The sequence below is a fragment of the Cucumis melo genome, chromosome 9 (assembly GCF_025177605.1).
Source record: "Cucumis melo cultivar AY chromosome 9, USDA_Cmelo_AY_1.0, whole genome shotgun sequence".
Lineage (NCBI taxonomy): Eukaryota > Viridiplantae > Streptophyta > Magnoliopsida > Cucurbitales > Cucurbitaceae > Cucumis > Cucumis melo.
Window position 1 is genome coordinate 23,829,238 of NC_066865.1, and position 66,798 is coordinate 23,896,035.

At 30.0% G+C, this 66,798-nt stretch overlaps 5 protein-coding genes, 1 long non-coding RNA gene and 1 other non-coding gene across 13 annotated transcripts; 4 read left to right on the top strand and 3 right to left on the bottom strand.

Annotated features, from left to right (window-relative positions):
- Window positions 1–1,593: 1,593 nt before the first annotated feature.
- On the bottom strand, window positions 1,594–8,857 carry LOC103482799 (protein PAM71, chloroplastic). Of its 3 annotated transcripts, none has more exons than XM_008439135.3 (12): window positions 8,510–8,857; window positions 7,860–7,944; window positions 7,091–7,399; window positions 6,771–6,824; window positions 6,546–6,607; window positions 6,080–6,148; window positions 5,761–5,812; window positions 5,592–5,666; window positions 4,664–4,793; window positions 4,114–4,184; window positions 3,288–3,335; window positions 1,594–1,986 (listed from the first exon to the last, which is right to left on the bottom strand). In XM_008439135.3, exons 1-12 carry the CDS (start codon window positions 8,650–8,652, stop codon window positions 1,915–1,917), a joined length of 1,170 nt encoding a protein of 389 aa, XP_008437357.2. In that variant the 5' UTR covers window positions 8,653–8,857; the 3' UTR covers window positions 1,594–1,914. The 3 variants fall into 3 exon arrangements, with proteins under 3 accessions (XP_008437357.2, XP_008437361.2, XP_008437359.2); XM_008439139.3 differs by having other exon boundaries at window positions 7,102–7,444; window positions 8,510–8,560; XM_008439137.3 differs by having other exon boundaries at window positions 7,091–7,444; window positions 8,510–8,558.
- A 1,820-nt stretch (window positions 8,858–10,677) lies between these two features.
- Window positions 10,678–15,052, top strand: LOC103482800 (uncharacterized protein At5g41620). Its single transcript, XM_008439140.3, has 3 exons — window positions 10,678–11,469; window positions 12,690–12,812; window positions 13,309–15,052. The coding sequence occupies exons 1-3, from the start codon at window positions 11,035–11,037 to the stop codon at window positions 14,791–14,793; spliced, it is 2,043 nt and encodes a 680-aa protein (XP_008437362.2). The 5' UTR covers window positions 10,678–11,034; the 3' UTR covers window positions 14,794–15,052.
- Window positions 15,053–16,780: 1,728 nt separating this feature from the next.
- Window positions 16,781–21,367, bottom strand: LOC127150941 (uncharacterized). The gene is made up of 2 exons (XR_007823567.1): window positions 20,531–21,367; window positions 16,781–16,912 (listed from the first exon to the last, which is right to left on the bottom strand). It is a non-coding gene; the product is annotated as an uncharacterized LOC127150941 (long non-coding RNA).
- On the bottom strand, window positions 21,101–21,289 carry MIR319A (microRNA MIR319a). Its single transcript, NR_120746.1, is given in 1 exon segment — window positions 21,101–21,289. It is a non-coding gene; the product is annotated as a microRNA MIR319a (primary transcript).
- Window positions 21,368–41,203: 19,836 nt separating the features above from the next.
- LOC103482801 (probable inactive receptor kinase At4g23740) lies at window positions 41,204–44,893 on the top strand. Of its 5 annotated transcripts, XM_051089900.1 has the most exons (4): window positions 41,204–41,222; window positions 41,346–41,416; window positions 42,121–43,439; window positions 44,052–44,893. In XM_051089900.1, exons 3-4 carry the CDS (start codon window positions 42,206–42,208, stop codon window positions 44,702–44,704), a joined length of 1,887 nt encoding a protein of 628 aa, XP_050945857.1. In that variant the 5' UTR covers window positions 41,204–41,222; window positions 41,346–41,416; window positions 42,121–42,205; the 3' UTR covers window positions 44,705–44,893. The 5 variants fall into 5 exon arrangements, with proteins under 5 accessions (XP_050945857.1, XP_050945858.1, XP_016903481.1 ...); XM_017047992.2 differs by lacking the exon at window positions 41,204–41,222 and having other exon boundaries at window positions 41,247–41,461; XM_008439142.3 differs by lacking the exon at window positions 41,204–41,222 and having other exon boundaries at window positions 41,247–41,416.
- Window positions 44,894–48,152: 3,259 nt separating this feature from the next.
- On the top strand, window positions 48,153–53,369 carry LOC103482803 (ubiquitin-conjugating enzyme E2-17 kDa). The gene is made up of 5 exons (XM_017043381.2): window positions 48,153–48,319; window positions 48,448–48,543; window positions 49,918–50,045; window positions 52,387–52,491; window positions 52,970–53,369. Exons 2-5 carry the CDS (start codon window positions 48,474–48,476, stop codon window positions 53,111–53,113), a joined length of 447 nt encoding a protein of 148 aa, XP_016898870.1. The 5' UTR covers window positions 48,153–48,319; window positions 48,448–48,473; the 3' UTR covers window positions 53,114–53,369.
- Window positions 53,370–64,646: 11,277 nt separating this feature from the next.
- Window positions 64,647–66,337, top strand: LOC103482804 (ethylene-responsive transcription factor CRF2-like). Its single transcript, XM_008439147.3, has one exon. It carries the CDS (start codon window positions 65,203–65,205, stop codon window positions 66,157–66,159), a length of 957 nt encoding a protein of 318 aa, XP_008437369.2. The 5' UTR covers window positions 64,647–65,202; the 3' UTR covers window positions 66,160–66,337.
- Window positions 66,338–66,798: the final 461 nt, after the last annotated feature.

Here is a 66,798-nt window from a genome sequence, read left to right on the forward strand (position 1 = left end):
GAGTCAAGGAGGGTAACCTATTACATTTGGTTTTAACCAAGGTGGAGTATAGGGTATAAGTAATTTTTCTCCTAGTTCTCGCATACCGTAACTATACACAAAAACAAAATAAAGTTTAATTAATACTTAGAGCTCTGTTGAGCATAACAAAACAAATTAGAAAACTATCATCTTTCCCTTGCTTAACTATACAATTAGTCGGTTCAACATGAAGTTAATATGAGATTGTGGTTGAGATTCTCGCATTGGCTTATTTGATTGATATAAGTTAATTTAATTAATATTTGTTCACAAATATATATCTATATTTTCTTCATTGATTAAATACTTTTGGCTTTGTTGTATCCTAGAAGAATATTCCCATAGTAATAGATTTTGTTTAAATAGATAGTTTACAGTATGTGTTCCTCAATTGATTTTGTCACATAATATAGATTCAACCAAATTTAATTATATGGTTTGTTTAGTTTAACAACCTATGACAAACACTAGATAACTTTAATTAAATTTATTTTATTTTCTTAGAGGCTCTCAATAATCCTAGCTTAAATTCCATCTAGCATCCATAGTTCCAAATTTAGGTCTCGAATCGGTTAATATATTCATTTTAGTTTTCAACGTGATCGATTTTATTCTCACAATTATTAAAATAATGATTTGTATTCCTTCAAAAACACCTCAACTTTTTCGTAAATATATTAGACACAAAATTGAAAGTTTAGAGAATTGTTTATGGGTGGAGTTTCGAGTAAAATGAAAAAAGAAAAGTAAAAGAATATGAAAATGAGATCCAATCTAAAAGAAATATCACAGCTCACAATCACAGGTAAAGTAGAGAGAGAGAGAGTGGTGGTTTAGGGACAGAACATATAGTGTACGGAATCAAAGTGGGGAAAGTGATGGGGAACTTGAGAATTGAGAACGAAAAAGAGAGACCCAATTCCACTATACTCTGTAATCTACAATCTATCATTCTTTTGTTTATTATTATTATTCACAATCACATCCACCAATTTTGTCTTCTCCAGCTTCCCCTTTCTAGAAAACTAGACTAAAATGAACAAAATTTGAAAATAGAAGACTTGATTAAGCTTATATATACATATCCAATAAAAAAAAAGAGTAGGTTGTTTAGTGTTGGGTCTTCTGACTAAAAAGAACATTTGGATTGTCATAGAAATGAGCTTATTATTTCATATCAGTTAACTTTTAGGGGAAAGTTTGTAGAAGCATGGTGGATTTAAGAATTCTTGATTGAGAACATATGCCTAATCAGTCAAAACACAATAAATGGTTTTACCTTTACAAGGTACACAAAAGAGGATTTAACATGAGACACATGTATGTAGAAACCTAAAACCCTCAACCAAAAGAGGTTATGTCAGACTCCAAGGAAGAAAAAAGCTTGTAGAACCACCTTAGGTTTAAGAACTCTTAATTAACCAAGTTGGTTGATGTTTTTTCCTTTAAGACTAATTAAAAGAGGATTTAATATAAGATATTGGCACATGTATGCAGAACCTTAAAACCATCAACCAACTTGGGGCAACCAATTAGAGGATGCCTCTTGGCAACAACCAAAAAAGTACAAAATTTATCAAACAAAAAATCAACTGAATAACTTTTTGAAGCTCATTTACCAAATATAGTTCTTAAAGTATGGAGAAAATATGGCCAACCTCTCATTGTCTCATCCAACAAGGATAAGAAGTCCAAAGCCACACAACCATTAGATTCTGAGACTTTTTAACTTTATATTGATCTGATTGAACTTTCTTCTCCTCCGCTCAAACTTGATGTGCATAACACCATAAATCTTTTGTGAGATATATATCTTCATTCCACCAAAAAAAGAAGAAAAGAAAGTTAATTCACAAATCATGTCAATAGGAGAGTTTTGAAATACTACAGTTCCTAGTTTACTATCTCTACTAAAGTTACGGCAGCGAAGACGAGAAATAGAACTCCTCCAACGTATGCAATAATCTGCAAACAAAATGGTATATGTTAGAATAAGGACTTCCTTTGTTTACGTAATTTCCAGGAATAAGAATATGCTCTCCACTTTTGAGATAAAAACAGGCAACTTGAGTTAGGAGCACAAGAATAAGAAGCAGCCTAGTAGGTGGGCCTAGACTTATTAATAGTTGCAAATCAGGAAGACCCAAAAGCATAAAACTTTCTTGTTCCAGAAAATTGTTGCGTTCAAATACTAATTGATGGAACCTTTCTAAAGCACATATTATGTAATGATGCAGCTAAATACAGCTATTAGCTAACTGACACTCGGTTTCATATTGTAACTTTGCGAGGGTGAACAAGATGAGATTTATTGGGTGCTTTATGTGAATGTAGAGCGGTTCAAGATAATCCCTTCTGGTTTACCATAATTCTTGACTGGGGTAAAGAACACACATTGACGACTGACAGCATATGGAAAATTTTGAAAAGATTATGCCCTGAATATAAGCAGAGAAATTAATATGGCTACTAGGATGGGAATTTTCATTTGCATGATGCTTTGGAATTCTGGAGGGGGGAAGAAAGAATACAGTCACAATAAAAATAGGACATATCCAGATTCCAGAAGCAAAAAAATAACAAAGGATAAGTACTACATTAATATTCTATTCTTTTATATATTTGATTGGGAGGGGGAGAATTAAAGAAAGCAAATGGGATTTCAAACAATAATTACTTTGGATTTTTTCCTCTCTTTTCTGGAGACACGAGACTGCTTTAGGACATTCAAAAGAGAAGTTTGACGAATAATTTTTCACTGATTATCCCTTCCTTCTAAACTTGTGTCAATAATTGAAAAGCTAAAGAAATATTTTACTCCTACAAAAACCCTGAATTTACTTTATTGAAAAAGTAATCATATAAAGGATCAATTCTTCTTTCTTTCTTTCTCTCTTTCTTTTTTTTCTTCTATTTTTTTTCCCTTCTTGTGCAGGGAATAACTGATCTCAATACAGACCCCTTCCCCCAAATGAAAAAAAAAAAAAAAAAATAGACAAAAAAAAAAAATGTTGTCATATCAGAACCCTGGCCTGGTTGGCCTTTCAACCCACATTGAACAATGAACAGTTAAAAATAGTGAGTTGTGTTTTTCTTTTTAAAAAGATGAAAAGAGAAAGATAAATAACCTAGAAAGAAGGAAATTCATGTTAAAGTTCAAATAGAAAAGCATCGAGTTCATCCACCTGGAGTATATAATGTGCGGTTGATGGTAGTGAACATTCATAAAAGGGATAAAGTGGATGAAGAATGAATGATCATCTTACCTTTTCTGATAAAAATGTCCCTAGCAAAGAACCTCCTAGAACTGCAAGCTGCAGATATATAATCGAAATCAGACCAAAAAAACTGGTAACTTGACAAATGAGTATGATAAATAGATAGGGAAGATTTGGTTTATTAGATAGACATGGAGTTTCATCTCAAAACTAATTGATAATATGAGTATCCCAGTATACGTGAGGTCTCTTCATTTTATTGATGTAGAATACTCAAGATGGTGCCCCTTTGAGCTCACAATTCTTGTATCAAATCCTAAAGTTGGACTCAACATCTGATTAGGCTGTAATATCATATCAAATAAACAGAAGATTCTATCTCAATACCAATTGACAATAAGAGGAGTAATCTTGAATCTTCCAAAGATGTGGATTTATTCATATTTTTAATGTGAAATCCTCAAATGGTACACTTCATGTATGTGTTGTTTCAACATGGTACACTTCATACATATATCTCCATTCATATATGTGTTGTTTCAAATAAGAAAAGCATAATTTGAAATTTTCTTCTATTGCACTCATCCACATAAACATTGTTCTAAATCTTCTAAATTGAAGTATCTAATGTGTTGTTTCTAATGAATTCATGGATTAAACGCTCCCCTAATAAATAGACCCCATTGTAGACAGGTAGACAAGATTCAACTTAATGTGACAACCACTTATAGAAGATTCGTGATTCTGTACACACTCAAAACTATAAAAATTTATCTTATAGATCGACTTTCACACTAAGTTGTTTACACAATAGATTAATATAATGTTTACACAAATGTAGGAACTGGAAGCTGTTAAAAGAAAAAAAGTTTACCAATGTTGCAACACCATGACCAGCTAGTGCACCTCCAATGACTCCAAGGGGTGAAGAAGCAGCAGCAAGGGCTGCATATGCAAAAATAAAATATAGTTTTGAGTTGAGATATAGAACGAAGCACTAAAGACTTAATTAAAAAGCTACAGTTTTGGTCCGCATAAAGATATTGAAAAATAAATTATTGAATGCAGAAAAAGAAAGCCAGTGCTTGTTTGGATCTTCCCAGAGGCTTATTCCAAGGACAGTTTTTATAAATGTTTATGGTTAATTGTTTATTCGTTATAAAGGACAGGTGGAAAATTGAACGCAGTTTACACTATTAACTAGTAAGTCTACTTCATTAGTTCTAATATTTTTTAGCCGAATCCCGATGTATTCCAAATTTGATGATCAACTCTTAATCTTTTCAAGATTTGGCCATCCTATCATATAAACAATCAAATTTCGAGATTTAGTATTAGACGGTTTCAGTAACGGATTTCGATACAATACTTGGATGACAAGAAAACAGCGAAGAATAGGTAGATTTCAAAAGAATTTCGATTACCAATGGTAGAGAAAAATGACTTGTCACCCCACTCAGCTACAAACACTAATGCAAAGGTGCTGACAACAGTACTGGCAGCAGCTAATATCCCGGCACCATTTCCAGAGAACTTGGAGACAGCTAATTCTGCCTGATTCAGATTTTAAAACAAAACTGTTATTTTCTAACATACTTTCAGTTTCAGCTACTGGAGTCCAATCACAAAAGTACATATGAAGAAGTGCTCTCCACCTTGCACTATAGTTTTCATAATTTGCCTAAAGTTTTTTTCATGTTTCACAAAACATCTTTAAATGTACTTTCATCAATAGTTTGAAAAGGTATTATGTACATGAAAAGTTAAAAACACTGGTAAGTGGTAGTCCAATGTAATGATACTAAAACCCAATATTATTTTTCAAAATAGTTTGAAAATGAATAGGATGCTTTCCTTTTCAGATGTAGAAAACATTTACTTTTAAAAGGAAAATTTCAAAGTCCATCAGCTTCAATCCTTTGCTTCATGCATTAGGAATTAAACGAATCTGCTTGGCAGCACATTGAACCTCTCATTACTAGGGCATTAAATATTGTTTTCTGTACTAGCCAGTACATATTACATTTATCTTAGGCCTCTTTCTGTATTTCATAACCTCATGGGGCTTAGCCATTCCACCAAGGATAGTCTATTAATTTCATGCCAAATTTTCTATTTAATTAGCTAGTATTCTCCTACAGATACTTTTAAGACATAAAATTCTAGTATATTTTCACATAAAAATCTTAACATTTAGCTAGTTTATACTTGCATAAAAACCTAACACTTACCTAATATAATTTTACCTCCATAGATATAGTATGTACATACAGTTGAGAATTGGTCAAGATGTAAAAGAAGGGTTATTTAAAGACACTGCAGCCGATGTCAGACATCAGTATAAGAGATTACCTCCTTCTGCTCATCTTCTGCCTTTAGTCCATCACTTGAGCTGGCATCAAGCAATGTTGTAACCCCAAAATACACCTGAAGTCAGTCAAAAGCATTTTATTACATCCATAAAATCATTTGGTTATTTTGTCTAGGTTTGTCTTGCCAATCACAAAATCACAGTACTCACCAAGAGACAGACAGCTGCAATATCATCGACTGGGAAATCACTATCACCAAGCCTGTGATCACATATGTAACAGTGCTAAAGAATCAAATATGTTGATGGTACATGGAATTTCTTTTAAGAGAAATCAAATTTTAAATTTTTCTTAAACAATTAAATTGATAAAAAGAATGAAAGTGTCCTAACCCGTAATTCCATTTAGGACCATATAATGTAAATCTCAACCATTTTGGATTAATTGTGCGTAACTTGAACATACAGTTTAAGAACTGAAACTCTTAACTTCTTTGTCCTAAAGATACTCTCATCACAAGGATTGTACCTGAATGGAAGAATCTCATCAACATAGTGAAAAGTTCGTCCAAGAAAAACAGATATGATGGTCATTGCCCTGCCATGGAAAAACACCTCTTCAAGGATTTGAAGATAACTTTCCGTGTCTTCATAAGATATCAACAGTAAACCCTTTTGTATATAATAACTATGATTCATCTGTTTTTTAATTAATATAATAGCCAGGCACAACAGGAGATGCTAGACTATCTTGTGTAAAGCCAAAGTCAATCCATGAATTATTTTTAACATAAAGATGATTTAAGAAAACCTTAAAGCATATATAGTTACAAGGCACCAAAATAAGGAAAATGCAAGCTCGGTAGTGTTCTTGCCCAGATGTCTGGTAAATAATTCTATTTCACATCGGATGAGATAACCAATAAGAATTTATTCAATGGGGTGTCGCAATGAAAGAAAAAAATACATGCTCGGCATATGGTGAAATTACATACGCAAGTGCACCAAAAGTTCCAGTAAAAACAATAGCAGCAGAGTTCCTAGCTGCTAGAAGAGCCTACAGAAGATAGTAAACATAGAATTAGGAAAAGCACCATATTCTATCATAATTAAGACAAACAACATGTCAGAAAGCAATAATTCAATCCCATTCATATTAACTCCATGTTCAGGAGACTACAAAGCTTCCTTTTCCCACCAGAAATTAATTTGGCACTTACTGCAATGAAAAAGGTCTTGTCCCCTAGTTCTGAGAAAAAGATTAGCAAAAACGCCTGCACGAAGAAAAAGTGATAACATAAGTATGATTCTTCACTTTCACATCATACTCCAAGCTTACATTCATTAGCCTATAGTATAGCTAAAATCGACCAAGAGTATTAAAATGTTATTTGCAATCATAGACGTATGCGTTTCAAAATTGTAAATGAGATGTCAATTCCACCAGGAAATCTCCACAGAGAAATCAAACTACAACTAGGCTTCCTTCAACATGAAAAAAATGCCGGTTCAAAAAAGTTACAAGGACTGATTTACTAACTGAAGCAAAACCTGTGCTAATATCACCAAGGTCTCCCAGAAGTGGAACTGACTGCAACCCAGTAGCAACATCGTCTGAACCAGCTAATGCATGCTGAGAGTCTTGAAGTATGAAGAACCCAGACAGGAGCATAAGTTTCAAAAATGAACTGCTGAATAAACTGCTAGATTTTTGGTTATCTGTATTTTCATTAATGCCCTCCGCTGAGCTGTACTTTGCTAATGGCTTTTCAGGTGCACGACAATTATCCAGAATAGTTATTGATTTTGTAGATAACTCACGGCTACTGTAGTCATGATGACAAAGTTCCTGGAAGACAATTTATCTCAATGGACGAGTATGCATGAAATGAACCTGAAAATGATACGTTTTACATGTGCATATTTTGTCCAACCAAAAAAAAAAAAAGAGAGAGAGAGAGAAGAAAAAGCAGAAAAAAGGCATATAACATCTAAAAAGGAACGTGTAGGTTGCTAAAAGGGATATAATAAACTGCATTCTGTTCCCGATTTTTTATCCCCAGAAACAATAAAAAGAGATGATTCCAAAGGGGTTGGTCGCGCACGATTACGTTATCCAAAATTACATGTAAACAACCTAAGAACACTACCATCCCACTTATATTTTTATTAGGAAGCAGAAAAGTATCTGGATGTACCTCGAATCCAGCCTAACAAATGCCAGTCGAGTGAATTGTTAAGTCCTCTGAACGTAAATTGGATTGAAAGAAAATGAGATTGCAAAAAAAAGGGAAATGGGAGAAAGTTACTTGGTGATCGTAATATTTTGAAACCACTTCTGTTTTGCGCCAAAACCACTGTTTGGTAGTTGCTGTCCGGCAGCAACTTGAAAACCTATATCAAAAAAGCAAAAAACAGATATCACAATCTATACCTTCGCTGAAGTCTGAACTGCATTAAATAAAGATTTCCTTTTTCAGCGAACATTCGTCAACCATTTTCATTTCCTGTTCAATTTTACAAAATCATATTGCCTATGGTAATGATTTCAATACCTTTCTCAACTCCCCCAAATTAAAAACAAAATTCCTTTGCTTTTTCTTGACTGCCCCAATTTTCCAAAAACACTAAAGAAGTATTATTAATATATAGCTCCATTTGCTTTATCTCTTAATGTGTTCAGTCTTCCAGATAAGTCTCGAAATAAACCAATCCCTCCCCACCCTCAAAAAAAAAAAAAAAAAAAAAAAAAAAAAAGGCACCCACGACAAAAAATGAAAACTTTTGCAGAATAAATGCAATCTACCCTAAAAAGGGAAGAACCCAATTCCGAAATTCCATGTTGTTTTCAGCTCAGATAGCAAAACAGGGACCGAATTCATCTATGTTCATATTTTCCTGTTTAGCATCAACGACAGTGAAAGCAAACAAATAGAGGAGTCCAGAGAATTGGGATTACCTGAAAAGAAGGGGAGCAGAATCATGAAGCGAGAAGCTCCGGCAAGGAGAGTTAGGAGAAACCAAACAAGTGGGAATGAATTTGGGAGATGAAGAAAGTAAAGGTGAATGAAATGCGAAGTGTGAAAAAGTTGTGGCTGGCATTATTCTTCAATCCCCTCCCTGTTGTTGCTCTGAAACAATCTTTCAGTGTTCAAAAGGACTGGAGAAATGCGAGTCCAGGATGAAGAAGAAGAAGAAGAAGAAGAAGAAGAAGAAGAAGAAGAAGAAGAAGAAGAAGAAGAAGGAGCAACCACCACTCAGTGTGGAGCGCCAAACACTCTCAACTGCACTTTATCTTTCTATCCGTTCCCATTGGGCCAAGCGGCTCCACACACCATTTTATATGTTGGTGTGTCCGTGTCCGCAACTCGGCCCGTTGGGGCAACGAGTTGAATTGTTATCTAAAAACAGTTAAATCGTGTACACATCGTTAATAACATATGACTTCTTTAGTTAATACGACGATGAATTTGATGTCTTGTGGTTGGAATTTGTTGAATCTTATATACCTTTGAATGTCGGATTTTAATCCATGTGCTTTTCAGCTCATTTTTTTAAAAACATATTCATAGTAATATTTTCAAAATATGTTTTAAATAAAACAATTATAAAAAATAAAAAATAAAAAATAAAAAATCTTATCTTTTAATAATTTTGTTTTAGAATCTAAATAGTTTGTCTATTTTTTTTAAAAAGCTCATTTCCAATATTGTAGTAGAAATGTTAATAAAATAAAATATTTATTTTAAGAATTGATATAAAAAATAGATAAATCATTTTAAATTATAAAAATATTAAAAATATCTACAAATATCATATAATTTTATAATTTATCGATGTTCGAATATTCATAGATTCATATCGTGTCTATCAATGTTCTTAATAGATATTATAAAAGCCTACAAATTTTTCATTTTATGTATAATCGGTCATTGATACATTAAACATGTATAAAACAATGATTTCATTAAACCCAACATTGAATGACGTGTTTAATATGATAATTTTTTAAAAAAAAACTTCGATTTAATCCAAACAAAATTAAAACTTTAAGAACTTACTACATGCAAAATTAAAGCTTAAATACCGACATTTTTTAGAGTTTAGAAATAAAATAAATACAAATATCAATATTCAATAACCTATCAAACACTCTAACGTTCATATGTTAAATAAACACCAACAAACTTTTAATTTAACCTTAAATAAAAGAGTAAATGTCACAAAAAAGTTAAAAACGGTAAGATTTTAATTTAAAGAACATAATAACGTTAAAGTAAGAAGTAAAAAACTCAAATTATGGACTCATATTTCTTATAAAACTATAATAACATGTTTTTAAAGAAAAACGACGTAGAATTTATATTTTTCAATCCGACGTAATAGTTTTTTTCTTTTTTTTTTTTCGAATCCTACTCAACTTTAGATTAAATTAGTATAGATTAATTCAATAATTAGTGGGTTGTAAACTCATATTTTGTAAGTTCTAAGTCACCCCTACTAACTCCAATTAACAGGGCGGTCACGCAAGTTGAGAAAGCAAACATTTTGTATATGTCAAAAGTTACTTTGTTTGATTTAAGGTTAGAAGAAAATGTATATTACAAAATTTAAAACATTAAACTTTGTTTGTTGGGACAGTTCTAGAAGGGGATGGCAGTTAATTTGTAAGAATGTTTGAAGACATTTATGACACATGATCGATCAAATCACAAATCTCAATGCATAATTAAATTCAACGGTCCTGATGAAAGATGTAGTTCATCAAAAGCAAACCCAACACGCCAGAACACAAAACAAATATATATCACATCACAGTTCCACAAGAAGGAATCAAGTAAAAACCCCAACTTTTCCCCTTTTTCTTTTTAAGTTCGTATATTTAAATACTATTAATTAGCTTAATTAAACCCAACCTTTTTTCTTAAGCTTAGGATTGATTAATCAAATCCAAAAAAGAAAAAAAAAAACTCTGTTTTATGCCATCTTTTGTTCCTTGTCAGAGTGAGAACACAGAGAACAAGTCCACGTGACAGTCTGCAGCAGTTTCCGAAATTTTATTTTTTATTCCTTTTGTTGTTATTTATGAAGATTTTGTTTCAAAAATCTAATCTTGTTAGGAAGGAAGGAATTTGTTGTTTTAATTAAGAAGATAATTGTTGAAAGGAGTAATTTTTTTGTAGATAAAATGTTGAAATAAATCATTGTGGGGGTGACCCCAGCTAGATGCTCAACAGGTAATCCAAAAACTTTTTCCACCAAACTTTTTTAGGCTACCATGGAAATGTCTCAGATCAGGCTCAGTAGAAGGCTGGCAAGGCAAGTAAAGAAGAGAAAGGAAAATTAAACAAAAAATGGAAACCCCACCTGAAAAAATAAAAACTTTGTTGTGAATTCTTAAACCCCAGAAAAAAATTAGGGCCAAAAAAAGGAATGGATGAGAGAGAAAAGAGAAGAAGAGAAGGGTTTTTTTAAGGAGGGGAAATGGAAAAAGGGGAAGTGAAGAGTGGGGAAGGGGGAGCAGAAAAGGAGGAAAATTTGGGAAAAAGGTTAAGGAGAGAGGTTTTGATAGGGAAAAGATGTGGACCTTGCACTCCAGTGCCTTCATGGAGGATTTGGGCTCCTCCTCAAGAGACCATCATTAGCCAAACACACCCTTTTTATCATAATTCTTGTTTCTCTTCTTCTACTTCTTCTATCTCTGCCAGAAAGCTAGCGGCGGCTCTTTGGGAGTTTCATCAATACCTTCCACTTTCTAAAATGCACAGAGCTTCCAATAATGGCGTTTCTAATGGTGATCCAGCTGATTCAAGGCTCATCCGCCGCCGCTACTTTCATCATCATCATCACTCTCATAAGGACAAAACCCTTGACCTTTCCAATTTTCTTGGTGATCCTTGCCCCAGCTCTCCTGAACAGGTTTGATTTTTGGTTTTTACTTCAAAACTTTGATTGTTGTTGATGTTTTTTATTTGGGGTTTTGGATTTGTGTTGTTTTTTCTACATTATGCATTTGCTTACCCCCCCCACTCCCTCTCTCTCTAGGGTACAATTGGGGAATGGATGTTCTGTTTTCTTTGAATTTGTTTAGTGATGATTGATTATTACAAATAGAAGGCACTGTAAAACTAATTTGTTTCCGTAGATTTGTGGATAATGTTTCTAAACTGTGTAATGATTGGTTTCCTTTTAGCTTCTAATTGCTCTCTTTTATGATGTTCGTTCTCTGTTTCCTCTTGAGATTTGGATACAGTAGCATTTTCCCCAGTGCATCTGTCTTTTTTATTAAAAGATCAGTGTTCGTCGAATGTGTTTGTGGCAACATGTTTATTTCTGTGGTAATTTGGTTGTTTATTTCAATGGGGTTTAAGCAGGTTATGGTAATGGGAGTCTGGTTTAGTGCATTTTACCCTATCTGTTTTGACTCATTGCGAGGAATATGTATGATCTAAACTTGGTTTTTTCTCCTTTATAATCACCGTTGAAGGTTATTTCTTGTAATTTTGCTCGTTCGTCTGTAATTTGTAATCATCTGCATCTTAGTTCTCATTGGTTTACCATCTGTTGCTATCTTGCTTGTTAAAGAGGTGCTATTATTATCTTCCAGTTTCATTTTTTTCAGTTGTTATTTTCACTTTTTCATATTTGAACCTTTGGAATCTACAATTTTAAGTGCTTATTGATTCAGTTATGCTTAGCATAAAACTAGTTTTTTGCGTAGTGAAAACTGATGTTTCCGTCTCACTTTTCACTGTGTGACTTAACAACTTATCTGAATCGTTATCTTCCTTTCCTACTTCCTCTTTGGGGTCTGTTTGCAATGACTTTCCAAGTACTTGAAAACTTAAGTCATTACAACCAGCGCCCAATCACCTTCCTCTCGATATTGTACATATTAGAGTTGAACTATTTGGTTAAGATTTTCTTTTAGATGAATTTCTATCCCCTGTTATTTGAATGCTCAAATGGAAAAATTTAATCTAATCAGTTGCATTTGTTTATTATAATTGTGTTTTTCTTTTCATGATTGAATATTGACCTTTGTGTCAACCAGGTTAGTACTTTTGGTTCTTTTTTCTGTCTTCTTTTCTTTTCACCGTTTCTTTCGTGTTCTTATTATTCATAACTTCCAATGGCAGCCAACAAGTGCAAGCAGTTTAAGGAGGCATGTTGCTGCATCATTATTGCAACATCATCAATCAATTGAACGGAGCAATCAAGCTCTTCAACCTGTATCTCCAAGCTATGGAAGCTCCATGGAGGTACAATTTGTTCTCTCTTTTTCATGTTTATTGACTTTCTTCCATTCTATCTTGTTGGCTATATGCTTTCTTGTCTGAGGAATTTGGTTCGTTGGACAAATAAGATAATCATTTGAAATCATTCAAGTCAAGGAAGTGTTATAGTGAATGCTTACCGTTCTTTTCAAAACTGGTAGCATAGCGTGAGAACTAACCAAAGTGAGCTGATATTGGCTTTCTTTAAAAAGTTCTAACATGATCATAATTGATACGATCGATTCTCCTTTGAATTGCACTTCCTTTCTGCATATTGTATACGGAACCATGATTGAGCAAGTACAACATTTCCTTTTGTGTTCTGTTTCCGTTTGGTTAAATAAAAAACTATCATCAAAGTTGGTTGGTCGTTATTGTACCAATATGTCTAGGCTTGTGTTCCACCACACAAATCGGGCTTGCCATAGAACTTTGGTATTCAGTCCGAGCTCAATACCTTTGGTAACTTCTTTTCTTGCAGGTGGCTCCTTATAACCCTGCAATGACTCCTACTAGTTCTTTGGACTTCAAGGGAAGAATGGGTGAATCACATTATAGTCTCAAGACATCCACAGAACTGTTAAAAGTACTTAACCGAATTTGGAGTTTGGAAGAGCAACATGCGTCGAATATAGCTTTGATAAAGGCGTTGAAAACAGAACTCGACCATGCTCATGTGAAGATGAAAGAGATGCTTCGACAACGACAAGCTGATCGCCATGAGATGGATGATTTAATAAAGGAAATTGCAGAAGACAAACTAGTTAGAAAAAACAAGGAAGAAGATCGTATCAAGGCTGCAATTCAGTCCGTGAGAGATGAACTTGAAAATGAGAGGAAGTTGAGGAAACGATCCGAGAGCCTACATAGGAAGTTTGCAAGAGATCTCTCTGAGACGAAATCTTCTCTTGTAAATGCTCTGAATGAGATAGAAAGAGAAAGAAAGTCTAGAATGTTATTAGAGGATCTCTGTGATGAATTTGCCAGGGGTATAAAACACTACGAGAACCTGGTGCATTGCTTAAAACCAAAATCCGACAGGATCACCGCTGGAAGAGCCGACCTTGATGGTTTAATTCTCCATATTTCAGAAGCTTGGCTTGATGAAAGGATGCAGATGCAGCAAGAACACAAAGAGACGAACGTCGGGAAGTCTGTTGTGGAGAAACTACAACTTGAAATAGAGAGCTTTCTTGAAGCGAAACGAAACGATACCAAGAATGACCAGTTAAAAGACCGTCGGAGTTCACTTGAGTCAGTTCCATTGCACGAGGCTGCTAGTGCGCCTCGAGCTGGGGATGATGAAGATTCTCAAGATAGTGATTCACATTGTTTTGAGTTAAACAAGCCAAATAACAGCAATACCATAACTCACGAAAACGATAATGCAGAAGATCATGTTGACGAAACTGGAAAATCAAACGATGTGCAAAGGAAACTTGGGTTTCATGAGAGGTCAAAAAGCCGTACTCCGTCCAGCTTGCAAGTAAGGTTTGAAGAACAGATGGCATGGGCAAGGTCTTGTATTGGAAACAAGAAGGCCCAGTTAGTGAACGTAGAACAAGACAAAGCCGAAGCACTGCTTGCTGAACCAAACAAACCTTCCAAGACCGAGAACTGTCAAGATACTGACATTGGAAGCAATGAGAGAAGAAACAATCACCACCCGATCCACGGCTCGAACTCAAGCCACATACTGGACAATCTTATCAGAAATCAACTCTCTTTGAAGGATGGAGACAACGCCCATCCTGAAGATACTTATGGTGAGGCCTCCTGCAGCAACTCAGGGTGGAGGAATCAAGCAAGTCCAGTGAGACAGTGGACAGTAGCGGCCCCAGAGATCAACACGACACAGTCATCGTCTTTGAAATTGCCTCCCGGACTAAAGGAGAACACTCTTCATGCTAAGCTTCTCGAAGCAAGGTCGAAAGGGACTCGATCACGGTTAAAACTTTTCAAGTAATTTGTTTATACAACTGAGGAGACTTTGGTTGACTGGTGGTTTCTTAGCCTTGCTGGTGTAGGAATGCTTTTTTTTTTTTTTTTTTTTTTTTGTAGTGCTTTGGTGATATCACTCTCCTTTTGAATCCTTTTTTATGGTATCTCAATAGTACAGTTTTACCTTCCACTTCAGCAAAATGCAAGGATTGGTATATTAGTTGGAGGAGCAAGTGTAATGTTATTACCTTTTCTTTTATATATAGTTGCACGATTTAAATGGAGATCAAGACCCTTAAAGCAAATTTGTATAAAAGCCTTAGAGGTGAAGGGGAGAGATTTTTTTCTTTGACAAAGTGCAAAACCCACCTGCAGCCTTTGTAACATTAAGGGTGATATTTAATACCCAAATATAGTTGGATGTGTTTATTAGAGCTTGTTCCTGGAAGGTCAACATTAAATAGAGGTTGAAACATACCTTTTCTTAGCAACAATAAATGGTATTTGGAAACCAAACTTTTTATTGTAATAATAAATGTTAGATTAGATTGGTTTAAGTGAGATTTAATGTATATTACTTTCTAAAGTTTATTCATTTGGGGGATTATAGGGGGTGGGGTGGGGGTAGTGGAGATCATCTTCCCTTCATTTCAATTGATTGAACATTATTTCACAAAATAAACTAATGTCTATTTTTTCCTAAAAAAAAAGAGTAAAATTGAATGTTTATTTTACATAATTTGGCTTCAACTTTTAACCTTTAATCTTGTTTATCGCACTTCGTCAATTTTGTTTACTTATCTATACGTGGACTGAATCAATATTTTCGTTGTGTTCTAAAAAAATCTATAAAACATAAAAAAATAAACAACAAAATGTCACGGACATAGTAGAAACAATGAAAAATAAATAAAATACAAATTTCCAAAAAAAAAAAGCAAATTATAAAATATTTATTTACTATTTTAAATTTATTTTTAAAATTTCCTATTTTATTAGAAAAATAGAGAAATTGTCAAAATATTTACCCTTAAAATAATAAACCGAAAAGAAAATTCAATTAAGATAAAAAGAAAAAATATAAAACTTTGGGCTGATCACTTTATATAAATAAGAATGAATAAGTAAATGGCGGCAAGCTAAGAACTATATATAATAACACAAAGGATTGGATTTTGTGACATTGGGAATCCTCCCATCCAAATTTAGTACTCTCCATACTTACCCAATACTGCCACAACTTGACAAAAACTAAAACAAAAACTTAAATAATCTAACCAACTTAATTTATTCAATAACCTTATAAACTAAATAATAAAATCAATTTAATTCAAAAGAAAAAAGAAAGGGAAAGAATATACTATAAACATCAATAGAACTAGTCAAAATAAGCAAGTTGGTTGTGTAGAAGTTTGAAACATTACCAAATTTTACAATATGTTACTTTACTAGAATAACATATTAGTTTGAATCTTCTATATTGATTTTGAAGCACTTTCCTTACAGAAAAAAAATTAGCCAATGATTTAGGGCTTTTGAGTTTCATTATGGGATTATTTAATTCTTATAGTTTAATTCATAATGATTTTAAAAACCCTAATGTTAAGAATTTTGCATATTTGTTTTATTTAAGGAAAAATTTGACCTATAAAAGATATATAATTTAGAAAATAAAATTTGTCTTTTTTGTTTTAATTAATTCATTATATTTGAGATTTCATACCTTTTCTTCATAATCATATATTTTGATTCTTCAGTAACTTATCAAAATTTAATTTGTATAAACTAAGTCGCTGCAAATTCAACAAACTATAGAAAAATTTCTTGTACAACCCCTTGAACATGTTCCTGTTTTTTAAAGATCATATTAGACATATGAAGTAGAAGTAGGTTTCTTTAGATTTTTGTTAAATGACTAACGAGAAAAAAAGGAATTAATTAAAATGAATAAGGAATATTTCTCACATAGAATCTAATCACTAAATGGGAATTATCCGATCAAAATTTTCAAATAATCGAATTAAATGAGGATTTAATTGCCATTTTTGTGTTAAGTTATGTCATCAAGTACAAGTAGAGATTTTCTACGAGCAAGAGATCAAAGATGTTATACTTCATCTCCATCCTTTGTTCCCCATTTCATTCTGTGCAATTTTCCACAAACTAAAATGTTAATGAACACAAGCAGAAAAAAAAATGTTAATGAACACTTCTGGTCCATTTATACTTTTATGGAAGTAAAATTTGAACCCAAAGTTTGTAACAGTTTAGCTTCCATCCCTACAACAATTACTTTCTAATTTACAACTATTTAATCCCTAACACATTAAAAAATTCATCACTATGTAATTTGTAAAAATATTGAATCTCTAATTAATTTGTTGATTTATTTTTACAAAAAAAGAAAATCAAATTAAATTTTAGCACTAAATTCTACAACAAAAGACTAAATCTTGAAGCTCTTTAAAATATAAGAATTAAGATTGTTACATAAGACTAAAATTGGACATTACAAATCAAAGTTAGAGGACAATGACCTAAACGATTATGGCTAAAAGTGAATATTAAAACAAAATAAAATGCTTAATCACACAAAATTTACATTCCAATATTTTGAACTTAAACAATTAGGGAAATCAGCCCTAAATTTTGCTGCATACTATATTCCAAAATATCAAAACACTTTAACTAACCATGAATATAAATATAATTCGTACCCAATTAAATTATTACCATCTTATTCAAATTTGTCACAAACAAATTCTTTGTTTCTAAGTTAATAATTTCAACATCCAAATTAATTAGAGTATCCCCACGAATAATTAGAATCCTACACATTTTCACTAACATCATTTTCCAAAAAAAAAAAATGATTAGCAAATTTAACAAAACCCTCAATAGGGAAACAAGTAACCATGGTCAAATAGATAGGGTTAGAGTACAAACATGACATCCAACCAATATGCAAGTGAGGTTCCAATATTCTAGGGCATATCCACTATTAATGGCCTCTATTGCAAAAGAATGAATAAGTATATATCATTATTAATTCAACAAAGAAAGATTCCTATTATCCATACTAACCTGAATTCAAAATACAAACATATGATAATTGCATCAGCAAACTACAATTTAGTTAACAATTTTAAGAACCTAACAAATATTTGATTTTCATGAGATGAATAAAAAAAAAACCATTCAATTGACCATTTGGATTATACTATTATTTCAAATGTCATGCTCGACTCTCAAATTAGATTATTCTATCAATTTCTATTTTCAAAATTTACGAAATCTTAAATTTCTAAAACTATTTCGAATTTTATAATCCAAACATTATTGAAAATTTGAATTTTAAAATTAGAAAAGCATAATTATACTAAATAAAGATAAAAACATTTAGAAACATAAAACTCAATCCACTGTATTTAAATTTAAAATATGTATCATGTAATGATTACAAGTTACATTAAATTCCAAATTTCGTACCCTATAGTTTGAATGAAGTTCATAATCGTTACAATTACAGTTTGTCAAATCCTCATAAATTAAACTACATTATGAACCCTAAGCCTAAACAATAATTCTTCTAATCGTTTCAATTATACATATTACAATATAACAGATAATAATTCTACAATATTTTTAACCAAAAACCATGTTCACAAATAAATTATTGTTAGTTTACTGTCAAATAATAATCAGTGAATAACTACAACTAATTTACAGCTATTTAAATTTAAAAAATCAATTTCTAAATTCTACTGCCAAACACAAACACATATGAAAAACATAAAATACAAAGTTGTTATTATTTAATCTCTAATTCTCAGATTCTCTACTAAACAAACTACTAGAAACTATAACTAAATAATTACTTGATTAAATGTAAAAAAAAAAAATTTATGATTAATTAATTTATTGCTTTTCCTTTTTAGATATAATTTAAATTAGTTAAAATAATGATAATATTAAATAACCAAGATAAAAAAAAAATATTTATGGAAGATGTTATTTAAAATTTAAAAATTAACCAAATTTAAACAATTATTTGTTAATTAACTAACTTATATATTTTTGTTTGCATGTTAAAGCTATACTTCAAATAATATTTTGATTTAAAAATTCTTAAAACAATCTTAAATATTTATCTATATACACCTTAAGAACAAGTTCAAATCTACGCTCCAAATTATATTAGGAAAATATATACGTTCAAACTTGTATGAAAAAACATGCAAGACAAACAAATTTAAAAGTTTATTATTAATTTTCATTCCGATACTGTGACAAACAATTAGATTTAAAATTCTAATTATTATATACTCAAAAGTTAATTAACATGTTATGACTAGCTATTGTTATCATAAATTTACCACATGTTAAACAATTCTTTTGACTTCCTACCCAAATTCAACAAACAAAGACAAACAACTTATGAAAATTACCTTTCAAAGACATTTACAACCTATTAGATTAGAATTTAAAAAAAGGGGGGTTATAAAAGGAAGAAATCATGAGATGAGACAATTTTTCTTCTCTTTTTTATTTCTTTTTCCTCTTTTTTTTTCTTTTAAGAAACAAAATGATTATCAAATTGACTTTGAGAATACCAAAACTTTGTCCTGTAATAAAATTCCACTCCAACATAACAATCCAGAAAAGAGAAGAAAACCATCATAAAATTGAAAAAATGGCATTTTTTGAAAAATAAAAATAAAAAGGGTATTTTTTTTTTTTTTCTTTCTAAAAGAAATATTCTAGGGTTTGATGGTGCTGTATTGAAAACATGAAAACATAACAAATCATAAGGTTTCAACTTTTGATTTTGGTATTGAAAATATGTCAATTTGTTCATATTCCAAACTATAGAATAAATCAGAGACAAACAAGAGATTTCCAGCTAAACCTCAATTGAAAACCTCAACTTTCCAACTCAGTTCTTAAATAATCCCTTTTATTTTTCTGCCATCTTTTATCACTTCACAAAAATGAGCAAAACAGCAAATTTTTGGTACGATTTCTTTTTTCTTTTTGAAAGAAATATGCTATAACAAAAGGCAAAAAAATTGTTCAATCCCTTCCATTATTGTTTTTCTTGTTACCTATTAGGAAAGCAGAAACATAAAAATGAAAAAACCAATTACCCATTTATTAAACTAAAGCAACTTTTACATAATATAATCCATTTAACTTTCATACACCAAAAAGAAAAAATAAAAAGAAAAAGAAAATAAAAAGGGGCAATCTTTAATCCACCTTAAACAAAACGAAAAACAAAAGACAGAACCCTAGATGAGGTCATAATAAACATGCAGAGGAACAAAAAACAAAACAAAAATCTGAGAAACTAATCAGACAAACATAAGAGAAACAAAAACAGTCGTTTTCTAAGATTTGGTTTGAAAAATAAAAAGATTAATGTAATTAAAATGAATGTTATTAGTAAATAAAAGGGTAAAACAGTAAGTTCACAAGAATTTGGAAAAGAAAAGAAACACTCTATGGGAAAGGTGTAATACAACATGTCTGGGAACTTGTTGCAGCATTTAGACCATCACCCAAGAAGCTATGGTGTTGAACCTTGTGTCCATTTAAACTCATCTCCTTTTTCTCTCGCTCTCAAATATTCCATCTTTTTCCAAAAAAAAAAAAAAAAGAAAAGAAAAACCCTAATCCACATTCTTCTTCCTTCCCACATTAATATCATCTAACATTAATACATTTAAAAAAAAAAAAAAAAAAGACATTTCTTTTTTTACCTGAAATTTACTTCAAATGGGTCATCTCTGCACAAATCTGAGTCCAGGCTCTCCATCACTACTAATTGAAAGAAGAAAAAAAGGATTTTAATAATTTTTTCTGACATAATTATGTAATCATTCAAATGGGTCTTCAAATTTTCCTCCAATAACTGAGTTTATAATGGCTTAACCATTAAACTATGATGGCAGTGGAAGAGATCTTGATCTTCTTCTATAACAGGAGAAAATAGTAATATTATTCTATTTTAACATACTCAATGCAATCGAGAAAGCAGTATTTGAGCTTAGGATCATGTAGAGATCTTAATCTTCTCCCTTTTATCCTAATGAGAACAAAACAAAATTATTAAAAGAAAATTACAATATATTGAGTTCAATAACGATGAATATATATTTTGAACCCTGACCTTCTGACCTGAGCTATGTCGACGGCAAGTCTTTGAACGTCTGATTAAGAAGAAGAATCGAGAAAGTGGGTATTGTAAGCTTTTAACAAATACATATGTTTAATCAATTAAGCTATACGATAGAGATCTCGATCTCGAGGATGAAGAAAAGGAAAAGATAGAAAGAAAAGGGAGCTCCCTTCAGTCCAAGTACAGGAAGCTTAAGGTTCAATTTGTCTCCCGCATCATTCAATCGTTTAGTGAATCCATTTGAGATTTGAAATTTTTGGACTCAATATTTGAATGAATGAGTCGGCAGCTAATTAAACCCTACCGCCACCCATGAGTGGACTGAAGAAAGCTCTCTTAACCCTAGAACCCGACCAATACTGCTTTTCTTTTTCTTTCGAAACTAAAAAAGTTTGCAAATCTCCTCATCTCTTCATCTATTTCTATTTCTCTGTCACAACACCAATACCCCCTTTATAAAGATAAGGAAGAGAGAGAGAATGATAAAATATTTGTTATTATTAATATTATTTTATAAATATTAATGGAAGACATTATTCATATTCATATTCATATTCTCTCTATATTCTTTCTTCCCTTTGCATATGCCCTAATCTCTCCTCTCTTCAATATTCATTTCATTACTTTCACTCTATTTCTTTTATTATATATGTATGCTATAATTTGAGGGGAGTTTTCTTTTAATTTGTTGTAATTTTTTTGGGTTAATTTACAATTTTAATTATCATGGTTTGCCTATAAGACCCTTTATTTTTTTAATAAATAAACTCTTGGAGCTCATCTTAAGATGCAAGATGTAGCTGTTGTTTTGTTCTAATACGTTGTTTTTATTAGATTATATGAGATTTTACCTTAAAGTCAATTAGCAAGGAATGAATAGTGTCAATTTTATGAAGAGTGAGATTTTCTTTTTCTACTTTTTCAACATGAAATCTCGACCGTTTTTATTTGTTAGAGAGGTGTATTAGAATTCTATTTACTTTCATTATGTTATGAGTGGTCGGATCTCAACGAAAGTCTTGTTTGTAGTTACTTTTTAAGTGAAATTAAAAAAAAAAAAATTGTTGTGTTGGAGTACTTTGTTTTTCTTTTCTTTCAAAAACATATTTCAAAAGGCAGTATCTTTGGTTAAAAGAAATTGAAAATTATCTTTTTAGGATTGATTTTTCAAAAAGGAGTTATAAAAGTTATTTTGTAGTCAATTTTACTATTCACACCTTGTTTGGAGGTGCAACTTCAACTATTCTAAAAAGTTATTTTGTAGTCAAATCTACTATTCACCTTAAATTTCTTTTTCTCAAACAAGAAACAAACATTTCTTCAAAATGGTTCACTTTTTAAGAATAGAAGTGGACAAAGAAAAACAATTTTTGGTAATTTTAACCGTAAGGTGATTTTTTATGATTATTACTCTCTCTGTAACCCATTCTCATGAGTAGGATTTCTAAGTGGAATATATTAATTAGATACCAAAATTTGTGAAACAACTTATTCACTCGATGATTTCAACATTAAAACCAAACCATTTAAATTAAAAGAAATAATTGAGCAAAATCATCCCGTTTAAATTGCCAATGTTCTTAGCTTAAAGTTGTTTTTTAATAAATTTAGGACATGTTCGATAGATTATCTAAATTCTATTTTAAGTTCATAAATGCAATAGGTTAAAAAAATATATATTTATTTGGCATACAGTAAATTTGAATTCTTTTAACTGTCTTCAAATTATCAATCTAAATTGGACAAATTCTAACAAGATGTCTGTTTAGCAATGGGATTATCTTGATTATGTTTTCAAATTTTGTTTTAAGATTTTATAATTCAAACAATGAAAATTTCGAAAACTATATCGTCTTTAATTGATTAATGTTGATTTTACTTTATATGTTTTCATATTTACTATGTTTAAAAAAGAGTTGTATCATCGACCATTTAGATTCTATTTTATAAATCTATTTTCCAAATTCTATAATCTAAACGGTGAAATTTTTTAAATGAACATGTTCCGTATATATAGTTAGATTTTAATATTTAAAAAATGTAGAATTATATTTAAGAAAAAATAAAACATTAACCAATCAATAGTTTCATGTTATACAACAATTGTCCTTTAACAAATGAAACATGTATTTCATAACATATCACAAATTATACAATCTTTAGAAAATTAATATACAAAACATGTTTATAATTATTCATAATTATCCTAATATTTAATGGATGACTATAACTAATTTAATAATTTATAAATATAGTACGAAGTATATTAAAAACAGATGTTTAAATAAGAATAATCCACGCTTAAACTTACCACTAGACTATGAAATATACATATGTTTTCATTCAATAATATCATTTGTTTTAAATTAAATTTCTATTTAAAATTGTTACTAAACCAAGCCTTCAATAATTCAGGTGATGTGCGTATATATATATATAATAATATGTATAATTAATTTGAAACAATAAAAGAAATTCCAACAAAACATATAGTATTAGGTCAACATTTTTGTCTGATGACAAGAGTAAGAAAGGTAGGGATTGGATTTTTAATATAATTAAAGAAATAAAAAGTATTTAAGAGTATAAATAATATATAAAAAGCTTAAGGCCTAGAGATGCTAGTAGAAGGCTATTGTCCCTAGGGCTTATGTTCATGATGGGACAAATATAAATAATTAGGTCTTTCTTATTATTATTTTTTTAAATTTTTTGGCATTTCCAAACAAACAAAGCCCTAGTTATTAGAATTAATTAGCATTGTTAATTTCTTTTGTATATTTACCACACAATGTTGTATAGTTGGACCACTTAAATATAATCCTCACTTTAATTTAAACACTATTTTTTAATCTTATCTTTATGTCATGCAGCTCTTTAGAGAAAGTAATATAAAAATTAATATATACAAAACAATATGTTAGTATTTGTTTAATTAGTACTATTTAAGTGCAACACATGAGTATAAAAGCATGTGAAATATTTACAAGTTCAAAGACATTTTAGTACGGCTGAACACTGTTTGCTTTGTGCAGCCAAGTTGTTTTTTTTCTTTTTTTTTCTTTTTTTTTTGAAGTACAATAACTTATTGTAAATTAATAGTAATTTTTATTCCATTTCTGCAGGTGAAAAGACTAATCAAATGTGGGCAGTGAACTCTCAAATACAATATATATATATATATATAATACAAACAAACAAATCAATAAATAATAATTCATATTCTCTTTCTCTTTCTCTTTCACCTAAAAAATCAGAGAAGAATTAGACGTAGGTTTTGTGATCTTTTTAACCAGCTTTACTAGCACGCCCACTAAAGGTAAAATTTATTGGTTGGCTGCCGATTCATTCCTCTTCAAATTTGTGGGTTTATGGTTCAACTAGTTAAGACAGAAGTTAGAGTGAGATCCACTTGCTAGAGAGGGCAAAACATGGCAGTGTGTGTGTTATGTGTTATGTGTTATATGTTAGTGCTGTTTGACTATGAAGAAGAAGAAGATATGTTTTTCTTAAGGAAAATTTGGTTTCTGTCTGTTTAGTGCTATCTTTTATGTTTGGAGCCTGTTCCCTCCTCAACCTCTTCTCACAAGTCCAACCCCCCCAAAAAAATAAAAGTTCTTTTTTTTTTTTCTTCAACTGGGTTTTTTAGTTGTGTTTTCTCAAAAGGGTTTTTGTTATTTGTAAAAATAAAATAAAATAAGAATTTTTTTTTTCTGTTTCATATGAATATTCTCAAGATGAGTGAGTGGGGTGGCTCTTCATATTGTTCATTTTTATGTTTCTTGTTCCCCTTTTACATGTTTTCATTTTGTTTAGGTTTTAGGAAGTTTTTGGAGTTTGCTTAGTTGATAATTAGGTAATTTGATTCTAATTCTATTTTGCAATTTGGATGAGGAAAGAATCAGTTGTGTAAATGTGCCTTTGGTGTCTGTCAGACCAGATTGTGAGTTTTTTCCCCCTTCCTTTTTGGCATAAAAAGATGTTTTTTTTTTCTCTCTTTTAGAAGGATAAAAATTGTTCTCTTTACTATGCCAACAAGAATAAATTGATAGAACACTGATTAAATTTGTTAATTTACAATTTCTAGAAGTTTACCAGGTTAGACATATATTAGTGGGTGTTGTGATGATTAATTAAAGTAGAATTATCCCAAAAGTGTAAAATTAGTAACATTTGTGTAATATATATAGTCACTCAATATGGTTGTATTCCTAAAATCAATTGTAGACATTTGAATTTTAAAAGTACAAAACAAAAAAGAGTGATGAATTTAAACAAAAACATTTATGGGAATCTTTTTTCTTTTTAATAATTGAATAGTGTCAATATCAACATTTTGATATTACTTGAGAAAAGAAAATCATAAACTATCTATTATTCAAGACACTACAAAAACAATGTTGGAAATTGAAATTTAGAAAACCCATTTTGGTCACTAGACAGACATGCACGATAATTAAAAACCCCTATACTATGAAAGAGAGATGAGATTCCTCAATCATACACATTTTCATGTGCCATTTGACATTGGTAGCATACCTAAACAAGAAAGAGATCAAATATGATCATAGGTATATTAAAAAAAGATAGATGTATATAAAAGGACTCATTTTGCTTTTCTAATTTAGTTAGTTTGGATTTGTATATAAATATTAAAAACTTAGAAGTTGTGTTGTACTGATCTAAAGATGTTAGATAAATAAATTTAATTAAGTCAGTGGGTTATGATTCATATAGTTTGAACTTGAAATTCACTAATTAGGTGTACCTAAGATTAGGATCGATTGATTTATAGTAAATTAAACATGAATAATCAATCAACTATATTTCAGATCTTAACAATTTTACCCGATTGTTTAATTTAAGTTTGTAATCTCTAAGCTCTACCTAAAAACCTATTTTTCAATACTTAGGGTTTATCTACGGATTTTTTTTAATTTCTAAAATTCTCGAATTTGATTTCATTAAACCATGTCTAAGATTTTAAATACCTTCTTTTCTTAGACAAACACACAAATAAAACAACTAAAAGACGTGCGGCATCAAACTTTTCTCTTAATTAGATGAAAACAATTAACAAATAACATTTTATCCATAACACAAAGACTAAACATTACAACAATTTTTGTGGACGGTATTAGAATTAACTATATCATCATATACCCAAATTATCATATGTGAAATTTACAAAAGTATTTGAAAAATTGCTTCAAAATAGACATGATTTTCCTAACATCTGAAACCAAAACTTTTGCAGCAAAAACAAATAATTATAAAGTATAAACAACTTAATACATCAAATCATTTGAGACTAATTAAACATATAAGGTGAAGATATTAAAATGATGAGGTTATATAGATTATTATTTGGAATTCAAATGTAAAATAATGAGAGGAAGAGGAGACATAGATGGGTGGGGGGAACCACCAAACAACCAATGGTATAAAACATGATGGGGAAGAAGAAATTTGAAGAATGTAAATATATATATATATATATATAACTTTAATTATATCATCAGATTCTCAGTCACTTCCTGAAATCAGTGTCATATCAAACCCCAAAAGGCTGTTTTTCTATGGAGAAATGGTATCCCCCCCTTCACTTTCTCTTTACCTATTATCAATTATCATTTCATTTCCATTAGTCCAATCACTCACTGCTTTCTTTTCTCTCTCTCTCTCTCTCTCTTTTTTTTCTCAATGTCTCTTCCATCCATAAAATCTTAACCAAACTTACTGTTTAACTTTACTTTTTGGTTCCCCCTTTTCTAATTTTGATTCATTTTCAAGGTTGTTTATTGATTGAAGGCACCTTTTTCTTTTTTAAGATGAAATTGAAAAAAATAAATCAACCAAAAAGAAAATTATCCTCCCAAAATCAGAAAAGACATCTTTTGATCAAGAATAGAGAATTTCTCTGTGTAATAGCATGAATGATTTTGTTCTCCTTTCAAGATAATAGAGATATCGATAAAGTTAATAACAAAAACAATGTTCTCAATAAGAACCTAATATCAACTAAGGAGCTTTTCTTTTTGTTTGCCCATAGATAATTTTCAAGAGGCATGAATTCACCTCCTACGGCAGAATAGACCCAAACCCTCTTCCGCTCGATTGTGGAAATATCTTCCAAAATTGTTCGGTCTCTAACATACCAACCAACCAACATGATCATGAACGATCCGTCCAAACCCGTTTGAACCTTTCTCTTTAAACTAGATGCTACCTTAATATTCAACTTTGAGAACAAAGATATATTTATGATAATTAAGAAAAAATATCTATCATTTTTTTCTTCTAATATTGGTCGATATACTTATGCTCTCAAACTTAAAATTTCATCGGAACTTTACCTTTAATTTGATTAAGAGTTGTATCTCATGATCTACATAATTTATTTTTTAGAAACAATTGATTTCATTCAAAAAGGAAAAAGAATACAAGGGTGTACACAAACTATCCCATATACAGAAGTGGATAATTCCTTTAGTTGTTTTTTCATTATTATTATTCTTAAAAAAAAACCAATTATAATACATCTAAATTTGACAAAAAATTACTGATATTTCTAAGAGAAAAGAAATACTATAATATTTGGAGTCCTTTTATGTGTTTATCATATTAATTAAAAACAAAACCAACTAATAGATGAATTGTTCTAAATAAGTTTTGAGGATTTTTTTTCAATGTCTTCTAAACTTAATAAAAACTATTCAAAGTAGGATGTTTACTCTCTCATCATAATTATCTTAAATATAATTGAATTACTTTTATATGAGTGTTTAAGATCTATCAATAATACAATTTTGAAAAGTAATTTGAAAGTACAACATGATTGTGAACATATAATATTGTTTTCCTACCGAAAGGAAGAAAAGAAAGATCAGTAGATTAATTAATTAATTAAAGGAATAATAGGGAGATTAGATTTTATGTTTGGAGTTTAGCTAAATAATGCAAAAATTAGATGAGGGTACCAAATTAGGGTATGAGAAAATTATGACCAATTGAGAGTTTCAAAGATTAGATTGGCACTGTTATGATTTGAGTTTATCAACAAACAAATTTCATTGTCACATCTTGTCTGATTTTTATGTTCCCTTTCAGAAATAAATCAAATTCCCAATCTCATTGGTAACATAAATCATATGCTTCTTTGATTTTACCACCCTCCTTCTAAACTTCTACATTTTTTTAATCAATACAACTTTTTAGCCTTTAACTCCAATTCCCAACTTTTTTTTCTTTCTTCTTGATAATTTATGTAAAATATATTTCTAGCCTTTTCTTTTCTTCTAAATGCTTTGTAATTGAGAATACAATGTCCTTACCAACAAAAGTAGAAGATAAGTAATTCGAGATAATATAATATAAGAAGTCTCACCCTCTCTTTAAAGAGAAGAAGAACATAGTATAAAACAATTCCCCCGATTATTCTTACCATCGTCATAGTCGATCGCTAAAGAATGAGCCAACTTGTTTGTGATTTGTGAGTGTTTTAGTCTATTTTTTAAAAAATAATTTTTTTATAAGATTAATATCAATTTTATAATAGAGTTGCTCACAATTTAACAACTTTGACATCTTATTCTGGGTACGAGTTTTTTTATTTGAGAATATGTTTTCTTTTATCTTATGAGAGTTGTCTCTTGAGTTGTGTGTGTTAGGCATTGTTCCTTAGTTTACTGTTGTTCTATTTCAAAAATAAAATAAAAATAAAAATATCAAGAATAAAATAGTAGAGATCGACTAACATTGATTTAACTCTTTTAAAATTTTAGATTTTACCTAGCGGACAACTTGAAACTTTTATCAATTTAAATTATAAACCTCGTAAATGAATCAAATTAGATTATTTGTCAATGATTTATAATTGTCTTTACTTGGTTCTTTATCGTTTAAAAATCAAAGTAGAAAAAAAAATGAAAATTGTTTTAAATAGTAAAAGTATTAGAAAATTTATAAATATTGAAAAAATATCACAGTTTATTTATCTACCATGATACTACAAGTTGTGTCTATCTAGTTCGGTCGAAAATTATGTTATACTTTTTAAAAATATTTTGATTTATTTTATTATATTTGAAAAAAATTATTTCACCGAGATTCATTTTAAAAGAGTAACAAAAAGGCTGGGAAAAAGGAGGTGACGCAAAATTACTCAAGTTTAATTTCTTTTAAAAAAGACTACCATATATTTATTTAATTAATCTATCGAAATTTTCTTTCTATTTTACGTTAATTTTTTTATTTGAATAAATATTTGCAGACACGTGTGAAAGCCATACATGAACCTTTTTAAAATAAAATTCTAAAACACATACTAAAATTGCAATTAATCCACTTGAATCAGAAGTATACATATATATATATAAATATAATCTATAGTCAAAACTTAATGAGAGTAAATTGACGAGAATGTAAGGAATTTAATTGGATAGGTCAACCTTTTAATTTTTCCATTTAAGAGCTAATGTTGATTTAAAATATTTTTATGCCTTCATTTTCTGTTTGATTTTTCCTTTTTGAAATGTTTTGTAAGTGTTGAGAGAATACTGTAACTTTTCAAAGAGAAATTGTTTTTCATAAAGGCCATTTGAGTGAATTTCATAATTAAAAACATATTTCCAGATAGAAATATGACTTTATAATTAAACTTGAGATTTTATTTGAAATTCCACAACGTTTCTAAGTAAATGTATATAAAATCAAAGGAATTAAAATTCACTATTTATCAATTGTTTCTTTCTTTCTTTCATTATAACCATTATTGGTCACGTAACACTAAAATCAACAAACAAAATAATAAAAACCCAGGATATATATATATATATATATATATATCAATTAAGTTGAAAGTGTACTAGTTGTATTTTTTTTCTTCTGGTTTGTTCCGTGTAATGTCTTGAGCTTGGGATGATGCTTTTCTTGTTGCTACCATGTCGTGCATTCGGCTTTGTGTCTTAACCTTGAATCGTAAAATCCCTTCCTTGTTGTTGTCTTATATATGCATACCTTAAAAAACAATTGGAGTAACTAAAATACTTACTCATCGACAAAATCAATCTTAAAAAAAAAAAATTGTTCCTTATTGATGAACTAATGTTAAACTTTAAAATTGACTAAAAAATCTCATAATATTTAAAAAATTATAGTCGACAATATTAATTAATTGATATAATCGCTAAAGAGACCAATACATTTGATGTCTAAAATTAAATTCTTTTTTAAAAAATATTGTAATAGTTGAAGTTAAAAAGAATATCTTTTTTAAACAAGGTCATTTATACTATCTTTTGGTAGTACCCTAAAAATTGAGGTAAGAAAAAAAGAAGAAGAAGTAATTGGAGAGGCCTAACTCATCCCCACTTGTAAAGACATATCACATGGAGTAGTAACTAATAAGCCATGGGAGCACAGACATTTTCCTATTCATGTCATATACTCGAGGTTTATCATTATTGTTATTATTATTATTATCACTATTACTTTTTGTAAATTTACGAAATGTAGATATGATTTAAAATTTTGGAATATTGTAAGTTGATTCACACTGTTTTTTTGTCTTCTAAGTTATAGAGTATAACGTGCCTCAATTTATCTTAGAAAACAATTCGTTTATATACACGAAATAGAACGGTTCTATTAGATATTAAGGGTGAAACGGGAATTTCACAAGGATTCATTATTAATGGGGATGTCCCTTGAGATGACATTGGTTGTTCCCACAGCTGTTTGTAATTGGAATGGTTTTTTTTTTCTTTTCTTCTTCTTCTTTTTATTTGTTATTTATGAAAATGTATTTTACATGAATTTGGATATTATTGTGAAGTATGTCTTCATCTTAAATCTTGATGGAGTTTTGCCATAATTCTTGATGGATCTGTTCACATGTTATTGTCTTTTTTTTTTCCTTTTGCTCTTTCCACCCATATTTATACCTCATTTTGTGGGACTTTTTTATTTTCTACATTATCTTCGATTTTTATGTTTTAACCTAAAAATGTTTAGGTTTTTTTTAGGTTAGGTCTAATCGTTTCTCTATTATTTTATACTTTTGAAGAAATTAAATTTGACATTTGATTTCACAAGCCTTTGTCGTTATTGGATAGTAAATGAGTGGTTAGGAACCAATTAAGTTGATGAGATATAAAGTAACGTCTAATAATTAAAATTTGAAAATTTATAATAGTTTCGACTCGTGTGATATTTAAAATATCTATTTTTTATCTTCATTGCAAGAGTAATAAATTTATAAACTTTAGATTCTTTTGAACACTTGATTGCTTCTTTTTTTTATCTAATGTATCGCCAAAATTAGGAATAAATTTTCTTTAGGGTTAATAAATTGGCGTATTGTTGACACAAATATTACTTCTAAGATTTGTATTTTTTTCCACTTGAAGATTAGTTTTTTTTTTCTTTAATAGCGTTGAATTCTTGTACTTTTAACATACATACATACATACATATATATATATATATATATATATTATCACCATCAGTTTGTTATAGGATAATTGTGACAACTCTATTTCCTTTAAAAGAACGAAACCAATCGTTTAACTTATGTAATTACATGTTTATTGTTTATCTGAATTAATTATTTAAGTCAACGTATAGCAATTGTAATTCAATATAAAAAAAGGGTCGGATAATAATAAATTTAAGTAGAAAGATGCTCTAGAAATATAAACTATCGATGAGGTTTATGGATTTCGTACCTGGTCAATGAGGTTTCAAATTGACTATAGATTGGTCAAACCATCCAAACTAAAGTGTGTACTACACTTATAGTAAAGTAAAATGAGAGATGAATTTCAATCTACCACATATATTAGTCGGTAGAGCAAAAATAAAGTTTACCCCACCATTATCATTAACTTATTTTATTCTTGTCTTCTCATCACATCACTCGTTACATTTTTTGGACACATCTTACCATTTCAAGGATGTGCCATTAAACTCATATATGCATATGGTCTTTGAGGGGACGTACGATATTTAGTATATAGTTCACATTATATATTACTATTACTAGCATGTTAATGGTGTATAGTTATACTTACTTCCGCCTCACTGTAAAAATACTACATTACTTTCTTAAATTATAAGTGCATCTTAATCAATTTTATTCTTTGTTTTTATATTATGGTAACCTTTATTTCACCTCTTTTGAAGTAATAGTCACATTCTTTCATTCACAAACAGAGCTTATGCTATATATATATATATATATATATATATATATATATATATATATATATATATATATATATATATTTATTGTGTAGTCAAATTGTTTTAGTAGGGTTGGTTTGATCTTTGATCACATGAATATAAAAATCAATCCTTTCTTTGTGGGATATAATTAAATGAATGTCTCCATATGCTTTCAATTCCCAATATGAAATAAAATAACTAATCTTGTAGATTTTTCTTCTTAATTATAAGAAATAGAACATTAATAGCTTTTAAAAAGTCAAAAACTTTTTCTACCCCTTGAAATCCAATGGTAGAATTTAATACAAGGAAGTACATGAAAGGACCTATTAGTCCATGAGTGGCCTAAAAGGCCCACATTATTCATGTCTATGAAACAGTAATACTAGCCAAAAAGTAAATGATTATACAAATATGAATACAATATAGTATATACTATATATATACACAAATTTTTGTTATTATTTATTTCTTTTTTCTTTATCACATTGGGTTAAAACTTATCCCATCAAGGCATATGCTCACACACACACATATGTTAATTCAAAATAAGAGAACTTTTCCAACAAGAAGCTTCATGATATTTTAAGTTAAAGTATTAAAGGAATTGAATGACCAACTTTGTTGATATGACTAAACATGAATATATACAATGGTTAATGAATTAAAAAATATAACTTTTTTTTTTAGTGTGTGTGTGATCAGAATCATGTGTGATGCTTGATTAATTTAAAGTATAATATATTGGGAAAAAAAAACGAAAGAGATTAAGAAAGAACAAACACTTTTGGCTAGAATGTATATGAGCTCAACATATATGAGGTAAAGAAGCACTACTTCCTATTTAACATAGAAAGCCTACAATTGAGGGAGAACATGTGCAAGTGTGTAGAAGGATGTTTCCATGCCTTTATAAAGTTTGAAAAGATTTGTATGAATATAGTATAAACGTCTCTTTGGTTGATAATTATGATTTGGTTTTATATTTTCAATTTACTATCGATGTGGGTGTGTTTGCGATCAATATATGATAAAAGTTAAAAGTCAAAAATATCTCCTACTAATTATAGTAAAAATAAAAGAAAATGATTATTATATGCTAATGATTTTAAGATTTTTTACAATACTTGTGAGATATACATCAAATTTATAGTCTTTAATTTAACAAGACATACTTTAAAGTAAAAGATTTGGTGTCTTGATTGTTCTTTTGCTTAATAATTAGATTAACTTCAACATAATATAAGGTTTTAACTTGATGATAGGTTTAAAAAAGAGTAAGCATTAGTATATCGTTTATAGTCTTTCAAACAACAAAGTTTCTAATCTAGTAAATAAATTCAAAGTATCAAATATATAGATTCAAATTACCATTTTTCATAGGCTTATATGTCCAAAATTGTAACTCTTGACACGTACACTTTTTCGAGAAGAAAACGTGTGTCGGATTCTTATCGGTACAAAATAGATTAATGTTGATTTTTTAAGGAAAAAAAAAAGAAGAAGAGATGATGAGCATCATATGAAATATATACTTTTATTAAGAGTACTCGACCAGCTTTTAACAAGAAGCATCCCTTAAATTCCTCATGCCGAAATATGTTGGAGCAAAAAAGAAAAAGAAAAATTAAGAGAAAGAAAGAGATATATTTTATTTGAAAATCAAAAGATTACGAGTAAAGTAATTAAGGGCATCAAAGTTTAATGTTTGTTTAAGAGAGCACTTAAGAGGGAAAAGAGAGAGACATAAAATAATAAAGATATTATTCATTGTTTCAGAAACCCTAAGTTGTGGAAGTGTGTATTAAAGAGAGAGAGAGAGAGAGAGAGAGAGAGAGAGAGATTAATTAATTAGTATAATAATAAATTATAAAAATTGTACTTTGAGTATTGGAATTGAGGGGCCAATTTGATATTCTAATATTATTCTCCTTTTTTCTTTCTTGATTTGTTCTATGTGTTTGATTCTTAATGGATGTCTAATCAGAATCTATGTCTTAATTTAAATTTGATTACTTTAATTCTTTGTGCTGATTAGGCTTTGCATGCCATGCATGTGGGGTAATTAGTGGAGATGCTCTTCTATTTCCTATTTTTTATTTTGGAGAGGGAGTAATATGATCAATTTGAACAAATTAAATAAAAAAGATTATCATTATTATTATTATTTCCCCATTTGAGTACATATTAGTTAGATGAAGATATTTGGTATCATCTCTAAAGTTGATATGATTCGATTTTGTAGGAGTCTTGTTGGATGTAAAAGAAATCAAAATTCATTTAGTAATTATTTATTTATTTATTTATTTATTTTGTAAAAGTAGGTTTTTTTTTTTTTATCAATTTAATTGTCATGTTTTACATTTTTTAAACAAATTAAAGAGGTGTATTCTTAATCAATTTTTTTTAAAAAAAATTATCTTTTAAATTTTGACTTATTATTATTATTATTATTTAAAAAAAATAAATTTAGAATTGAAAACAATTTTCATAGGTTTGAAAAACTAAAAACACACTAAAAGATTAAACAAATTTAAATGAATAGAACTATTAGTGTCAATGATAATGATGGTTTTTATTTATATATTTATTTGTAATTTAACATTATCATTATTATTAGTTATTAATTATTGTTATTATTATTTAATTAAAAAGTTTTTAGCTTTCTGTTGGAAAGATAAATGTTTTAGTTATATATCAAATTTTCATTTAATCTCTTAAATTAAAACATTATTAAAAATATATTCGAAGTAAACAAAGCTCAACTACTGACACGTGGAATATTATGCAAGTAATCAAAAGATTTGTGGTTACATATTTGTCTATCTCCATTATATTAAAAAAAATATATTATTAAAAATGTAGGATAAATAACATTTTTTGTTTCTAAATTTTCGTTACAATTTAGTCATCAAACTTTAGAGTTAGTGATAAATTGTTTAATTTTGTAGCAATTTAGTCATTTGTTGAAAAAAAATTATTATACTTTAATGACATTTTACACGTGTCCAATCACACTTAACCTTGAAGAAATTTTTACAATAGAATATACATTGTTACAAATTTTAAAAGGGAAAGAATCGTCACTAAAGACTAAATTATTACAAAATTAAAAATAAGCGAACTAAATGGTTACTTACAAATAGTAAAATAGGAATAAAAATGACCTAAACTCATGCTCGACGATACATTTTTTTCTTTCTAAAATTTAAAACGTCGTGTCAATGTTTAAATTAATAATAAAAAAATTACTCAATAATCCTAATTTTTTTTCCTATAGTAGTCAATTGAATAATATGTGTTTCTCATTTTCTCCCATAAATTAAACTAAAAAATTTGAATGTATCTCAAAAGTATTTTTTTAGTTTTGGGCTTTTCCTTCGACTATCCACACAATTCTCTCTTGGGCTCATGAAATAAAGAAGCCCACAAAAATAGATCTCATGGGCCTCTTTATTTGTAAAGAAGTTATCCCATCTATATTTTTGGGCCCATAAGCAAAAAGCCCATTAACTAATATTTACATAAGAAAAAGATGGCTTCTTAGTTCAACTGATTTCTATATGTACTCGAGGACAGTCATTAAGTTTAAATTTTACGCTCTAATTATTTTTTAAAATTAAGCATATAGACTTAATTTAAAAAGAAAAACCAAAACGATTATCAAAACGGAGGTTAATTGTTCTCGCTATTTAATTGTTTAATTATTTTTGTAAGGTTTTTTACTTTTTGCTTTTTTTTTTTCCGACCCTTTAGCCTTTATTTGATTGCAAATTTGAATCCAAATTCAAATTGGATTATTTAAATTATCCCCAAAAATATGTGCAATATTTTCTCCTCTCTTTCTTTTTCCTTTATTCCCTTTTTTCTTTTTTTCTACCCCTTTCCCTTTTCTCATATTATCTAACGTTTGTTTATTTTCCCTTTCTTTTTGTTCAAATTTGAATCTAACTTTTTGGTCAAACAAAACTATATGTTTATATTGTTAGTGAGTTTTTTTCACGAAGGTTTTTCTTCTTCCACCATGCACACCTTCCAATGTTGTAATATTGTGTTATATTATATTATGTAATCCTTAATTACGATATCGAGTAAATATTTAGCACAAAATTTAAAGATGGTTTAGATCTCTCGATAAGATTATTAATTCTAATGAAATTTTAAGTTTTTTTTAAGAATATTTAACGTGTTTTAAAAAAGGTATATTATTATTTCAAGTTTTGATTTTTAAAATTTTTATTTTATTTTCAAAAGTGTTTTTCTTTATTTTCTCTATAAAAAATACCTCTCTTTTTTCAATGCGATGTGGTTTGATTTGTTTATATTTTATTTTGTATATTTTTTTCAAAATTTTTATTTTGTTGCTTACACATGTATATGTATATATGTGTATGTTATATGGGAAAGTAATATATTAAAAGTGTTATCATTTGCATAAAAAGTAAAATCAATTAAAAATATTTTACTGACGTGAGCTTTGTTTAATTGGTATCTATATGGTTCTCGAGGAAAAGAGGTCTCGGTTCAATTTTTCCCTCTAAGATTTGAATTTGGGTTGAAAGGAGACTAACCACTAAGCTAACTATAAATATTAAAAAATAGATAGTTTTATATTATATAAAGACAATAAAGTTGAGGGAGTCCTTGAGCCTATGCTAAATCCGCTGATGATTCTCCCACCCATATTGTATTTAAAAAGATCTCTTTTAAAACAATAATAAAGCTTGCAAATGGTATATCTATCACCTCATAGAGTCTAACATTAATTAATATAACAACTTGTATTTTAAGTATGAGCTTTAAACATGTTTGAAACCAAATACATGTAAACAAAACAACAACAAAAAAACAACGTCATATATCCAAAACAGCAACATGATCAATGGCAAAAAATTATGCAATAAACATATATTTGGCAAAATTGATAGAAAAATTAACCTTTAATTCAGATCAAGTTAGAATCTATATTGTCTCCACAAAACAACACGGGTTTTTTCAACATATTACATTGTTCTCACTCGCATGTTTCTTAGAAAAAAATCCAAACACCAACTAACGTCTGAATTTCTTATGATTGGAATTGAAAAAGAAAATGTATTTCATTGGTATAGGTAATGCTTTCATATTCTTAGAATTCCTCTCGTTTTGAATATGATTTCGAATCATTCACATCCTCTTACTGTAGCTTTGAAGTATTAGCGTAGAGTCTAAATTAGAAAATTCAAAAGAATACAAATTAGAATAAAATAAGTTTTTAAAAGTGTAGAAATGTTCCAACTCAAATAATTAATTTATAGAATTGTTTGATACTTTAATTTAGATATGCATAGAAGAACTAAGTTCAATGCATAACTAATACTTTTGGTTAGAATCAAGTAAAGAAAATAATTTTTGCAATTAGTAATTCAACAAACCTTCAATTTGTTTTTTTGTATTTGGTTTTGAACAACAAATAGACTTTGTTGTAATCTTGAATTCAAAGCATCAAAGGCAGGTGTAGATATGAGGTGATGTTTTGTTTAGTAATTCAATGATATGATATATAGAAATTTCATTCCTTTAATTTTTTTAATTCGTTAATCTTATAATATTTTAACTATATCTAAAGTGTTGATTAATTAAAAATTCTCGCCTCTATAATAATTTAGGGCAATCAACCATACCAAATTTAAGAAAAACTAAATCAACAACTACGAAAGCCAAAACCAACCATCTAAAAAAGGTTAACTAATCCGTCAAACTTCAAATCAATCAAAAACAATTTAAAGAGAGATAGAATCAAACCCATAGAATCTAATTCAAAATTGATTAATTAGCTACAAGTTTTTTTATTTTTTTTTTCATGTTTTCAAATAATTAATTATCTCGTTTAGTTTTTCATTTCAAATTTGACTGATATTAAAGAAAGATAAAATCCATGAATAAAGGCAAAACCATTATCAAATAAACTTATACCGTTTCGATTTAAAGATCCATTTAAGAAGCACCAATAATGTTGTGGCAAGAACTAATGATGGGCCAAATTAGAGTGGACTATACTTAAGAAATGAAAGAAAAAATAGTTTGGGAAGAACATCATTCACCACACATTGACTTTGTGTGTTTTGTTGTTTTGAAAATGTTTTTGTTGGAAGACAAACATTAGAATCTAACCAAGCAATTCCATGGGACATAGAACTAATAATGACCAAAAACATGTCAACCCTTTGCCTCCAAACACAACACAATAATAAATAGACCATTTCTTTTTATATTTTTGTTTTCATGATTCATTGTTTGATCAAAACCAATTAAAAGATGTGGTTAAATTAGAAGTGCTCCTCTTTATTTATGCTTATCTCAAACATAGGTATATGCATTTTCATGTGCTTTGTTTAACTAATTTTTTTTGGCCTACTTCTTGGCCTTTTCCTAATTTCAAACAAAGCACCCAAATTCCATAATGTCCAAAATGACTCTTATCTAGCAAGTTTATAAGTTTATGTTGTTTTTTTCTCAAAAGTACAATTTGAATATTTCTTTATTTGAAAGTGCTTTATTTTCTAGAGTTTGTTTCTTTCCCATGTATGGTATTTTTGAAATGTGTGGTTGAAAAACAAAACCCTTTTCAAAGGTATTTTTTTTCTCCCTTTTATTAAATTAGTTAAAAGGTAAAGTATCTACAAGGTAAATAATTATACGTATTTGTCTTGTATCTATTTTCTTGGTATATCTCCTCAATCCTCTTATAAAGAGTAACGTAAGAAACTAACTTAAAAGAATTGAAATTTAATTACTAAACTCAATTGATGACATGTACTAAATGGTGTTACTTTTAAAAAATGGTATTGAATGATCTCGCTTACGATAATCATTAGGTTAATTTTTTTAAATATTACTCAATCAAATTAATTACGTGGGAATGATGAATGAAGAAAGAAAAGAGAATTAAGCATAGTCAACTAAAAAATGATTAAAAATATCACATTTCTTTCTAAAATATTTGTTCTTTTCAATCAAGATGTGCTTTCATTGAAACTCAACTTAAAATATAAATTATTCTCTTAAAAAAATAATCACAAATGTTAGCTTTTTTGGTATGAACATATTATTTACTAAGAATGCATATACTATTCTTTCAAGATATAGTACCAGAAAATGTAGGTAGAAAGTTAATTAAAGATCCAACCTTAGAATAGATATCTTTTTAAGAAATCTTTTACAGACATGTTGATATTTTGAATATTAATAAAAAATAAATGAAAAATTCATGTGACTTTTTTTTTTAAAAAAAAAATATTACCGGTATGACTATAATATAAATAATAAACATTTTATAACTTCTTAGAAAGTACAAGAAGTTCATTTATTATTGTTGTGTATATTAATCTTATGCAATTTTTATACAAATATATATCCATGATAACGTGATTTTGTTGAGATTTTAACATTTTCCTTAAACATGAACGTTTTAAACTATGAAACTATTATCAACTACCGATCTCATTGTCATGCAACTTATATATCAATCAAATACTTGATTGAAAATGGTTTTAGTAAAAACAGTTTATATATAAAATGATTTTCATACCATTTCAGTGTTTAGTTTTACATTTTGAAGTATGAAAGTCAGAATGATTTTGAACTCAATGAAATTTTAGTTGAAGATTGGGTGAATAAGATAGGAAACTGATTTAGAAGTAAATCTTTGGTAAATATTTTGAATGGTTGGAAAATGAAAAATAAGTTTTAGAAAAGGTTAGTTAATGGGCCGAGATTCAAGTAGTGTAGTGGGCAGCAACCGCCATTGCATGATGGAGCCACCGTCTTGCCTTAAAGAACCGAACCATCCACGTGCTTGACTAACCTTTACTCTACTGAGCTTGCATGGGGCCACGATGACGTTTTACTCAATACATTTTACGAATAAAATCTCTTTTTACCATCTCCCCTAATACTAACCATTATAATAAATTCGTTCAAACAAATTATGATTACACAATTTGAAAAATATTCATAGATGATGTCCTAAATATTTCTCTTTCTATAAGAAAATGTAGCTTTATTTACATTTTTCATTAAAATTATTTGAAATATATTATAAAAATTTTAAATTTTGGATGGTTCTCTCCTTCCTCTCCCATTTCTCCTCTGTGGGAATCTTGGTTATATATATTACACATAGATTCAAGAGTTAAAGTCTTATTTGATAGTAATTTCATGTTTTATCTTTGTTTCCATAGTTTTCATTTTAAGAATTTTAAGTAAACTAGAATTTTAAAATGCAAACAAACTTTTGGAAATCAAATATACTTACGATTTTAAAAAATATCTATGTGAATTTATTAACAAAATTTATTTACGTGGAATGTTAGTAATAGAATAATTTAATTAGAAAATTAATATTGAATTAACAATTTTTAACTAATCTTTTTACTAAGGTATTGCATAATTATTCTATTCCTAACCATGGTCCTAGAAAAAAAAATTAATTTAGTTAACTTATTGTTATTCAATATTTTATCAAATAAATTCTTTACGAGATCTCGTCGTTTAACAAATTCTCTCATCCAAACAACCTTGTTCCACTATCCACCATGTCCATGCACCAACGAAAGAAGAACGTGTCAAACTTTCTACAATAACAATCATTTCAATATTTTAAATCTCATAATAATACAAAAATTATATAGATTTCATGCATCAACGTTTGGAAGAGAATTCAAGATAATACCAAATAAATTCAAACATAAAACTAATGAATAAAAGTGAACTCCATAGTTAATTCGTAGTGTGAAGAAATAAATAATATAGAGGTATTATTTATTGTAATTTATAATATGGTCGTCGGTGCAAAATCTTCAACTACAAAACTTTAGATAAATTGAAAAGGGAAAAAATATTAACACATTGCTCCAATAACTTAAAATGAAAAAAAAAAATAAAAATGAAATGTTTCGAGTAATTAATAATCGGCCCCACATTCCGTAAAAGCTTTCTTCGTCTCCATTTAATTTAACAAATCCAAAAAATGCTTCACAATCATCACACTCTGTAGCTAATACCCGGTAGGTTTTTCCCCCCTTTCTGCTCCATTATTAGTTTACCGTTTTTCTCACTCTCTTCGGTTATGTTTATTCATTTTAATTACTCTTTTCCTTCAATCCCCATTTTCATTTGGCGTATAACAGTCACAAACGTCATAGCTTCACCAACAACCTGCTTCTTCTTCTTCTTCTTCAGAGCTTCAATGGCAGCATTGGTTTGAAACCACTTTTACCCTTTTTCTTTTTGCAAGTCTATTTGGGTAATCATAACTTTGCTGTTTCTGCTTTTTTAGTTGCTTTTTTAGCTATCCACTACTTTGTTTGAGTTCATTTGAATTTGATACCCCATCGTGCTATTTGTTACAGGGAAATCATTGCAATTTTTTTGTTCTCATTTCTCTTTCACCCATTTGCTTTTTCGACCTGCATTTTGAAATTTCTTGTTCAAATTTGTGAATTACTTTTGCTTTCTTTTCTTCGGGTAATTGTTTGTTTGTTTTAGATCTTAAGCCAATAATTTGCCTTTGTTTTGCTGCTTTTTTGCGCTCTGTTTTCTAGGAAAGTTGTATTTTATATTGTTTGGTTTTTGTTTTCTCTCTTTCTCGTTTCTTGTAATTCTGGGATTCCTTCAAAGTCCAGCAAAGCGAATGACGGAGTAAAGAACAAAAAGAAGCTTGGTTTGGAGTGAGAAGGACTCTCTTTTGTTTCTGAAATATAATAAAACCCTTTTTTGACTAAACTTCAAAAATTCAAACCCTCCGAGTTTTATCAACTTTTCTCGACAATGTCTTTGGAATCTGGTTTTTCCACTTCTCTTTTCCTTCACATTCTCTTCTCCCTTTTTATATTGATTTCAAATTTGTCTGTCTAAGCTATTTTTCTTTTCTTTTTCCTTTTCCCTCTTCTGGGTTCAATATAGTTTAAACCATAGACGCACTGAGGGAGAAACAAGCCACTACAGTTGCAGAAACATCTCGTTCTGTACCCTACAGACCTGACCTCTAATGGAAGCTCTGTGGATTTTCCGCTTCGTTTTGGTTATGGGGTTGGTTTTTTCGCCCATTAATGGCGACCCAGTTGAAGATAAGCTAGCTTTGCTTGATTTTGTGAAGAATCTCCCTCACTCTCGCTCTCTTAATTGGAATGCGGCTTCTCCGGTTTGTCATTACTGGACTGGTATAACTTGTAGTCAAGATGAATCTCGTGTTATAGCTGTTCGTTTGCCCGGAGTTGGTTTTCACGGCCCGATTCCACCGAATACTCTCAGCCGGCTGTCGGCGCTGCAAATATTGAGTCTCAGATCCAATCGTATAACTGGGGATTTCCCTTTGGATTTCTCGAAGCTTAGTAACTTGTCTTATCTTTATCTTCAGTTCAACAACTTCTCTGGGCCATTGCCTTCCAATTTCTCTGTCTGGAAGAATCTCATCTTTGTGAATCTCTCTAATAATGGCTTCAATGGTCAAATTCCTAATTCACTTTCTAATCTAACTTCACTTACGGGTTTGAATCTGGCCAACAACTCTCTCTCAGGAGAAATACCTGACCTCCAAATCCCCCGATTGCAGGTTCTGGATTTGTCTAACAACAATCTGAGTGGGAGTTTGCCTAAATCTTTGCAGAGATTTCCAAGGTCTGTATTTGTAGGCAATAATATATCCTTCGGAAGTTCTTTATCAAACAATCCTCCTGTACCGGCACCACTGCCCGTGTCGAATGAAAAGCCGAAGAAGTCTGGGGGGCTTGGAGAAGCAGCATTGTTAGGAATTATAATTGCTGGTGGTATATTGGGACTTCTGGCATTTGGCTTTCTAATCCTTGTTTGCTTTTCAAGAAGGAAGAGGGAAGATGAATATTCTGGGGATCTTCAGAAAGGCGGAATGTCGCCAGAAAAAGTGATATCAAGGACTCAAGATGCAAACAACAGATTGGTTTTCTTTGAAGGGTGCCATTATGCTTTTGACTTGGAGGATCTGTTGAGGGCTTCTGCTGAGGTCTTGGGGAAGGGAACTTTTGGTACTGCCTATAAAGCAATTCTAGAGGATGCCACCATAGTTGTAGTTAAAAGGTTGAAGGATGTAAGTGCTGGGAAACGTGATTTTGAGCAGCAAATGGAGATTGTTGGCAGTATCAGGCACGAGAATGTGGCTGAATTGAAGGCCTACTATTATTCCAAAGATGAGAAGCTGATGGTTTATGATTTCTTTGGTCAAGGAAGCGTCTCTGCAATGTTACACGGTATGTTACCATCCTAATCCTCAATATGTACCTTGTACCAACTGCTGATGATTGTACTTCCAATTTTTATGCTTGCCATGTTCTAGTCTACTAAAGATTATAACTAAACGTTACAATCCTTCGTTGCATACTCTATTTTGGTTGAATTAGTGAAGAGATTTTAAGCCTTTAGATGACTTTTTCAGATGACTACTATGTAGCTGGGAAAAAGTTTACGATGAAATGTTCACCTGCAGAATCAAACATATGGCTTTAACAACTTCTAATAATGAAGTTCCTTCTAAATTTTTTGGAATGACATTGTGTTAGACCCTTCTAATTAGTTACAGAGATAATATTCTTAGTTGAGAATTCGCCTAGCAAGTTGCAAACAATCGGTGTTGGTTCATTAATTTGGCATTCTTTTACTGAATGGTTCTTGGATTGCGGTGAAGGTTTAGCCTTACTCTATGATCAGCTGCCTGACCCTAGTGGCTAATATAATGTCCTAAAATCAGTTGTTGAACACAAATTTTTCAACAAAGTTGGAGGTTAATTTTCAAGCAGTTTTTCAATATGTTCCAAATGTCTTTGCTTGTTTCTTCTCTAAACAATGAATGCTGTTTTCTCCAGGTAAACGCGGAGAGGAAAAAACCCCATTAGATTGGGACACGAGACTGAGAATTGCAGTTGGTGCAGCACGAGGAATCGCCCGTGTCCATGCTGAAAACGGCGGGAAGCTCGTGCATGGAAATGTGAAATCGTCAAACATATTTCTGAACTCTCAACAGTATGGATGTGTGTCTGATCTTGGACTAGCAACCATAACAAGCTCGCTCTCTCCCCCTATATCTCGTGCTGCAGGTTACCGAGCCCCAGAAGTGACAGATACTCGCAAGGCAACACAAGCTTCAGATGTTTTCAGCTTTGGTGTCGTGCTCCTCGAGCTTCTAACTGGAAAGTCTCCGATCCACGCAACAGGTGGCGAAGAGATTGTCCATTTGGTTCGATGGGTTCATTCAGTTGTAAGAGAGGAGTGGACAGCAGAGGTATTTGATGTAGAGTTGATGAGGTATCCCAACATAGAGGAAGAAATGGTTGAGATGTTACAAATAGCCTTATCATGTGTGGCCAGGATACCTGATCAAAGACCGAAAATGCCGGAAATTGTGAAGATGATCGAAAACGTTCGTCCAATGGAAGCCGAGAACCGACCTTCCACGAATCAATTAGAAAGCTCAATGCTGCCGCAAGCTGTTGAGACAGAAAATTCAACCACTCAGTGAGTTGGAGCCTATTTGTTCTTTTAGTTCCTTCTCATATTTAGTATTTTGCCAAGTTTCTTTCTCTCTCTATCTCCCTTTTTTAGATTTGAATCTCTTCTTCAGATTCTAGTTTTGCAACAGTTAATGAACTCAACTGTTAAACTTATTTTACTTCAACTTGATCTGAGTCGGCTGAAGAAATTCAAATCATATCAGCTTGTTATATAGCTGCAATCAGAGGCCAACATATGGCAATATTTTCCATTTTTTCACAAGAAAAATTTATCAACAACCAGATGAAGGCTTGAAATCTAGTAAATTTGATGGTTTTTTTCTTCTCAATAAATATATATAACTTCTTAATGAGGGAATGGGTTGTGTGAATCAGAAGAAGACAACAAAATTTCAGTCTAATCAATGGTGGAGAATGGAGATAAAGTAAAAGATAAGATTTTTCTTTTACTTTCTTTGAACAAGCTTTGTCCTTCTCAAAGGGAAAAAAAAAAAGTTTTCTTTAAGTACACTTAACTGGGAATGCCTTCCCCACTTTCCCTCCCTCTAAATCCTAACTTTACTGTTTCAAAAATAAAAAATAAAAAAAAAATCCTTGTTTGTCATTGTCTATAAATTTATAAAATATTAATTAACTTTACGATCTTCTTCATATAATATAAAATTCAAAAAACTTGTTGGATTGAAAAAGCAAACACTTAGAAGACTTGGAGTTGGCATTAAGATTTAAGAGTATTCAATCTTTATTTATCGCTAAGTCCACCCAAACCATAGACACCATCTTCAACTATTTAGGAAAAGGACGTAAGAAGATTCTTGAAGTTTTAGTCGATTTTTTTTAAGGAGAGAATATATTATATAGAGACAAGGATTTGTAGTTTTTTTAAAATGGGAAATGGAGAGTACATCTTTGACTCAAGCCATGACATTTTTATTCTTCTTTTTTCAAAGAAAATAAAAAGAATATTCCAAATTATTTTTTTAAAAATCATTTTTTTAAAGAGAGAATAGTGTTTGAACTTCAAAGTCCATCTAGAGAGTCAACTATAAACTTAGGGTTTTGAGACTTCAACATTAAAATAATAAATTTTGTAACTTTGTACATTTTTCCCCCCTAAAACATTACTAATTTTGGTTTGTGTCATAATGCAGCAATTATTTGTATAACCATCGTGTAAATAATCAAAATATTTTTCTTTTCCAAAAAAATAAAATAAAATTATGAACTAAGGATAAGGAAAATCTTTTAGTAATTATGATTTGTGATTGTGTGTGTGTGTGTGTGTGTTTTTTTTTTTTTCTTTTTGAGACTTTGTAATTATGAATTCATGTGGCATTAGCTATTATTAATCATGATTTCAAAGTAAAGTTTAGGGTAAATAATTGGGGGTTTGAAAATGAAAAGAGAGTAATTAACAATTATGATGGAATCTTTTTTCTTTTCTAAACTTAATTAATGAAAAAGAAATGATTTCACTTTCATTTGTCAACCAAGTGAGGGAGGATTAGTGAAAAGTGTAAAGATCAACCTTGAAAATTAAGAATAATATTAGATTAATATTATTTTAGACAAATCAAAAGCATTTGTTAAATTACAAAATTTATTTCCCTAATACAATAATTTTATCTCTTTTAGTTTGTTTTAGGTTTATTTATTTATTTTTATAATATGTAGGTTGAAATTTAGGATATTAACATTTGATTCTCGATCATAAGACTACTTTGGTTATGCATTCAAATTCTAATCTTAATTGCTTCTTTTAAATGTAAGTTCTCTTGACAATTAATCCAATCAATATGTTGTCAATTGAATTAATGATGGCAAGATAAGTAAGAAAACAAATCGAAACATCTTACTTTCTTAAGAAGTGTGTAAAATTGAAAAAAAAAACTCACAATGTTAAACATTTTAAGTACCATCTCAACAATACAAACGAGGACAATCGCAATATTGCATGTGTGTCAACTTCATTGCAACATTCTTCCTCGATGACTCCTTTAATTACTTAATTTCCTTCCGATTGCTTGGTTTCTACAAAAGTAGCAATCACTTATGTGAAATTAATCAATGAAGCATAGAAAAGGTACAAACAATTAAGACCAAGAATTAACTCAACAATGATTTAAATCATTAGTCGATGATGCAATGCTTTTTAACTCGTTGAGTTATGTGTTAGTCTAACTCTATCTATCTTCTTAGACTCTAAACTTCGGAGAGTTAGGGTAATAGAGTTTTAAACTTCCTTGCAAGCTATTCCTTATTCAATTCAAGGAGTTCGTTGGTTCAAGACTAAAAAATGTCATTTTCCTGACATTAACTTAGACTATCAGCCGACTGTCGAACAACTGATATTTATACTAAATAATTTTACTCCTAATAAATTTGATTTACTTTTTGTAATTTTCAATTTCAAATTGCAAGTTCAGATCCTTTACTCATTTATGTATTTAACTTAATAATAATTAGATCGACGGACGATGATTTCACACAACATAATCGAAAAACAAATAATTGAAGTATAGATTAGATTGGTTTTTCTTGATTCACCTACCTTTCTAACTATTATGTTGCCACGTATTTTTATTATCACTTAAACATGTATTTCAACATTAAATAAATATGTCGAAAAGTTTTGCTTAAATATTTTCTAAACTCTAGTTGAACTGACTTTAGAAAAAAATATCTTTTTTTTAAAAAACATGTTTTTATATAAACACTATTGGTAAAGATTGAAGTATATTTTTGTCGTAAGTGAATCCAAACGAACTCTTATGAATAGAGAAAGACGTAATATGAAAGGTGATAATCACTAAATTAGAAGAAACGAATAACAAGAGGATAAATGTGTAGTGAATTTTTTTTACTATCTAACTCGATTACATGTCAATGGTAAAAATATTAGGGGTCGTTTGGGTGAACGGTGGGTTATGGGGGGTTAGGGTTATGATAAACCTAGTGTTAAGATAAACCTAGGATTATAATAAGATGTGTTTGGGGGAAGGGTTATGAAGGAAGTGTTATGATAATGTTGTGATAAGATGTGTTTGGGAGAAGGGTTATGTGGGTAAGATTAAGGAAGAGTTGAGAAAGAGTTAAAGGAAAAGTTGAAAAAGGGTTAAGAAGTGTCGAAGAAAGATTGAGGAAAAGTTGAAGAAGTGTTGAAGAAGGGTTAAGGAGTTAAAACTAGGGTTACATAACCCTTCCCCTTAACGGGGGTTGGATTACATAACCCTAACCCTCCATAGTTCAACCCTTCCCCCAAACGCTCCTTAGGGTTTGAAACATAAATTTAGGGAAAGATTTATTTTATAGAAAGTAATTTAGGAAAATAGGGAATAGGTAAATAGTAATGAGTGAATTAGACCAATCAGATATAAACGAGTCTACGGAGCATACAGTACACGCTGCCCCCACTCTTTTTCACTTTTATATTTATGTATATTTTTTTGGGGAATATATAAAGTGGTTTTTGTAAATAATTGCAAATCCTCTCTTCTTCTTCTTCTTCTTCCTCTCCTTCTTCTTCTTCTTCTTCCTTTCTTTTCTTTTTTTGTTTTTTGTTTTTTGTTTTTTGTTTCTGTTTCCTCTCAGGCAAAACAACAAACACGCAGGAGGATCTCAAGGTGAGCTCTCTTTCTTTCTCAATTCCTTCTCTTCTCCTCTCTTCATTTCCCCTTGCTTCTTTATTCTTCTCCATTTATTCATTCATTCATCCATTCCTTTCTCATTCTCAACTCCAAACGATCTTCAGAGCTTCCACTCTTTTGGATTTTGGCTATGGCTTCGAAACGGATCTTGAAAGAGCTCAAGGATCTCCAGAAAGATCCTCCTACGTCTTGCAGTGCAGGTTTCTTCTCCTTCTCCTTCTGTTTCTCCTTCCTGATTTCCACTGCTTTATTACAACAATTCATTATCTATTTATTCCATTTCTGTTTTCTACGAAACTCGAGCCACTTCTCTTCCCTCTCTATGATCTTCCTCCTTCTACTTCTGCCTTTACTTTTTTTTTTTTCTTTAGCGCTAGTCACTTTGGATAGATCGCTTTATCTCACGTCTTAATTCACAGTTCTGATCTTTGATTTCTCCTTAAACTCTGCTGTATTTGCTATTGGATCATAGTAAAACGCGAATTAGTATTAGCATATGGTCCTTGTGCATGTTTGTTATTGTGTAGAATGATAAATCTTGGCGTCGTATTTAGATGAAATATGAATACTACTATTGTGAAGCTTGTTACTAGTTTCCGTGTGTATTCTTGTAGGTTTAAAATTATATCTCTTTTCTATTCCTAATTATTGATTTTAAGAATAATATCATACGGAGAGAAGAAATCATGAGTGAGCTAGACATGAATCTTTTTGTATTTCATTGCCAAATAAAATCGCATCAGGTTCCAAGAGTATTTATACACAAGATAACTCTCCAGCTGATATGATATGACTAATGTATATTCTCTCTCTAACTAATATGGACGCAGTAGAATATTAACAGCTAGTAATTTTAAGTTAATTTTTCATTAGTTATTTAACACTTGATCAGTTAACTTATTAAGTGATGAACAAAACACATCATTGACTTTGTTTGTTATGCTTATGTTAAATAATAGATAACAAAATGAACGCTGGGACTAAAATACTTTATATATATGTGTGTGTGTGTTTGTGTGTCAAGTAAAAAGACTAACAGATGGTGTGAAATATGCATGAAAGTTCAAGACATTGAGATGTTCAGAATGGGAATGGAAAGAAACCGCCCATGGAAATACTCGAGATAATCAAAGTTTTATGTTATCAGATGTTTATTGAGCCTTCATTTTTGCTATATAACTTTCGAGTTGTGATATATTCGCAATCAGAGTATTTCGGTAGTTAAATTTTTTCATTAAGGATTCTGCATCTAACTTTTTTGTATCATAATTTTCAATTTAATTTGAATTCTTCCTGTGTGAATTGAAAAATTGGGTATCAAGCTTTTAATCCGCCTCCAACATTTAATATTGGGGAATAAGAACCAACTTTGTTCTTACTGATGTATTTATAGCTTAATTCTGTACACCATATCTTCTTAACTGATGGTAAATTTTGTGCTTCATCTTCTTTCCTTGATGAATTTATGTTGGGGAAAGTTTTGCCTCCCTTTGATTAGTACTTCAGTTGATATAACTTATCATAGAATTGTAATGTTCACTTGATTTAATAGTCTGTTGAATCAAAATCATTAGGCCCAGTAGCTGAAGACATGTTCCATTGGCAAGCAACAATTATGGGCCCTCCTGACAGTCCTTATGCTGGAGGAGTGTTTCTTGTCAACATTCATTTCCCTCCAGATTATCCGTTTAAACCACCCAAGGTACTTAGAATTGATATGCTCCATTTACAGACATCTTTTCCCTACACTTCTGCATACCTCAGTTTTTTTTGACAAGGAAACAGACATTTAATTGTGAAACTTGTGAGTTACAGGTTAACTCTTTATGAAGAATATAAACATCTCGTATCCTACTGAAAATTACAAGAAAACCCAAAAACTTGACATCAAATTCTGATGAGAGAAATGTATTCAAACTTTTTTTGTTTGATCTTTTAGAAATAAAAGCCAACCATTTACTCCGTTAGTTGTTTCAGAGAAATTTCTTATAGTGCCATTTTGAAAAAAAATCTTTGGGTTCATATTTAGAATCAAGAAGAAAGGAAAAAGAGATTGTGCCACTGAATTAGCCTGATAAGTCGGCAAACATGTAAAACTATTTAACAATTTGCCTTGATATCGAAGATTAATTTTTGTAAGCAATAAGGTTTCACTTATATATATATATACTGTAAATGTTTTGAGTCATCGGCCAAGTTGGTAATATTGGTTGCGATGAGTCCCCTCCACCTCCCACCCACCCACACTCCTAAGTGGGGGTGGGCAAGAAGTTTTGAGAATTACTAAAAAGTTAAAAAAAAAAACTATCTGTGCAGAATGAAATTATAAGGTTAGAAGCTATTGTTTAACATAGAGACATTTACTAAACTGATATGAATGGGTTAAAATTGATATTGCTAAAATAATTTTATTGCAGCTGTATGTTGTTCTCATTAATGGCACTCCTAGAGTAAAATTTTGCAGTTCTGAACCATAGACATATCTACGCCCTGTCCCTGTCTTAGTGACTAATATGCTTGGGATGCAAGATTTATTGACAAGGAATTCAAAAAAATTTCATGTTTGAAGTAGTTCCAAGTATGAGAGGTAGAGAGATCACGTTTTGGACAGTCTGTTTGAAGATGACTTTGTTGCTTTTGCTTCAAAAACAATGGAAATCTGAAAAATTTATCAAGATCCTATTTTTAAGGTGGCTTCTGACTTAAGTGTAACATGGAATCTTCCACAAGGTTGAATTCACTGGCTGAGACTTGGCCTCTGAATCCTCGACTTTCCCCTTGGAATTAATCCGAGCAACATGAGCTAATTGCAGCCAGATACTGAAATGAAAGTAATTTGTGGAGGATAACATGATCTGGTGACCTAACAAAATGGTAAAGTGGTGTTGGGGATATCTCTATGAAATGCATTTCTTTTGGCATCAGCTAAGCTAGTTGCCTGCGAATTTGAGAATCATCATTTGCAGTGATTCCATCGCTCTAAATACCTAAAAAGTGGCCATTGTAATCTTTCCCAAAAGAACTACTTATGTTGAACTACTTATCTGACCAAAGTTTCAAGAAGATCATAGAGTAAAAAAAAAAAGAAGAAGAAGAAGATCATAGAGTAAAGTGAGCTGGAGAGTTCAGGGTTCTTTTGTTTCCTGTAAATTAGACATGAACCAGACAAGTAAACGCTTGTCTCCACTTATAATTTTCGCCTTCTTTGAACACAAAGCAAGGCAATTCAAGATCACCTTTTGAGTCTTCGCACCTTTGCCTCTTGATTTTTGAGTGAACAGTTTTGGGTGTTTGGCTTCTATTGGGGTGGGGTGCTAAGCTTATAGCTATTATCTGCAAAGCTAGATGGAGACAATGCTTGCAGGACAAAGTAGTCATTTAGATTTTGGGCTACCTACTCAAATTCTCTTGTAATTCTAACCTTCGGTTTGGATTTGGTTGGTACCTGTCTTCCTAACTAATACTAATACCCTTTGTAATCATTCTTCTTAAATGAACCGGTTTAATTATCAAACTAAATGTAAGACCATCGACTCATCTACACTGTTTTAAGTAAGCATCACCTATTTTCCTTCTCTTTTTCCATAAATGAATAATTCGATTTCCCCCTTCAAACATCAGACAGCCTGCTCATTCTATTAGGCTGATGGAGAATTGTCAAATTGTAAACGAGTGTTAAAAACTGACTCGAAGTTCATCCACCCAGTTGTTTTGGGTTGGTCTCAGATGAGATAACCAACTCGGTGGAGTCTACCTTGATTCAATGACCAAGATAATTTCGTGTTAAGTTTTCAATTTCTAACCCATTGAAACTTTGAAGTAAAGTTAAATTTTTTACGTATGTTTTTTCAATTGATAGTGATCTTGGTCATGTTAATTACATATCTCACTGACACTTATACTATTTTGTGTTGTGAACTTGCTTATTCACTTATAAATGTTTATCCCTAGCTGTACTACTTAAGTTTATCTAGTAAAATTATTCACTCAATTTCTCTTAATATATAATTGGCATCTAAAGTTGAATTCATTAACTCATACAGGTTGCATTCAGAACAAAGGTCTTTCATCCCAATATCAACAGCAACGGTAGCATATGCCTCGACATACTTAAGGAGCAGTGGAGCCCTGCATTAACCATTTCCAAGGTTGTCACTCTTTGCATAAACGGATTTTTAAGAGGCGGGAAATACCTGCTGCTATTTTGATTCTTATTTTGATATCTTAAATAAGATATTGTATTTTTTTTTTTTAACTTTCTACTCATTTAGGGAAGGATATCTAGACTGCTTAACAAAACTTTAAAAATAATTTTCCTGGATAAACAAAAGAGGGCTGGTGCATGAAATCCTTGGATGGAACAGGAAATAAATTATAGAGAAAAAATATCAAGTGGATGCTATGGATGATTCGCCAAAGCATGTCAATTAATTCTCATTTTCCTTGTCATATTATCTCTAGTGGGAAACATGTTGGTGTCTACAGGGAATATGAAATCTAATCTATTACTAGTTTTGTTCATAGTGGTTTGGCTTTGTTTTGTAAACTTAAAGACTTGTTTTCTTCATCCATACAATGCAACACATTGATTATACGTATACTTGGTTACATGTGTTTGTACTCCAGGTGTTACTTTCGATCTGCTCGCTGCTAACGGACCCAAATCCTGACGATCCTTTGGTGCCAGAGATTGCGCATATGTACAAGACTGACAGAAGCAAGTACGAAGCAACTGCCAGAAGCTGGACCCAGAAATATGCTATGGGTTAGTGTTTGCTGCTTTGCTCTTTTATTGTTGTTTAGAGGAGGGGCGGCTTCTTTCCCAAATGGCCTTTTACTTGGAATTATATCTTTGAATCTGCTTCTTCTTTTCTCCAGTGGGGTTTAGGTATGTTTCCCTCCTGAAAAAGAACAAAAAACGCTGCCTGTTCTAAAACTTGTTTGTATGGATAAACAAATTTATCTTTAATCTTGAGAGTCTATCCAATAAAAACTTGGACCTACCCTAATGCCCTTCATGCTAAAATCTATGCTCAATTATGTACTAATGTCTCTCAAGTGAGCCTCTTGGATTTGGAAAGCTTGGCTAGACATACAACCAATGTCTTCTTGATGTTTGTGTCGTTGAGTATCTTCATTTCATTTCTTCACACTTTAGATTTGTCTTTATAAATATTTATAGTCAACATTAATGTCCATTGATCTTGAACTATTTTTAAAGGTATGCTAACGTGACATACAATATGGGAGCATATGTAGAAAATTTTGATTTTTGTGTTTGGTGATTTAACCAGGGAGAGGTCCGTAATAGGCCGACTATTTTCTTAATTGATAAGAACGTAGTGTGAAATTTTTAGGTGGTTTGATCCTTTGGATTTTAGTTTTTTTTTTCATAGCCATTTGAACACCACTTGGTATCAAGTTGAATGTCGTTTGGCAGTTTGGCAATCATTTTGTTCGAAAATCAACTCTACCATCATTTTTTAACCAGTAGTTTATTTATTTATTTCATCTCTTTTTTAAAACATGTTTCCAAACAACCAAACAACCAAACAAAATTTTAGTTCAAAGGTTCATGGACTTTTAGAAATAAAAATGTTAGAGACCAATTTTCAAATTTACCGTCTTAAATCCTTTTTTTTTTTTTTTTATGTTATGAATTTGTTATGAAATCAAATGATTTTCAAGGAATTGGAAAGAAATTGTTAGAAAAAAAAATGATTTAGAAAAAAAAAATTCAAATAGTTATCCAAAGCTTAAACTAACTCTACTCTCATCTATGTGTTTTCTCTAATATTTTCTAAATTCATTTCAAATTTTGAAAAACAAAATATTTATTATCTAAGAAAGCACATTACTTTTTTGGTACAAACATTATTGTCACATAGTGATGTATGTGACTTAGTTTTAATGGTAGAGAATGAGCACATTTATTGTTATCAAACTATTGCCACATAGGTTTCTTTGGATTCTCATAGCAAACATCCCATGTAACATTTTATATCAATCAATAATTTATGATCAGTTACTTCATACCAAAGTTTAATTATCAACCAATTAATGATAATCAATGATTGTGGGATCCATATATATATATATATATATCCCTTAATGCTGAATATCATAATTTTCCAACACCCCAAGTGACTTTGATTAGCTAATGATTTTTTTCTCTTCAACATTCTCCAACATATTATACATTATTAATTTTTGAGGTTTATTGAATTATCCAATGTGACAATTTAATATTATTATTTAATTTTCTCTTTTGGAACAAACCATGTAATTCGTTTATTCAGGTTGGAAAATATTATTAATATTGGCCTTTAAAAAATCTAACAAACAAACAATATATCGGAGCTATGAGACAGAGCAAATGACAATATGTTAATCATAAGCATGGACTTACAAGTCATACCATCAAATATTCCTAAGTAGTACTCGAACATTACGTACATACATTGTAGGCTCTATCAGGTACATAGGAGAGATTTCTGCTTATTAAAGAATTCCTTCGTTGAAACATTTTCGACTCGTTAAGTTAGTTAACAAATTATGCATAACATTAATATACATACAGACTAACATCTCGCTGAAAAAAAACAAATATATTAATTTCTTTCTTCATGATGCCCTTTTCCACTCAACAACATTTTTTTGAGGGAGTTTGGTAAAATATTTTGATTAAAAAAAAAAACTTTGTTCTAAAAAGAAATTCTAGAAGAGAGAAAAAGAAAAAGAAGAAAAGTGGTTGTGGGAGACAAAACCACTTTTAACCTTCCCATAAAATCAGGTATTATGAGTCACCCACTCAATTACATTCATTACTCAAATATATCTATTTATATTCATATATATAATATGTCTATTTTTAAATCTTTTAACAACCTTTAAAATTATTTTCAAATATCTATCTCACAAATATTTTGGCAATAATCTTAATAAAGTCCTTTTTTTTTCTCAAAATAATAATAATAATATAAATAGTTTTTTCATACATCAATCGGTCTTTCTTAACTTATATGAATAATGTTGTAAATAAGGTTATTGATAGGTATGTCTTTCAATTTTTACATGTTAGCTAATATGTCAATTTGTCGTTTATCATTTCTAATGAAAAGATGTTTATTATTGGACATTTTTTAATAAGTTCAAAAAGGCTAAACTATAGCTTTTCAAGGTCTAAGAATAATTGAAATCTACCACTTAATTTAGAAATATTTTTTATAGTTAAACTAAAACAAATCTTATAAACTCATTTAACTGTACAACCTTTGCTTGCTTAAATCTATTCAAAATCATATAATTATTAGACTAAATATGTAATTGATTTTATTAAACATAATTTTCAAATTAAAAGAAGTCCATGTGAATTACAATTGAACTTATTATTTGAATAAAAGACTTCTTATCGGACCCTATGATATGATCGATTATTATGACACATGGGTTTGGTATAATCTAAGAAATGAGTGTATTTAATAAATTAAAAATAGATTTATGGAATAAATAAGGGGTAATGAATTATATATTAATGTTGTAATCATTCCTTCATGATTTGAAGCTCCATAATTAATAAGCCATTGCTGAGGAAGTGGAAGTTATGGTCTTTTTTCTTTTTCTTTTTTCTTTTTTTCCATCTGTCCTTTCACATTTAATTTTATTCAATTTATAATTAATGGTTTTGCCTCCATTAATATTTATTATTATTGTACCTCTTCCAAACTAAGCCATAAATAGCTACCCCTTTTCATTTAAAAACATAAAAAAAAAAAAAAAAACAAGAATCTCATAATAGAATTTATAATCTTTGGTTTTGCCCTATTACACATACACATGCAAATTAGTAAAAATATAAATGTAAATGGATATAGTAAAATTATTATCTTACTTTGCTTTGCTTACGTTGTTGGGTTGAAATGTTATGTTTTGAAAACTATGCAAACTTAGAGATATGAATGAACTAAAAACTATATTTAGAGGGTTATTGGAACCTAAAAGATATCTAATTACGGATAAAAAAAAATGCATGAAAGAATTTATAACTATTACGCAGATTAGCAAAGTTAAATGTATTTTTGTTTGAAAAGGTCGTACGTTTAGATGATCTCTTGAGATTTTTCAGAGAAGCATGTGAGTAAGGACAAAACGTGTTAAAACGACTTTTGTTAGTCGATAATTTGGTAATGTGGGTAAAGCTAAATAATTTTGAATTTGGTTATAGGGTATTAAATTAAATTTTAAAAAAAATGTGTAGTTTTCTTTTAACTTTATTTTTAAATAATATTTTTTAGTTCAACAATTGTAAATGTTATAGGTAATTTTCAGCTGAGAACATTAAAAACATGAAAGAAGAGAAAGCAGTCAGGATATCAGAAGGTGGCGTGGGACTAAACCAATGTCGTCACGGACCTATCGTGCTTGATTAGCCTCGACCCATATTGATCCATCACACCCTACAAATCATTTGTCTATTAGATCACATCTTCTCTATAAATTATAAACTATCAACCTACATAAAGTTAATTAGTGTTTCCTTCCTAAATTATGTTCGAATTAAATTATTTTCAAAAAGCTAATTAATAATATTGTGAATAATGAAATAGGACTCAACTTATCACTTGTGTGAAAGAAAACAAATGTGCTTATTTTATGTAAGTACTCAAATACAATTCTTTTTCAATGTTTGTAAATTGTAAAAGTACATAGCTCATAGGTGTTTAATTAATTAATTAATTAATTAATTAATGGTCATGAATGAATTGTCTTTTATTTTCTTTTAAAGACATGAATGTAAAATAGTGAAAACAAGAATTATAAATATAAAGGAGGAAAAAAATCCAATAAATGGAAACTTAATGTTAATTATTTTGAGATTTTGGTAACAAAAACATATTAATTGTGTGTTTTTTTTTTTATATATTTATTTATTGTATTGTGTTCTAGTTTAATTAAGATGGATTACCTAACCTAACCCCTAGTTTAAAGGTCCAAAGCTCCACTTTTCAACTACAATCTCAATTCTTAATTTTATTTTCCACTCAATATTTATTTTTGTTTCATTCTTAAAAAAAAAAAAAGTAGTTTATTATTTATTTATTTATTTATTTATTTGGCTTTTAAATAAGTTTAGAGCAAAAAGTAAAAAAAAAAAAAAAAAAGGTCTGTTTTAAAAGGCTACTTTAGCAAAAACAAAAATTTCCTTTTTATCATATTAAGACTTTAAATCTTTTTACTCGTCCTTGACCTACTTTTATAATTAAAAATTAGGGAGAATTTTAATATATAAAAATGTCTCATTCCGAGTTCCCACAGAAAATTATTAGCTACATACATTATAATTATCAATTTATTAGTCTGATTAATGTAATCTTTATTTTATATATCACAAAAAAAAAGACACATTATATACAATTAATTATTAATCATTTGGATTATTAATTATTAATTATTATAAAACTTATTTTTCAAAAATTAAAATTGTATATTTCAAATAGGTCTTTATTTATTGTTTTTAATAACGTTATTGTATGGTAATTCTGTATTTCCAATTAATTTATCGATTTTCATGTATAATATATTTTATTAAATTTAAATAACATACAAGGGGATTACCAAATATTAAGATACATTGAATTTTTTTTTTTCTTAAAAAAAATGGTCATGTGATTTAGAATTAAAATATATAAGTTAATTATTAATTATGAAAAAGAAAATTTGTTAAAAGTGTTATTTAACCAATTAATTAATAAAAAAGAAAAAGAAAAAAGAAAAAAAGGAAGGTCATGTGCAGTGCCGAGGTGGAGGAAGTGAGATCACGTGAGAAAATAGAATAGTTTGTAAGTGGAAAAGCGTGTGTACTGGACCCCACTACTTCTCTCTCCTCATTTAATTCTCTTCTTATTTTTCCACATACAAAATTATATTTACTGTTACAATTACAATGTATTCTCGTAAATTTAAAATTTATGTACGACTCTATTTCAGCATTTATTAACAACTTCCATTTATCAAAATGACAATTCTTGTTCAAAGTTCATCCACCATAAATCACTTCGTCAACTCAAAACTAAATAAGAGATTAGATTTCGATACTACTTGTTAGGTATAATAACATTTCATATAAGCACTAATAGTCGTTCTTGTGACTTCACTTATTAAATATCATAAATAAAACTTTAATTTGATCGCATACCCCAACATCAATATTTGACAATAGTCAAGCAATTTAGTAAACTTTAATACCATAGTATAATAATTGAAGACTTGTTTGGACCGACCTCCTCATTAAATGCTTAAAAACATCTTTTCTAAAACACTTAAATTATCATTTGATAAGTGAAATTAAAGTTAAACACTATGGTAAGTGTCCAAGTAATTGATGTGGGGAAATGTGCTTAATTATTTGACTTAGAGAGATGCTAACTAATATGTATGAATGTATATATATATTCTTTCATTTTATTTTTGTGGCTCTAAGTATTAATCTAGGGGAGTATGCCCCAAAAACTTTTTGACTTATAAAATAATTTATAAACTTTAATTGCTTTCCTTCCATACTTACATTAATTAATTACCCACATGTTTGTCCCCAACACTCATCAACTCAACTTTTTTATAAAAACAAAAGAAAGAAAGAAAGAAAAAAAAGCTGCCTTTGAATTATATTGTTTAAATTAAAAAGGATTTGTGGAACTTCCCATCCCCAAGTACTTTGCTTTTTCCCTTGTTTTTTGGGTTTGTGTTATTTAGTTCTCTTTTCTTTTTTTTTTCTTTATTCAAATTTAAATACTTTCCCAATTAAAAAATAAAAATAAAAATTTGTCATTTCCATTCCATCTTTTTCTCTTACCCTCAAAGCTAGGGATTTGTTTTAAACTCCTTTCCCTTTTCATACATACAATCAATCAATCAATATATATATATATATATATATATATATATATTGTTGAAATTGTTAGTGATAATGAGGCATAGAGATCAATTTTTGACACTTGCTCCCATGTACATTCATTGTAAAAATTCTAAATTTTATGGCAGTCTATTTGAAATATGTGAGCATTTTTAATCTAACCAAAATATACTTATTTAAAAAAAAAAAAAACTTGAACCAAAATGGTCACAAAATTCAATAAATATGTCACTGGAACAAAGCATGTCTCAGTGAAAGTGTAAAAATTATTTTTTAACATAACGGTGAGAGTTATTGTCTATACTAACAAAATGACATATTTTATGATTTAATATAGAAATTTTGAAGTTAAACGTACTTAATTTAAAACAATTTAATATTTGGTGACCTTCTAAGAATTTTTTTAAAAAGTACGTAAGTGAGATTTCTTCAAGTAAATTTCACTTTTAAAAGTTGTTTAAAATAAATAAATAAGTAAAATGTACAAAAGATATTGAGATCATTTGGTGTCAAATCAATTGAAGGATGATTGATATCCTTAAGTACGAGATTAGTACTATTCATAACAACAAATGACATGTATCTTTTTAATAATGCATGTTTAATTTCTAAATATCTTCAAATCCATTTCTAAGCATCTTTGATATGAAATGATTGAATTTTTTTTTTCCCTTTTCTTTGTCATACTGCTCTTTTATGTATGTGTGTCGAGAATATATAGCAAAAAAATCAACAGTCGCATAGACAGATATAACCTACTAACATTGAAAGACTTTAACAGCTAGTTGTAAATTTATTTGTACATAAATTCTTAAACTTAATTAATATAACTTGCACGTATAGTACCGCGCACACCTTAAACCATACTTTCTCTCACTTGTGGCTTGATATATAGCTTAAACACAGAACTTCGTGATGAATCGACTTACTTTAATACCATCTTGAATCACTAAATAATCCAAAAGATTTAACCGACGAATGAAAGACGAAGTTTAATTATATACCATAAAAAGTAAAATTTGAAAATCATTTGAAAAAGAAACTAAAACAGCAATCAGTTGTAATTTGAAAATAAAACTCCAAAGCTACCAAATTTTGAAGAGAAGATCATGAAAAGGTGAATGGCCAAATAATCCCAACGTAGTAAGAGATAATAAATAGTCCAAAACATGAGCATTGGCCAATACAACAAAACGGCTATATCTGTTTGAACCTCATAATAACCCAAACCTAGCGGTGACAGCGAAGGCTCACCAACCAATCATTGGCCGACACATGTCACGAACCCTGCCAAACAACAATAATCCATGCACACACACACACACACTATACGTATCCCAATATCGAAGTCAACCACATAATAAGATTTTGGTCACAACACAACACAACCAATAATATATTGTTAATTAAATTATTGAGATGTCGAATTAATTGTAGGAATATTAAAAGGGTTAGTAGGGAGACAAAAATCGCATAATTCGAGAATTAAAAGTGGAAAAAGAAAAAGAAAAAGAAAAAGAAAAATGGGGTTTGGAGTTTTGGAGTTTGTAATTAATATAAAAAAAATGAGTTAACACAGACTGATCATTAAGATGTAAATAATAACAAAGATACAAATAATATTTGCCAAATTATGTACGACAATGTGAGCATCATCCTACTTTTCTTTTCTTTCTTTCTCATTTTTCGATGTTATTAAGACAAATCACATGTTGTTCGGTTCAAAACTTGGCTCCATAAAAATTGAACGTTCTCCAACATATGCTTTATGAATTACATATCTTTTTTGTTGTGGTATTTCTAACTTTTATGAATTCGTAGATTGTGGACCTTAGTTTGTTTTTATGACTTTCAATCGTATTATATGTTTAGATTGTTGAAATTTGATTATTAAAGTCACGTTTGATCCTTAAGTTGGATTGGGTCGTGTAGGTGAGAAAAACCTATTCATCGTTTGGTTCACTATTAATTTAAAAGTATGATTGTTTGAACTCACTTGTTTTGCTTCAAATCTCAAATTAATTAACTCTACACACCAAATGTTTTTCCTAGATTTTCAAAAATAAGGTTTTATTTACCGTTTATTTTAAAGGTTTTACATCTTTGTATGAATTCTAAATTAAAATATAAGTTTTTCTTACTTAATTTTTATTTTTAAAATTTTCAAAAACTAAATTGAACTTTAAACTAAAAGTTAGTTTTAAAAACATTATTGTTGTATTTTCTTTTAAACTTTAGTTTTGGATTCTTTAAGTTTCTTTAATGTGGGTGAAAACTACAATAAAGAAGAAACAAAGCGAAAACCTATTAAAACAAGAAATAAGAAACAAAATGATTTTGAAAAACTTTGAAAATGCTTTTAGAAAATAGATTTGAAAAGCTCTTGGCTGTAATAATAATTCACTAGAGACAGACACTTTGAAACATAAACCTTTAAAAATCTCATACAAATCAAAATATTGTCTCATATATACACACAAACATATGACCCTTCTCATTTTCTTAAAAAACAAAAAATAAAAGAAAAGAAACATGATTTTTGTCATACACCCGATAAAATTTTTAAGCTTAATTTTCAACAACAAACTTAAAAACCAAGTAGTTATCAAACACAATCTACGACATATATCAAAATCATAAAATTGTATGAACTAATATTATCTTTAATATTAAATATACGTATTGTTTTAGTTCAACAAAAACATGGTATGGATTTTGAACTTCCGATTTTAATCATAATTATAACTAATAGAGTTATTTAATAATTAAATATTCACCACCCTACTTAGTTACAAAACACACTTAACCAAATACATGAATCAATAACAATTTTCGTGGAAGATCGAACCATCAATTTTTAGGAATGCTTTTAATTAAGTATGATGGTATTATTTTGTGATTTAATTTGAATTTATAGAGTTTTGTATGAGTAAAATTAAAAAAGAAAAGGTAAAATTAAAAGTATATTACGAAATTTAATAAAACATTGAATCTTGGCAGCTAAAATTACGGATCAACCCATCCATTTATGACTAACTCTCTTCTCGTATTTTCCCATTTTTTGCCACATCAACGCCGCCGCCACCCTCCCATCGTACGGCTATTATTAACTCTACTTCTTAACCCTTTTCCCTTTTCTACATCAACTAATCACAACACGACACGTACTCTAATACTCTAAACTCATTTTCCCTACAAAAACGTTAGTTCGAAAGTACTATAGAGAAGCAGATTGAGAGGAAATGGGAAGGCCCTAATATGTGTGTGTATATATATATATATATATATATATATATATGTGTGATTTTTATATTTCAATAAAAATATCTTTAATTCACGTCCCTAACGTGAAATCGATTCAACGTAAATAAATCTTAACTTTAAAGTTTATATGATTGAGTCACTTGTAATTTTCTTGGTATATAGGTAGTAAGTTTCAATTTATTTTAATATTATATTACTTAACATTTATCTTTACTTGTGAGCTTTAAATATGAAAAAAGTTAATTAAACATGCGAAGATTAATATAATTGGAGAGGATCACAACGATGAGAAAGAAGTTTGAACACAAGACTTATTTGGATCATGTGCTCTGGTATCATCTTAAACATTGATTGATAAAAAAATTTAAGTTGGTGAGTGAATGCAAATTTAATATTGTATCACTTTAAAATGTGTTTATATCATTGGACTATCTCTCTGATCCATATATGTCTTTAGTTCATTATTCATGTATCCCTTCTAAATTTGATTGGTAAGTGCATGTAATTATATTGGATAATTGAAAGTAGAGAGACTAAAATTGAACAAATCGTAAAGTATATACGAACCAAATGATATTTTAACCTTAAATCTATGTTAAGAAAGTCCCCTTCAACTTTAATTTTGTAAAAAGGAAAAACTAAAGTAACTATAAACTATATTAACCTTGCTAAGAAATTTGCTAATTGTTTTGGAGGTTAACAGCTATACAAATACGATTAACTCAACTAACAAACATGATTATATATTAATCAAGTCTTTTTGTGTTCTTAGTCAATTTTGTTAGATAACACAACACACACTACAACAAAAAAAAGTGTAAATTTCCGAATGCATACGAATCAATCTAACTCATTACGAAAGTTATCCCTTACTTCCGACGTTTCCTATTGTTCATCGATAGATACTTTATTCAACTAGTTCTTTTTGTGCATAAGAAAATAATTTCTCTTTTCTAGTAGTTAAACTTATATATAAAATAATATTTATAAGTCTCGTTAAACTTAAAAAGTTTTCACACACCTTTGCGGACTAGCATATTTATCTTTAGAAAGCAATAAATTATAATTAACGAAACTCTACGCTTACTTTTTTTCAACTATGGACTCCAGTCTCATGAAAAATATCAATGAAAATATCGATCATTTGTCAACTATAAAATATCTCAATAAAAAATCAATTAATTAATAAATATATCACCATTTGTTTAAAAAAGTTTTTATTTTATTTTATAATTATTACGTGAAGTTAATCAAATTTATTATAATGTCCATACACATCTTTATGTCGGAGATTGCAAATTTAAAGTTCTGTTGTCAATTAATATTTTTTAAAATTTATTTTTTAAGAATATGATATTAATCTAAAAGGTGTTATCAACTTGTTCCCACTTGGTTGAGCAATAAATAGTAAAAAAAAAAAAAAAAAAAAAGAAAGAAAAAAAAGAACAAAAACGAAGTTACTAAGTAGAAAGTTTCTTTACAAACACAAACTTGAAAAGTAATTAAAAAAAAAGTTAATCACCCAAAGTTATAAAGCCAACGCAACCTTAACTTAGTGTCCAATAATTCTTCCAACGGTTTAAAAAAGTTTAGGTTTAATTAGGGGTTTAGTCGGTAATTAGGACATGATTAAACGGTGATTAAAGTAATTAAGCAGGAATGTGGTAGTGCAGTGTGGTGGGGTTTAAATTTTAATTGTTTTTAGTCAAAGTATGACTCAAAAACAGTCCTCTGCCACTCACGTGACTTCTCCTCTTTTTTTAATTTTCAAATTATTAAGCTTTAATCTTTTGCTGACTCAGCTCCACTCTCTACTTTCTCATTGGGGCCAATATTTTTTCATATGCTCCTGCTTTGCCACGTGTCATCTCATGCACCCCCCCCCCCTCCGATTTATGCGGCGCTTCGTTCCCTCATCTCCGCCTTTCCCCGGCGGAGCCATCCACCCGGAGATCTTTTCCGTTTTCAGATATTTAAATACGAAAATGTTTTTTTTTTTTTTTTTTTTTTGCTTTCTCTCCTTGTAATTTTATTTAATAATAAAAATATATACGAAAATTCGGCTACTTGGGGTTGGTTGGGATCCTATAAAAATAGCTGGTTTCGATTGGTCACTGTGCTTTCTTATCATCTCTTTTGCCTTCCTTCAACCTCTGTTGTCCGCCATTGTTTCTTCTTCTTCTTCTTCTTCTTCCTAGTCGGTCATTTCTTTAGAGAAACAATCATTTTCTTTGGGTGGGTTTTAACTTTGGGGTTTTTCAAGAAAGGAAAAAAGAAAAAAAAAAAAAAAAACTTTGGCCCTCTCTTTCTCTAGCCTCCTTTTGATTTTTGCTGGTTTCTTTCTGGGTTTTCCCTTTTTTTTTTTTTTTTTTCCTGTGTTTGTGATTTTTTTTTCTCGTTTTGGGTGTTTGTGTAGCTTCAATCTCACGCTCGCACACTTGCTTCTTCTTCCTTTTCCTTTTCCTTTTCGTGTGTAACTTTGCTGAAAAATTTCTCGTCCTTTAATGGCTTTTTAAAGGGGGGTTTTAAAAATACCATTAATGGTGGGTTTCACTCCGTTTCAGGGCTTTCTTTAACGAGTTTTCTCTTTCAGCTTTCTTTTTCATTGTTTATTCCTTCTTCTATTTGCTCCCTATTTCATTCGCTTTCAATGAGAATCTGATTCATTGAACTTGTAATCAATATGGATTTGAACTCTGTTTTTTCTTTCCCCATCAAATACACTGAGCATCTTAACCATGTTAAGCTCACTTCAATGCCGGATATTAGGCCTCGGGTTGTACGGATTTCCGTCACCGACGGTGACGCTACTGATTCCTCTAGTGATGATGAGTCCGAAATGTTTGGCCGTCACAGAGTCAAGAAATTTGTTAATGAAATTTCGATCGAGCCGTCTTGTTCTGGGGAAGGGAATAGAATCTGGGGTTTGAATAGGTCGGCGAGAACTGGCCTGAGACGCTCCACAGGAAAATGTGGGGTGCCGTCGAGGAATCGGCGGTCGACGAAGGTTTCTACTGGGAAGAAGTTCCGTGGTGTGAGACAGAGGCCTTGGGGAAAATGGGCGGCGGAAATCAGAGACCCACTTCGCCGTGTACGCCTCTGGTTAGGAACTTACGACACTGCGGAGGAAGCTGCTATGGTTTATGACAACGCCGCCATTCAACTCCGGGGACCTGATGCACTCACTAATTTCACAACTCAACAAACGAAATCGTTTACCGAGAAATGCTCTGGCTATAACTCTGGTGAGGAATCGAACAACAACATTTGTTCTCCAACCTCCGTGCTCCGATGTCCTTCTCCACCCATCGAAGAAGCTCAATCCCAAATCCCCAGCGAACCGGACAACTCGTGCGTGTCGGAAAATTTCTCATCCGAGTTCTCCGACTTCTCGAGCTGCTCCGATACCTTCATTCCCGACGATATTTTCGCCTTCGAAACTTCGATTCCAACCTTATTCGACGAGATGGGCCTCCAAAATCAAACCAACTTCTTCAGCAACGACAGTTTCTTCAACGGCGTATTTCACAGTCCGGTCGAAGAAATCGGATTCAGGTTCGAATACCCGACTTCACCTTCCGACGACTTCTTCCAAGACTTCAGCGATGTGTTCGGGTCGGATCCTCTCGTCGCACTCTGAAGCCTCTCCGTCGCCGTTTCACGGCAAAGTTTTGCTCCGGCCGGTGTCGCTTTTATTATTGTTTTTAATTTAATTTTGTAATTTTGTTTTTTTTTCTTCTTTTATTTAACTATTATTAAAAAAAATATGAATGAGAGAAGATGTCCGTCACGTTAACGGCGATGGACGAGTTTGTCTACGTGTTCAGTTACATATTTCCGTTCCGTTTATGGACCGCTTCCTTTCTTGGCAGAGCCACGTTTTTAGTTATTCACGTGACCGGCACGCTTAGAAAAAGATAAACGATAGTACGGAGACTACAGAATCCCTCCAATAGCCTATTTGAATACACGTGCACTCCACACGTGCCTTCCCTGTCTTCCTTAAATGGCCTTTTGTATTTTTCTTATATATATAAAAAGAAAAAGAGAGAAAAAAAAAAAGAAAAAAATCGTTTATTTTTGAGTTTATGTGTGTCAGTTTTATTTAATAGTTGTGTGAAATATAATAAATTAAGTAACGTTGGAAGGAAATGTCTAAAGAATTTAAACTCATTATTAAATTCCACTGATCGAACACAGTTTTAATGGTTAAATTAAAATGTATTACACTCAGATATATGAATCGGGAAAGTGTAGATTAACGTCAGAAAATACGAAA

Bases quoted from the DNA above. Each gene is read 5' to 3' on its own strand.
- LOC103482800 (XM_008439140.3), top strand. From the start codon at position 11,035: ATGGAAAAAGGGGAAGTGAAGAGTGGGGAAGGGGGAGCAGAAAAGGAG. The intron at 11,470-12,689 runs GTTTGATTTTTG...TTCCAATGGCAG, and splicing joins GCCCCAGCTCTCCTGAACAG to CCAACAAGTGCAAGCAGTTT. The intron at 12,813-13,308 runs GTACAATTTGTT...CTTTTCTTGCAG, and splicing joins GCTATGGAAGCTCCATGGAG to GTGGCTCCTTATAACCCTGC.
- LOC103482799 (XM_008439135.3), bottom strand. From the start codon at position 8,652: ATGCCAGCCACAACTTTTTCACACTTCGCATTTCATTCACCTTTACTT. The intron at 6,608-6,770 runs GTAAGTGCCAAA...TATCTTCTGTAG, and splicing joins ACAAGACCTTTTTCATTGCA to GCTCTTCTAGCAGCTAGGAA. The intron at 4,185-4,663 runs GTAATCGAAATT...TTGCATATGCAG, and splicing joins GTCATTTTTCTCTACCATTG to CCCTTGCTGCTGCTTCTTCA.
- LOC103482801 (XM_051089900.1), top strand. From the start codon at position 42,206: ATGGAAGCTCTGTGGATTTTCCGCTTCGTTTTGGTTATGGGGTTGGTT. The intron at 43,440-44,051 runs GTATGTTACCAT...TGTTTTCTCCAG, and splicing joins CGTCTCTGCAATGTTACACG to GTAAACGCGGAGAGGAAAAA.
- LOC103482804 (XM_008439147.3), top strand. From the start codon at position 65,203: ATGGATTTGAACTCTGTTTTTTCTTTCCCCATCAAATACACTGAGCAT.
- LOC103482803 (XM_017043381.2), top strand. From the start codon at position 48,474: ATGGCTTCGAAACGGATCTTGAAAGAGCTCAAGGATCTCCAGAAAGAT. The intron at 48,544-49,917 runs GTTTCTTCTCCT...CAAAATCATTAG, and splicing joins TCCTACGTCTTGCAGTGCAG to GCCCAGTAGCTGAAGACATG. The intron at 50,046-52,386 runs GTACTTAGAATT...TAACTCATACAG, and splicing joins ATCCGTTTAAACCACCCAAG to GTTGCATTCAGAACAAAGGT.